Source organism: Lycium ferocissimum, chromosome 7 (assembly GCF_029784015.1).
Source record: "Lycium ferocissimum isolate CSIRO_LF1 chromosome 7, AGI_CSIRO_Lferr_CH_V1, whole genome shotgun sequence".
Lineage (NCBI taxonomy): Eukaryota > Viridiplantae > Streptophyta > Magnoliopsida > Solanales > Solanaceae > Lycium > Lycium ferocissimum.
In genome coordinates this window covers 52,917,081-52,989,169 of record NC_081348.1, presented here as the reverse complement: position 1 = coordinate 52,989,169, position 72,089 = coordinate 52,917,081, and the positions used below count along the sequence as shown (strand labels likewise).

At 34.3% G+C, this 72,089-nt stretch overlaps 3 protein-coding genes across 4 annotated transcripts in view; 1 reads left to right on the top strand and 2 right to left on the bottom strand.

The window, feature by feature from the left end:
• Positions 1 to 6,592, bottom strand: part of LOC132065648 (arogenate dehydratase 2) — an 11,698-nt gene extending 5,106 nt beyond the window's left edge. The window contains exons 1-11 of one of the 2 annotated variants that reach the window (XM_059459134.1): positions 6,212 to 6,592; positions 4,889 to 4,956; positions 4,146 to 4,238; positions 2,098 to 2,298; positions 1,944 to 2,024; positions 1,710 to 1,805; positions 1,548 to 1,625; positions 1,337 to 1,426; positions 1,170 to 1,237; positions 334 to 415; positions 125 to 200 (exon numbers count right to left, since the gene is read on the bottom strand). In XM_059459134.1, the coding sequence (XP_059315117.1) occupies positions 141 to 200; positions 334 to 415; positions 1,170 to 1,237; positions 1,337 to 1,426; positions 1,548 to 1,625; positions 1,710 to 1,805; positions 1,944 to 2,024; positions 2,098 to 2,298; positions 4,146 to 4,238; positions 4,889 to 4,956; positions 6,212 to 6,509 (1,215 nt within the window). In that variant the 5' untranslated portion in view covers positions 6,510 to 6,592 and the 3' untranslated portion in view covers positions 125 to 140. The remainder of the gene's footprint in view (positions 1 to 124; positions 201 to 333; positions 416 to 1,169; positions 1,238 to 1,336; positions 1,427 to 1,547; positions 1,626 to 1,709; positions 1,806 to 1,943; positions 2,025 to 2,097; positions 2,299 to 4,145; positions 4,239 to 4,888; positions 4,957 to 6,211) is intronic. The other variant, XM_059459133.1, reaches the window with a different exon arrangement.
• Positions 6,593 to 19,592: 13,000 nt separating this feature from the next.
• On the bottom strand, positions 19,593 to 26,456 carry LOC132065647 (cinnamoyl-CoA reductase 1). Its single transcript, XM_059459132.1, has 6 exons — positions 26,080 to 26,456; positions 24,296 to 24,468; positions 23,380 to 23,565; positions 21,148 to 21,310; positions 20,731 to 20,917; positions 19,593 to 19,923 (listed from the first exon to the last, which is right to left on the bottom strand). Exons 1-6 carry the CDS (start codon positions 26,198 to 26,200, stop codon positions 19,779 to 19,781), a joined length of 975 nt encoding a protein of 324 aa, XP_059315115.1. The 5' UTR covers positions 26,201 to 26,456; the 3' UTR covers positions 19,593 to 19,778.
• An 8,929-nt stretch (positions 26,457 to 35,385) lies between these two features.
• LOC132062971 (dof zinc finger protein DOF3.1-like) lies at positions 35,386 to 37,089 on the top strand. Its single transcript, XM_059455425.1, has 2 exons — positions 35,386 to 36,152; positions 36,637 to 37,089. The coding sequence occupies exons 1-2, from the start codon at positions 35,510 to 35,512 to the stop codon at positions 36,672 to 36,674; spliced, it is 681 nt and encodes a 226-aa protein (XP_059311408.1). The 5' UTR covers positions 35,386 to 35,509; the 3' UTR covers positions 36,675 to 37,089.
• Positions 37,090 to 72,089: the final 35,000 nt, after the last annotated feature.

Sequence of the window (72,089 nt, the reverse complement as noted above, 5' to 3'; positions counted from 1 at the left end):
AATGTTTATAACTCAGGACGTAGGCAAATAAGACCCTTGAGGAAACAAATATTTATTTATTCTGCGAATAAGAGCAAAGGAAAAATCATAATGGATCTCCCAGAGAAACTCTCAAATATATAACTGATACCTTGTAAATGTCAAGCTATTCCACTATCTGAAGGGTAACTCCCTAAAACTCGCAAAAAGGTAGCGAATTCCTGCAAGGATAAAACAATTCTCAACTGGTGCTCAACTACACCACTTTGACAGCCCTTATGAGTGGTCTTACTTTGCTTCTTCCTGTATGAATGACCAATAAATACTCCAACATCAAATATGTCTAGGAAGTACCTTTAGATGCCCCAGAGCATTTTGAGCCCTTTGATCGGCCATTGATGCTTCGAAATCAACATAGAAAAGGTAAGGGAAGTACCTGCACAAGCATGTTGCACGCAATTGAAACATCCACAACAATGATGCAATGACATTATGACAAGCAGTGCTCTGAGCATATATATATATATATATATATATATATATATATTGTGTCTGTGTGAGTGATAATCACGGTGTCCAAGCCAGCTTGCGCACGTCGACTAATTTCACAAGGTACCAGTTACCTCCCATCAACACAGGTACCAAGAAACTCTGTCCACCAGAGGACATATCGAAAGAAATCACCTAGTTTTTTGCCTCCACTAGGATTTGAACCTGAGACCTCATGGTTCTCAGTCAACTTCATTGACAACTAAGGTACACCCTATGTTGGAGTCCCACATCGTTGTGCGATGGGTTTCTAGGTGTCATTATATGGCCTTGGGAAATCCTCCCCTCATGAGCTAGCTTTTGGAGTTGAGTTAGGCTCATGATCCATTTCTTTACATGGTATTAGAGCCAGGCCCCTCCTGATTCATTGTTTCCGATGTTGGGCCCCCCGTCTTATATTGTCCACGCTTCAGATGTCCCGTCCTGAGCGTGCGGGGGGGTGTTGGGAGTCCCACATCGTTGTGGGATGGGTTTCTAAGTCTCATTACATGGCCTTGGGCAATCCTCCCCTCGTGAGCTAGCTTTTGGGGTTGAGTTAGGCCCATGATCCATTTCTTTACATGGGTTACATATTATCACGAGTACGTATAAATTCTGTTTTGAAATTGCAAATGTAAAGAGAAGAGTTGTATGATACATACTTTGGAAATCCATCTAGACTATCATCAAGCACCCGCAAAGCCTGCTTTTGCAGCGGACGACTCTCAATCTGGGCCAAAATTTAAAGTTGAAATCAAAAAATTGGGTTTGCTTATCTAACGCATGACCTGAGAATTAACCAGATCATTTTCAGCAGAGACGAACTAACCTTAGTAAGGTTGATATTTCGCATAGCAAAAACAGCAAGTGCCTTGAAAAGCACCCCAGGACCTTCATCAAGCGAAAAAACTACACTTGTCTGCCACGATCAATAGATAAGCACGAGCCACAGAATCAGGTGAGAATAACTTTGAAGAGGTCCAAGAAAAAAATAGCAATTCCGTTATACTGCCGAAAAGTAGCTAAACTGCAGGACTGACCTTGAATGGTTTATCCGTACCAGGAATGATGGGCTCCCTGGCCAGCATAAGGAAGCGGGTGACATTATCAGAATCATCCTGAAATATGCATACACAAGAGAGACTGACAAATGATTTAAATATTGACAGACAACTAGACAGTTACAATAGATTTTTGTAAACCTGAATATCTTGTGCAAGCACATTCAAACCATAGATCCTAGACGCAGCCAGACTTGCAACTGCCCCTGCATCTTTGAGTTTGTTGAAAGCAATATACTGCAGAAATAGTCAAAGAAAAACATATTATGATTTAAAAGTCTAAAGATAGTTTGTTGAATCTATTTCAATCTACCACAACAAATTATGAAATCTTCTAAATCATAAAGATGGAACACTCATAACATCTTGTCTGACCTTGGCTGCACCAGCAGTATCATCCACAGCTTCTCTGACCAATCCCAACTTCGTTAATGTGTTCTCACACTGAGCAAGAGCCTGATGCATAACCACGTTTTGTGTAACTATGTGTTTCAACCATATAAATTATTAGGAAGCAAAAGAAACATGCCTGCGGATGGCTAAGAACTCTTTTCAGGTCTTCAATTTTGACGCCATTGTTAGCCAGCAAACAGTGCGAAATTGCTAGTTTGACTTCTCCAACTATATGTAAACGGTGTCTCAGTAAGAGGTCATAATTCCTGTGGATACTCCCCCCTAAAGAGTTTTCAATTGGTAAAACTGCTCTATCAACAAGCCACCTTTCAACAGCCTATCAAGCAAGAAAGGAAAATGAAAACACGATCTATTTTGATATACATAAGAGCAAAGGAAATTGGATTGGAACCGACTTCCTGCTACAACTAAAACTTACTATTCAGAATCTTTAGTGACGTAGTCTTCAAGAAAAAATAGACAAATCACACAAGCTTCAGTTCAAGAACCTTTTGTGGCCTTAAGTCTGACAGGCCCGAGCTATTATGTCTTGCCTGACTGCATTAGTTTACCAGGGGTGAGGGAGACCATTTCAAGAGAAATGTTAAGCTAGCTGAAGGCCTGCAGTATAACTTTTGGGATTTGACTATCTGTATCAGTATTATATTAAGGAGATCAGTTAAAGTTGCTTGGGCCTGACACAACCTAAGTGAGAATTGTACCGTTCTTGCAATTAAGAGTGAGCCGATGGTACTTATGATCAGATAATTTCTGTTGCTGTAAGTCACAAATCATAGTGTTGGAAACAAATATGATAGTCAATCCACAAAATGTTGGGACTATGACCAGATCTTCTGTCCATGCACTAGTATTTTTGTTCCTGCATACTAAAACCAACCAATTTCCAACCCAAGATAGACCAACCAAATTCCAACCCAAGATAGACTACGCCAAGAAAATATTTTTTATTATAATATTTTCTTGGCATGGGGATTACGCCAAGAAAATACTCCCTCCATTCCTTAATAAGTGGTGTTTTTAGTTTATGCACACCCCTTAAGAAATTGCTTACTCCTAGAAAATTATGAGTGTTTTTACTAACTTACCCCTAATTAATGCCTAGAAAAAGAAAAGCTATTTAATAATTCTTGATTATAAATAAGGATAAGTTTGGAAGAATAAGATCAATTTCTTCTTGAAATCCAAAACACCACTTATTTTGAAACAAAATGAAAAGCCTAAAACACCACTTATTATGGAATGGAGGGAGTATTATAATAAATTAATTAATTGGCTGGGAGATATTTTCCTCTCCTACTTTCAGAACTAAGTATCTTTCCTCAAAACCACTTGACTGCCTCTAGATATTTCTATAAGAAACTAATATGGGGTTCATGATCTAAGCCAAGCCCCAAGATGGAGGTATTCGAAAAGCATAGAGAAAGGCAGAGATAGGTAAAAGCAAAGGAAGGGGACGGGCTCAATCATAGCGACGTATTATGAACAGAGTAGTGGCAGCCTCTGTGAAGTCTATGGGTGAACAAAAGGAAACTACAAGAGGAGTATAACAGCATTTTTCACATAACATTTCAAGGAAATAAGCATTTCCCCAGCTTGGGCAGCTAGTTCTTAGATATTAAGGTCTCTTACACAGGTAAACTCTACGTTTAATCTCTTACACGGGTACACTCTATGTTTAACCTATGTCCCTCAGACTCTCCAAAATGTTGCAGCATCCATGTCGTATCCTTAAAAAACGCACTGCTTTAAGAGTATCCAACACGTATCTGTCGATTTTTTTGAAGAGTTTGAGCAACATGGTGTTTAACTAACCGATCTGTTCATATCCATATTGAAGAGAAAGCATATATCATTTATTAGCTTATGTTTGAACTGTTGACCACCAGTATTTATTTACTTATTAAAGGGAAAAAAAGAAAGAAAGTCCATAATCTATGACCAAGGCAAAGCTTAGGAATTCTAGCAAGTTACTGTTGAAGTTAAATTATTTCAGACAAAAATGGGTCAACAGTTTAACATATGGTATCATGGTCTAAACCTTTTTTTAATTAGTAGTCTAAACCTTCTTTTTTATAAATAGTCTAACACGCATTAAAAAATGCATACTTCATCAAGACTAGCAAATTGAGGCCTATTCATTCTAGAATGCAGCGGAAAACTCACTTCAAAAGCAGTATCAAATTGTTCACACGGAACTGCTTCGCAGTTGGGGTATGCTTTCTCTGCCGCTGATTCACTATAAGCACCACGCACACCCTGAAAGCTCAATAAATCACCATTCAGGAACCTCAACGAGAGAAAGACAAGCAACCTGATTAACAGAAGCACATACAAATTTTGAAACTAGTGAGAGCATAATCTAGTATACAGGCTTAATACATAGATAGCCCCTTAAACTTGCCAATAAATTTCATTTAGACACTCGAACTATAGTTTGTTTCCAATTGCGCATCTGAACACATGATGAGGTATTCCCATTAGACACTTTCGGAAAAACTTTTCCACGTGGTCTCAAGCCTCTATTAGGTAGTTAAGTTAACTACATAAAATATGTCATCTCCTTTAATTATACACATCAACCTCAATTGAAACAGGCCTGAGGTTTTACGACTTATTGAGAAAAATGCGTATAACTAAAGGAGGTGACACATTTTAAGTGGTTAACGTATCTATGCAATGAGCACTTGAAACACGCGCAAAAGTTTTTACAAAATTTGAACCGGAAGTGCCTAATAGGAACACTTTATCACGTGCTCAGGCGCTCAATTGGAACAAGTCATAGTGCAAGTGCTTAAATGAAATTTATTGATAAGTTTAAGGGGCTGTGGATATATTAATCCTAGTAAATATATAGATCTGCCTCTATTAATCAATTAGTATAAAGAAAAAGGAAATGCATGCATAACCTGATAAGCAACCCGAAGACGAGAACCTTCAGACGCCATATTGTTCAAATCAGCCGAAGTTAATGGCCCTAATATTCATCAATTCCAACACAAAACAATCAATATGATTACAGTATCAGAAAATCCTTAAATTTACATAAATTGATCCATTTTCAAAAAAAAATCAACCTACTTGCCAAGGGATTAGTTGAATCCTTGGAATTGAATTCATAAGGATTCTCATCATTAACTTTATTAAGCTCAATTGCTTGTTCTTCTTTACAAAACAATCAATACCCGTTTGGCCATGAGAATTATTCACTTTTTCCCGGAAACTTTTTTCACTTTATTTGGAATTCAGTGTTTGGCCATGAAAATTCAACACCCAAAACCCTGTTTTACCTTTTTTTTTTTTTTTTTTTCACTTTCAGTACATTCAAACAACCAAATATTATTTTGCAAAAACTATAACCAAATACAACTCCAACTTCAAAAATTCCAAATAAAGTGAAAAATATTTGGTTTCTATGGCCAAACGCCTACTTATAACCTAAAATTTAGAGAAATTGATCCGTTACAAAAACTTCAACCTACTTGGTGGGGGATTAGGTGAATCCTTAGCATTGAATTCATAATCAATTTCAACAAAACACAATTAATACAGTTAACTACTTAAAAAAAAAAAAAAAAAAAACTAAATTTAGAGAAATAGGGTATTAGGCGAATCCTTGGCATTGAACTCATAAGGATTATCATCATTAACTTTATTAAGCTCAATTGCTTGTTCTCTTTTACAAAACAATGGTGTTTTCCAAATTCCAAATACAAGTTTTCATGGCCAAACACTTATTTCCAACTAAAGAGAAAAAAAAAATCCGGAAAAAAGTGAATGATTCTCATGGCCAAACAAGTGTTAATATACTATAAAAAATAAAAAAATAAAAAAAAAAATAAAAAAAAACTAAATTTTGATAAATTGATCCATTTAAAAAAATTCAACCTACTTGGCAGCGGTTAGGCGAATCCTTAGCATTGAATTCATAAGGATTCTCACTTTATTACGCTCAATTGCTTGTCCTTTAATTATTATTATTATTATTTTTTTTTTTCCAAATTTTCACTCAGAGAGAAATTTAACTTACCAAAGTCTACAAAGTCATAAGGGTCTCATCATTGAACTTTTCGCTAAAAAAATTATCGGATTAACTAATCCAGAGATTAGTTATCTCGGGATTGTAGTGTTATTTTTATCTCACATTGAGGGTGGGAACCAAACAAGCCTTATGCTATGGAAAAAAAAACCCTAAATTTAGATAAATTGTAATTGTAAAAAATGGAACCTACTTGGAAGGGGATTAGGTGAATCCTTAGAATTGAATTCATAAGGATTATCATCATTAACTTTATTAAGCTCAATTGCTTGTCCTTTCTTAATTTCACCTCCAAATGCATTGTTGCTAAGGTCACTGGAACCGGTACTGTCGGTGGAAGCGTAGATCGAGATAAAACGACGTCGTTTATTATGTAAAGGAGTGAATAAGAAAGTGTTGTTGCGGTTTAGGGATTGGAGATTTGAAGTGGTTGTTGTTTCGGGTAGAGGTAAGGGCAGTTTAGGAGACCTAACAATGGTGGTGGCAGCCATGGTGGTTAGTGTTACTTGTCTCTGTGTGTGTGTGTTTGTGACACTGTCACCGTTTTTGTTTTTGTTTTTTTTTTGTTACAGTTGGTGTAGACTTCATCAAAGCAAGAAAATGACAAAAATGGTTTCTTAATAATACCTTACAATTTGGGCAACTTTAGTTTTTTAAGTTTTTCAAAAGATGAGCATTATTAATATTTGATCAGATATTTAACGAATTCTGATTGAAAAAAGGTGTTTCGGTGCGTTAAGAGTTTTCTATGTGCGAGGTTTAAGAAATGTAGAACCAGAATACATAGTACGCGATCTTACTGTACATTTCTGCTGTTATTTTCGCACGGGCTTGTAAGCTTTCAGGCATACTCCAATTTCATTTATCAAATTCTGATTGTTAAATTTAATTGAAATTGTGAAAATAAAAAATAGTTAACGTGAACTCACATTTCGAAGTACAAATTTTATATTTTATGTTATTTTTGGTCTCTTTTAAGGGTCTGGTATTTTTATGTGCAGTTTTGGTTATTTTTTTTATTATTTGGTGTAGTTTCTTATGTTGAAGTTTCTAAAATTTTCAGAATAATTTTGGGGTTTCTGATTAATAAATAATTACACCCTTTTGATTAAATTTAACGATCGAAAATTTGATAAACAAAAAACGCTTATTTTTGGCAAATTTAAAGGATCAAAGTTGCTCAAGTGATCCCTAAGGGACTATTTTGAACCTATAAGAAACCATTTTTGTCATTTTCTCTTACCAAAACTATAGGCGCTCAAAGACGTCTAAATTGAAAATTGGAACCTACTTTGCCACGGATTAGGTGAATCCTTGGTAAGGAAAGTTTAGGATGATGGAAAACTTTAATGAACAACACAAAATCGTAAGTAAATTATTAGACAGTGATATAAATTCTTAGAAGAATAGTAGAGGCACTTACCTTGATCCATTATAAGAATTGATAGAAGTAAGGCAAAATCTTCTAAGTCTTGTTACTTTCTTTATGATAATTCTTTTCATGGGGCAGAGAGGAAAAAAATTATTAACAGATTTAAGGATCACAATTAATATATAATAGCGAGGCATATCTTCGGAAAAAACATAACTCTTCGAATGTAACCTTTTCAAAGAGGTACAACTCTTCGGTTATGAACCCATTAATTATAACTGAAAAGTTAACTAAGTTTTTACGCATATAAAATCCATACCTTATAACATATATAGCTCATAAAAATAATACTTTATTAGATTAAGAAAAAAGGACATCTTTAATTAATAGCATATCTATGTACAATTATATTAAATATATGAGTCCACTTAAATAGAGAGTTTCCAACATAGGAGACCTAACAATGGTGGTTGCGGCCATGGTGGTCAGTGTCACTTACCACTGTGTGTTCGCTTCGGCGTCCCTGTTTCTGAAGGAAGCTGGAAATTGACTGAAATGGGGACAGATGGGTATTTTATTAATGCCCCAGTCACACACAATAGTTTGTCCTGTTTGCTTTTCTAGAGTTGATTTAACTAATTGTTGGAGTCAAAGTGGATCAGATTAATTCAATATTTTAAAATTATAATTTAGATATTTAGAAACTATACGAAAAGTACGAAGTACAAGTTACACTTTTTCTCATATTAATCTGGTGAAAAAATATATCTCAAAATATTAATCAAAATTTATATAGTTTGATCTTTAAAAGAGAAAAGTGGACAAATAATATGAGCAGAGGGACTATTTTTTTTTTAAAAAAGTTATTCCCTCCGTCCTAATTCAAGTGTCTTAATTTGACTGCGCAAAGTTTAAGGAATAAAATGAGACTTTTGAATCTTGTGATCTTAAATTAAAGATGTGTGTAAAGTATTAAAATATCCTTTGATTTTTGTAATTTTAAATTTGTCATGTAGGATGTTTAAATTGTAAACTAACTAAATATAGAAAGAGACTCTTTTTGGGACATGCCAAAAAAGAAAGTTACACACTTAGTAGGCGTTTGGCCATAGAAATAAAAAAAAAAATCACTTTTTTTGAAATTTTGGAGTTGGAGTTGGAGTTGTGTTTGACCATAGTTTTTGAAATTGTAGTTTTTGGTTGAAAGTAGTTGTTTTGGTTGTGGAAAAAGTGAAAATTTTGAAAAACAAGTTTTTCTTGTTTTTGAAATTCCGGAATACAATTTCAAGTTGTATTTGGAATTCTTATGGTCAAATGCTGATTCCGAAAAAAAGTGAAAAAAGTTTCTGGAAAAAAGTGAATAATTCTTATGGCCAAATGGGCCCTTAAATTGGGACAGAGGGAGTAGGAGTTTTCAGTTAGCTGCCATGAGAATTTTTCCCTTTTTTCGATTTTTTTTCCTCACTTTATTTAAATATCAGCGTTTGGCCAAAAACTCCTTAAAGATGTAAACTTTTTCGGCCGGTAATTCTTTTGGGAATGACATTTTTGGAAGTTAATTTTTTGTGAGAATGGAAAAATATTTAAAATTTTGAATTTTATATTTTATATATATATATATATATATATATATATATATATATATATATATATATATATATATTAAAATTAAGGTAATAAACTACAAACATTTATTTATAATAATTTCAAACTGTTTATCTCCCAATAATAGTTTGTACAAGTGAAGCAAACTAAGAGTATTATTCTATTACTCTCTGTCTTTATGTAATACTTTTTGTTTTTGAAGATTCAAACTTCTTAATTTTAATCATATATTTGGACAGAGGCAGGATAACAACTTTTTTTTTGCTTCTGAATAGATTATACTGTACATATTTAATGAATTTTAATAGAAATACAGGGGTTTGAGCCTAAGTTACGAGGTTCTATCGAACCCATAAGTACTACACTGGCTCTGCCTGTGCATTTGGACAAAAAATATTTTAACTTTTCTAAAGAAAATTTATATTTTTGAAACTACATAAAAAATACTACTCCTTACAATAAATAATAATTCAAAATCATATGAAAGAATTATAATTAAAGAATAATTTGTTTGGCCATGTCATGTAAATTGGGACGGAAAGAGTATAAACTCTGACGCACAGAATTTAGGCAACAGATGAAGAATTGGTTTCAGGTCTTCCATTTGACGTGACAACAACAAGGTAAGCAGGAGAAAATATTGCAAGCAGTGTTTTAAAAGGCAGTTTCAGGATTCATCCCGAGGCTCGCTCGGGGTCGGGCACTGACAAAACGCCCCGAGGCTCACGTGAAGGGTTTAGTTCCTATGAGGCTTATGCCCTAAGTGCCCGATTATACACACCAAACAAGCCTAATGATCGGGGCTCGCCTAACCGTTCTTACACAAATTATTTGTTAAATTCCTTAATTAAAATCGTTGATCCTCATAATTCTTAATAAATGAATGATACTTAATAGTTTTCATCTATAGAAATAAGAAGATTGGGTGTAACTCAACTAACAAGTCGTAGTATTGCATATTTACTATTTGAGAACATCGTGGGGGTGAATATCACTTAATATTTCTTTTAAAAATACATAGCCGAATTGTACATTTTCACTAGTCATTGGTATTTTAGTCCTATGTATCAAAATTATCATATTTTATTATTTCGCTATTTGAAAGTAATTTTATTTTTATTCATGAAGGAGTTACGTTTTAATTATAATACTGATAAAGTTTATTGATTATTTGCTTATAGGGAGACAGAATGAGTAGTATGATAATAATATTGTTTTATGAAATTGTGATATTTTCATTGTTTAAAAGTTAAGATGTTAATGTTGATTTGCAATTCATAATAGCTTTTATTTCATTGTATTGTTTATACTTGTAAAATTATGTTATATATAATTACAAGTTGTAAGTGGCGTATAATGAATTGCTTTGATTAGTTTTTTGTGAGGATCAAGCACATCTATATATATTTATTTTACATATGTAAAAATATTTATTACAATTATATTATTTTATGAAATACTAAAAATTAAATACCCATGGGGCTTACGTCCCTTGCCTCGGGGTTTATGCCTCGCCAAGGCACATGTAAAATGTCCCGCCTTACTCCTCCGCCTTTTAAAACATTAATTGCAAGTGCATGACACTTTAGTCTTGGTGTCTCAATAATACATGCACACTAAAAAAGAACACAATTCTTCATAACACACTTTTAACTGGGGCTTAATGCATATGCGGCCCCCTAATTTATTTTTTTTTTAATCCATTTTCACACCTCAATTAAGCATTGTTCCTATTGAACCCCTGAACTCGTCTTCAAGCGTGTTTATCAAAACCCATTACCTTTAAATCATTGTTCAGCTACTTTTTCTCTGCCATTAATCTTACCTTGTCATCTCCACAAAAGTTAACTTTTTCTTAGTTGAAAAAGCATGTGAATCAAAAGCTATGTTTACAGGAAACTATCAAAAGAAGAAACCAAAGAGAAAAAATTAATCCTATTAGAAAGTTCTTATCAAGTTGAACTTGAAGTGTCCATTTCATGACAATGCACCGAAAGGATCGAAACATTGTTAATTGTAAATCGCCTTCTATCTACACGCTTCCAAGAATAGAATAGATGAGACGGCTGTGATTGACAAAGCAACGGAGGCGGGGATTGTCGGGTTCTTATGAGTGCATTAACTAGAAATTGATTGAAACTTAAAGTAACTCCATTTATTTTCAAGCTTGCTCTTCCAACCGGCCTATCGTTCTCCTCTATGAAAACATTCTTCTACAATAACTCACAACAACACATCCATTCCCTTTCAAATGAAAAGAGAGGGAGATGATACCATATGACTATCAGACCTGATAATTGATGAAAAAATGAAATACCAACTTCGAGGAAGAATCAATGTTACCATGAATATATTAGGATGACTGGTGAGAGCGGAGACGAGAGAGTGAAACTGATAATTTATCTTCTAAATATAATTTGTTACAAAAAAATCAAACTAAGTGAGATAAGTATAACATGTCAAATCACAAGAGAAAGGTTAATGTTATCGAGGCAAACCTGCAAGAAGGGCTCTGAAATTTTCCCCAACTTCAAAACAATCATTTGTAGTTCGTTACCCCTCGAACTAACAAAACATAGTAAATAATAAGAAATAAAGTACATATTCCCTAAGAGCTTGTCCAGTACCACCGATGCAGAAAATACATCCAAGGGATTTGGCGGGGACAATATTTTCAGGTCATCGGCCGGATGAGGGCATTAGAGTCCGGAGCCTAAAGGGTATAAAAATACACGGTATAAACCAAAAGGGGATAGCCAAAAATATATATACCAAAAGGGGCATAACGTGGACTGATCCACGTTATACCCCAACTTTTTTTTTTTAACCTCTGTCAGAATCACAAAACGAAAAAAAAAAAATTTGTATAACGTGGACTGATCCACGTTATACAAATATATTTGTAAAACGTGGTACTGACCACGACTCATTCAACATTTGTTGCCCTAAATTTTTCTCCATCTCCTCCGCCTCTTCCTCCATCTTCTGAACTTACAGAATTTTGATCTCCGCCTCCATCTCCTTCTCCTCCATTTATTTTCTTTTTAAACCTTGCGTTACAGTCTAATTTTTGGAGCAACTTCTTCATCCTTATCTTTTGTTGCTATCTAAATTAAGGTATTTTTTTAGCTCATATAATATTATATATTTCTAGTAGATGAATATCCGTTTGTCTTATATATCTTAATTGTTATTTTTTATTTGTGTTATTTTAATACGTATAAGATATATGTTTGTCTTATTTGTGTTATTTTAATTTGAACTTAAGATATGATTGTTAGAAGCATTATTATATAAAAGGTTTGATTTGTTTAGTAGAACTTTTGAAGAAATTTGTTGTTATGTTATCGTTATTTTTGTGGATTGTTATATAAAAGATCCGAATAACTAATTGTTTTTCATTATACCTTTAATGTGATATTTATATAGTCGAAAAGTCCAATTTAATTGTTATACCTTCGTGATATTTATATAGTCGAAAAGTGAAATTTAATTGATGCCAAAAAAAAGATACTTAAAATGTCATGATAATGCTTTATTATATGGGACCTAAGTCTAAGCGGGTGGACAATTATTTTGTCTATACCTTATAGGTATTAATGTGGTCCACTATCAGTTTTCTAAATAAGGCGAATTAAGCGACTTTATCTAGCCAATAAATATATTTGTTCGCTAAAATTGGAATAATAATTTTTTTTAATAGTAAGTTACTCCAAATAGCTTGATCTCGACTTTAATTTTTTTTTTTTAATCTAAGGTAATGAGCTTCCACGGTATGCGTACATCCGGGCCGTAGTGTATGATGTGTTAACACTCCAGGAGAAGCATCAATCACAAGCCGTGTGGATGGTGCCTTGAGAGGACCGACCGGATGCTCGTTTTCACGCCGCGCGATACCGAATTTTGGAAGCACGTGAAGCGTCATCCTTTTCATCCTCGCATCCTTGACTACTTTGGCCGTGTGGATTTAGGAGAGTAGTAGAGGTAAGATGTGTATCATATGATTGGGCTCATCATTGCACTTATAGAGAGATTGCCCCGAGACGCACACATTTCATCCGCGTACGGGTGAGGCGACCATCACATTACAAGATATTGAGATCATGTTTGGTACGGTTGTTGATGGTAATCCTCGAATGATGTTAATGCTAGAAATATAGTATTGTTGGGTGGCAACAATTAATCCATGAGCTTATTGGTCAAGCACCCGGTCCGGATTGTTTTAATGGTGTTAGTAGGTTAGAACTAAATAAATTAATTGAATATATTAGAGGCTTAGATGACATTACAGATCGTACCCCGTAAATTATTGTGCAACAACAAGTTAGGTTGTACTTGCTATGGCTTTGTGGCGGCACGATATTTCCGGATAAGTCCGGTGACTTACTTAATTTAGACTATTTGCTTGACATGCGTGACCTTAGAGCAATGAGTAGGCAAGCTTGGGGAGCGGCTGCATTGTCATATTTGTATACTTGAAGAAAGCCAAGGATATGTGTGGATTCATTTCCTTATCAGGTAAGTACGCGACCTTTAAAATTATATAATTTTATTTGGTTGTCCTATTTGGTAGTTATAAGGTTTTTATGTATTTATTTTAAATTTTTAATATAGGTTTGGGCTTGGGAGCGAATTATACCGATGCAGCACCACCCAGGGCCCTTCAGTCACACACGGCTCTTGCACGAAAGTGGACTCATCGTAAAGCTCGCGAAAATGAGGCACGTGTCGTGCTACCCATATGTAGGGATGTATTGGACCACCTACCGTATGGTCGTGTATTTTATCATAATTATGGTTGTTAATGGCGTTTTTGATATAATAGTTACGCTTATGTGTAATTTATTTATTTTATTATCATGTAATTTTATGTTCTTTCTATCGTAGTTTGTGTGGCAATTTAGAGGCCATCATTAACGGACTCCCGAGTGGTGTCGGCGCGCCAAGTTATTTGGATGGCGCAGGTTCCCCTTATTTGCGGGATCTATCGAGAGTGGCACATGGTAGACCGCGTTCTCGATGGGGCTGGTAGGAAGCAACATATTCCGAGACCATGTGCCGAGATTGATCATTCTCATTACAAACGTGACAAACGGTATGCTATACAATGAGGATCAAGAAAATTTTGCACAAACGTAGTTTTTTGTGGGAAAATCGTCGACAAAGTGGTAATTCGGCCGAGTAGGAAACTCAAGACCCGTAGTCATTATCGAGTATTTTTGTTGGTATCGACGTCACTTGCGCACTTTTATAGGAAATCCTCGCGCATAACGTGCATAGGATACCAACACACGGCAAAGGTGTACGAGGCACTGGTACGTACATTACATTCCATTAGATGTTTGATGTCTTTATAGGTGTCTTAGACTACTATCAAATCTTGTAATTTAATTATATATATATATATATATTTTTTTTTTAGGCTTTAGGACATCAAGAATAATCGCATAGGGCTTGGCTCGAGACTATCCAAGATCCAACCAAGTCTAATGAAGTGAAGGAAATAGTAGAGACGTTTAGCCGCATTAATACGCAGTCCATGGCCGCCGCTTGGGACGATGTTGAGTTTCGCTCCCAATTATACACCACCGGGTGGAGTATGTCGAGCCGCCATCGTGCAGTTCCTAATGTACCAAGACCGCGCGCGTGCAGAGGACGCCAATCGTAGGTAGACGGGTCGAGGTCCCGCGGATCACCGCTGGTCACGATGAAGAGGTTCGTTTTGATCAAGATATGCCTAGCTCAACGATGCCGTAGCCGATGATGCATATTACCCAATAATAGATTTTGGTATGTCCACCATCGACGTTCGCTCCCGAGGTCCAATCACCACGTAATCGAGAAGTGAGGGGCCTTTTCAGCATTCGCATCGTCCGAGCCTATTAGCCTCGCTATGGCCCAACACCATGGTGTTCGGACACAGGCGGCTATTATGGACGAATGAGGGCCTTTACCTCGCATTCATCGGACAGCTCTTCAATTGGGAGGAGACCGAGTTTTACCGACGCGAGTATTCTAACCACTCAAATAGCTTGTATCTTATTTAATTTCATTAATGTAATGGCTACCTTATGTGTCTATATTATTTATTTTGCATAGTCTCCCATGGCATTTGATCTTGATCCTCACACATTCCCGTGCCGACGTACGTACTTTAGAGCCATTCAAAGTTAGCTTTTAATTCAAAGTATTTGGTGACTTGTGGTTGTTATGTGGTGTTTTGTCTTCGTTGTTTCGGTTGTTTTGTGTTGGTATATGGTATTGGAGGAAGTCCTTGTTACAGGGGAGATGCTGTCCGATTTTACGTAGACAATCAAAGTAATTGCTAAGAAAATTTATCTAACGAATCCAATCATACAAAAATAACTTCTATTTTTTATGGCATTTACGGTGGATGCGGGTGTGATACAAGAGGAGGTTCACCAACGTAGATCAAAACGAGAGCGCCGACAAACTCAGTGTGGCACCGGGGGGGGGGGGGGGACACTGTAAAAATTAAATTTTTATTAATTATTGAATTTATCTCAAATCTCAATAGTTATGTAATCTTTGAAGAATATATATTGTGTGTTGAATAAAGGTTAGATTTGAATACTTGCCAACGTTTTACAATAAAGAAAGGTTAGATTTGAATGCTTGATAATGTTTTACAAGAAAAACAATTGCATTCTTGATGTTACGACTACATGGTAGATTTAACGATCGCATGGATTCTCGCGAACGTTTACGTGCATATAAAAATTTTCATGCATCAACGCAAAATCGCTAACGTTTTGCAACAAAATGAATTGTTGTAAAACGTTGGCAGGCCAACGTTTTTGCAACAAAACATTTTGTTGTAAAACGTTGGCAGGCCAACGTTTTGCAACAATTCATTTTGTTGCCAACGTTGCCAACGTTTTGCAACAATTCATTTTGTTGAACTTGGCCGGCCAACGTAGCAATAATTGATTCTTGAAATTTTTTTTACGCCAGAGAATCCTTGCAGTCGTCAAATCACGCATGCAGCTGTAAAAGCAAAATAGTAAAATAATTTGTAAAATTTTTGTTGTTAAGGCGCAGAATGCATGCAAATCAAATCGCTTGCAATCGTCAAAATCAAGCATGCATTCGTAAAATCAAACAATAAATATATTTTTTCAACATCGCATTATGACATTCAAAGGTCCGTGAATCATTTGTTTTATATACCAGTAAGATTTGTAAGATTTGTTGTATTCATTTTTCAAGAATATCTCTCTTGCATTCTCCATTAATTTTTAGATTTGTATTCTGCATATCTTTGAATTCTCCACTTCTCGCTTGTAGACTTCATTTTTCAAGAATTCTCCACTTCTCTCTTGCATTCTCCATTAATTTTTAGATTTGTATTCTGCATATCTCTCGAATTCTCCACTTCTCCCTTGTAGATTTCATTTTTCAAGAATTCTCCACTTCTCTCTTGCATTCTCCATTAATTTTTACATTTGTATTCTGTTGAAAATAATATGGCGGAAAATTATGTAAGAGTTAACTTATATCATGCGAAGTTGTCGTGTATCGTGGTGAAGTTGTGTACGAAAAAGGTTCAGTGAGATATAATCGTCGTCCGAGAGCCGTACAAAGGTTTCCAATTTCCTCAAATACGATCGTCTACAACGTGTTTTCATAAGCAAAATGGCCATAACGATCCTAACCTTTCAAAGGTTATCACCGGACGATATCCAACATCAATTACGGCTAGGGGATTTCCCATTTACGAGGAAACTCTTATTTCGGGCGATGACTCCTTATCGTTATTTCTTTGAAGTCCTGATATATTTAGCAAACATATCAGTATAGCGACACTTGACATGTATGCAATTGTTGAACGCTCTACTAATGTTGAAGCACCCACTGACGATGAGTTTGATATTCGGGGTACTACGTATCTTCCCGCTATGAATATTGGGCTTCAAAGAGGTACACTTCAACAAGAAACAATGGTAGGAGTTGGTAGCCAATCACATAACTTTGGTTGACTATGCGTAGTCGCGATATTCCCCGGACCGAGTAGTGCTCCGTATACAAGTGAATTAGGCGGGAGTATAGTTCGATATCGCCCTACTCAAGTGGAGTCATTTACAGAAAGGTAAATATAACGATGTTTTTTTCGCTTAAACTAGGAGACTTCTAACTAATTGTTTCTGAGATTTGAACCCCTTGAATTTTCCTATGTTTGTAGGTGTAACGATTTTGAAGAAAACCCCGTATTAACTCACCACACAAATTGTGAGCAATAATGATGTAGCTAATGATCACTCCAACGAGTCGATCGTGAAATCCCATTAGATCACACGTAAATGTACGATGATCACTCATCCGATGATGATAGTCATTCTTATGAAGACATTACGTCAAGCCGATTGATGGTAACGTTAGCTACCATTCTAATGCGATTCCATATTTGGATAACACGAAAAGGCCCGATGATTTTGCCTTCACGGAGAGATGACGGTCCTAGTTCGATTTGCACTTTGGGATTGTAAAAAACCCGAATTTATCGATCGTTAGTATGGTGGCAATGAATATTCTTTTTATTTGTTGGCCCATTTTTAGGGGGTTGATAATTTTCCTTGTATTATGCAATTAGGTATGTTATTTCAGAACAAGCAGGAAATGAAAGGCGCAGTGAGACAATATTGTCTCAAAGAAAAGAAAGAAGTTCATTTGTGATCGGTCCAAAGGTAAATTTTGGAGGGTTATTTGCAAGCGTCATATGTTGGGATGTGAGTGGATGATCCGTTTTAAAGAAATTTCAAGTGGTATGTGGAAGGCGAGCAAAGCGGATCTCTACCACACAGCTTGTCTCACGGATGATTACAAAGGATCATTTCAATTTGAACAATACCTAATTGCTACTACGTTGATACCATATATTATGGTCGATCCATACATCAAGATTAAGTCAGTCAGAAAAAAATAAAAGGATTGCATTTGTTTACTCCTAGTTATAGAAAAGCACAAAAGGGGCGTAAGAAAGCTATTGAAATGGTATTTGGTGATTTTGAAACCTCTTTCAAGACATTGCCCTCATACATAGCCGCCTTAAAATATTTCAATCCGGACCGTTGTTGAGGGGAGCACCAATCAACTACAATGCAAGGTGAACACATCTTCAAGTTTCTTTTCTCGGGCTTATAAACCAAGCATCGATGGATTCAAAAGTTGCGGTGCCTATCATCTCAATACGGTACTCATCTCAGTACGGTAAGTATGAGATGAAACCGCTAATTGTTGTTGAATTGATGCGAACAATAACATTTTTCCACTTCGCATATGCTATTGTTGCACATGAGAGCTTTGAGTCTTGGGACGTGGTTCCTTGTGTTGTTGTGGAGACATATTGTTCGCGAGAGACAAGGAATTGGACTTATTCGACCGTCATCGTGGCATCTTACAATGTCCAAACACATGATTAGTTACAACCACCATCCACACACCATAGGTTTTGCGTTCGGCATTTGAAAAGCAACTTCAATAAAAAGTTCCTCATCGGTGACCTTGAGAATCTAATGTGGTTGGCGGCTACGCAGCACCGGAGAAGTTAAGTATAAAATGAGGATGGAACAAATCAAAACAATGTCACCTCCAGCCAGATCTGTGGTTAAAATCTCTTCCAGGAGAATGGACATTGCATAAGGACAACGGTCATAGGTGGGGGCTATGACAACGAATGTCTCCGAGTCTTACGACGGTTTATTGAAGAAAGCTCGTGGATTGCCCGTTATCGCCATGGTCCGTTATACGTTTAAAAATCTTGTTGATCGGTTTGTTGAGAAAGCACCCTGTCGATTTATTGATTAAGGATAAAAAGCTTTGGTCACGCGTTGAAAAGAAGTTTGATGAATACCGGGAGAGGTCCCTAAAGTATACCGACATGCAAAGAATACGATGTAACGAAGGGGTCTTTGAGATTCCGACATTTGCACACGAAGCGTAAGAGCGGAAATATCCATAAAGTTCTACGCAAAGGGAAAAAAGTGTTCGCGTGCGGAAGTGGAGAAACTACCATATGCCATGTTCACATGCAATTAAATTTTGTGATATCCGCGGAATTCAACCAAAGGACTATGTTAGCAAGTACTACAGTTGCAGGTTTTACAAGCAAACGTACAATGGAAATTTTTCATCGTTGGGTGATGAGGCATATTGGCCACCTTCTCCCTTCAGTTTAATTGCAAACACTGAATACGAGCGAACTTCAGGAACGCGGACTACAACTAGAAGGAGGAATGAAATGGATATAGCCTCTGCCGCATGGCTAGAAAGTGTAGTACGTGCAAGCAAATGTAAGTCATAACAAGAATCGGCCGTCTTACGTAACCGTAGTTGTTGTTGCTTGTTGGTTTTTATGTTTTTTCTTAACTTGTACGATTGTTGTTTCTTATGTAATCTTCCAAGAATATATAAGATTCCATCTTCCTTTGATGACAAAGAAAGTTATAGTAGCATATTCCATTTATTCACAATGTGGTCATATTTGAGGAGATAAGACTTAAGAGGTGGTACAACTTGTGACTTCGTAGTTTGCATAACGTTCCATCCATTGTCTGCATTTGTATTTCAAGACTTAAAATTAAAAGTAGAAATCACTTGCTTTATAAAATTAAAAATAGAAATCACTTACTTTACAGCAGAACTACGAAATTGGTCAAATTATAAATAGTTTTATCTAGGTTCCATTTACTTACGGCTAGTACAAATTGACCAACATGTAAAAGCTCGTCACTATAGTTCCAGATACAGCAACAACTATGGACATTTAAGAAATAAATCCCTTGCTCTTCAAACTCTCAACAGAGTCCCTAATTATTTGCTCCATCTCAATAAATTGCAGTCCCAAATCCATCAACTTCTTAGCTCCATCCTTGGCCCTTAATAGTCCGGGTTGAGTATCTTTTGGCAACCTGATCCGAACAAGCAAAACACAACAGAGAAAATAACTACACTACTATATACTTTTAACTAGGAACTCAAATTGATCAGAGGGTATCTGCAATAGTTTGAGGTCATCAAATATCAAAAAGTGAAAGAATAGAAAGATCAGAAGAAAGAATGGAAAGAATAAAATCATTAAACATCAAGGACACAGAGGTTTTTGCTAGTCTTATTTAATTTGACATCCCTAAGCTTATATTGATTTCTGTGGATCTATCGTATCGTCACTTCTCTCTGATTGTGATGGTGCCGTACTATACCGCTAAGGAAAACAAACAAGAACAAGGACATTGAGCAATATTTCAAGTCTTATTTACTAGTCTGAGATCCAAGGCTAAAGAGACTTGTATTTTGAAAGCCAGGAAAAAAAAAATTGAAACACCAATAAGTCATGGAGAAAGTATTCAAACTCTAATAAGATCAAGTGGCTTCAAGATGATGGAAGTTCATTTGAGGGAAATCCCCAGTTAACAATAGTCTTGATGAGAAGAAATTGTGTATAGTCTGTACATTTACATTATGACACCAAAGAAACAAGCATGTGGAGTGGGAAAGAAGAACAAATTTAGATTCAGAAAGCCATTGAGTTATTAAAGCAATTAGATCGATCATTTGAAAAGAAAAGGCACTACTTAATGAAGGGTTTATAGAAATTTATTTTTGTGGAGGGATAAGGAATGCCCGGTGATACTAGAACAGTACACCTCTAGGATAATATGAAATATTCATTCCTCAAGTTTACTAGGCAAAAGAAGTTCAGATTAAAAGAGCATTACCTAGGAATGTTATATTCAGGGTAAAGCTCCGCAACCTTAGCCGCAAAGTCACCATAGTGAGTTATGGCTTCAACACACAGGTGCCTTCCTTTTGCTGATTTGTTTTCATAAACAAGAATATGAGCTAATGCCACATCCTTGACATGGACTAATCCCATAAAGAAATCTTGATATGTATCGGTGCAGCCTGAGTATAAACAAAGTGACAAAACATGTTGAGGAGGACACCAGCAACAAAGTTTCATAACTAAATATCCATCATAAAATATGACTACTAGGTGACAATATAACTTAATGAACTGATTCTTTTAATAAGAATTCAAATTGAAGAGATGAAAAATAGGAACAACAATCTAACCCCATCCTAGAGCTCTCCTTGAAGACACGAGGAAAATAGAGCTCATTACTCAATGTTACCTTGAAGAAGACGAAGAATCATGAGCATGCTGGCATTAAGTGTTGGTGGAAGAATAGGGCCCATTACAGTTCCTGGATTCACCACAACAATATCTAAATCTTTTTCCTTGGCAAATTCCCAAGCATCTTTTTCAGCAAGTGTTTTTGACAGAGGATACCATACCTAAACCATAATAAGATTGACATCAATGTCATTTAAGGAACCAGTGCACATCACATTTAAAGGGAACTGATTAGAAATGTAAATGTACAAGAAAATTCAGCATAAATCAAAAGGAGTGGCCTAGTCTTTTTTTCACAAAATGCAAGCTAAACAAGTCCAGATAAAGTCGAGCTTTGCTCCTATATTTTTTGATATGTTAGCCTAACTCACTGTCTAAGAATTAAGAGACTTAGACACTAAGTGAATTTAGTTAGTACCAAAAAAGATATTAACCAAACGTCACTTTTTCTTCATCTTTCATGGCTTTCACGGTGATGTTGCATCTATTTTGTTAGTTTTATAGTTGAGTCAATCGAATAAAGGGTTTAACTGTTAATCAACGGTATGCGTAGCAGTGTTTTCTTTTAATGAAGCCAATAGTCATTGATTAGATGAGGAAATCCCACATATAAACCATAGTAGAGAATTTTACGCCAAACATTATTGTCCACTAAAGCATAATGTCATAGACACTGATTGAAACATCGTATGCTTCAAAAGTGCAAAGGAAACATACAGTTCCACTAATTTCTACAAAGTTATTTCCACTCTTCAAAAGCACTTCAGTTCTAGTCCTCCTTATTATCCATATGAGCACTAAAGGATCCACTTCCCGTACTCTTTTTCTCCGTCTCTTCTTTCTAAACTTCCACCCAAGCTTCACATCTTTGACAATCCATGACATCATCCTAGCCTTTGAATATTCTCAAGAGTAGACTCTCATCCAGTTACTCCAAGATGCTTTAAGGTTTAAGGAATTCTCTTATTTGTAGCACACAAAGCTTCTTATTGTTCCTATCGGGTAGCTTAATCAAAATTATGTCATACTTTAACAATAACTTGATATTCTTGAACAACCTAACTTCTCTAAATTGAATTCTCGTTAGATTCTATTCACTCAAGTACAACTAAACATAACCTCATTAAATTATATGCAATTTCACTCAATACATGGATAAAGACACTATGTATGATACTGTAGGCATTCATAGAAGCAAATATGAAACTCAAATCTCAAAGTACAAATTTTAGTTATAACCGAGAAATCTCCTGTGAGTTTGCCAGCCAACCCCAGTTGACCACGAGTTCGAACCTCGAAAAAGTATGGACCTGCCTCTTCTCTACCTCACTAAATTATCAGGCTTCTTGTAAGCAGCGCGATTTGAGCTTGTTACATGTATCCTACCCACATATTCTGAGTTGCGTCCTTACTTTTGAACCAAAACCTTGGAAGCGATAAAATCTCTTAAGTACGATTGAACAAGCATGTGCTCAATTTCACTCCAAATTATGAGTGAAGAAAACCAAGGAATACTACTTTTATTCATCAATCAGTCAGTCAACTACAACTCATACCAAACTAAATACTAGGATCTTTAGGCCATATCATTTCAATACAAACTTAAAAATAATAAAAGAAAATAGAACTTGTGATAAGAAGGGTGGCTAATGGAGTTGATCTTCTATCTTTTCTTCCTCTCTATTTACGATTTTAGAAGTTCGTGCGGCAGCAATCGTACACACTAGCAACTTTGGAATTAACATTGGACTACTGTCACTGTACCCAAATATGATAACACAACACTAGACTTGTAACTCACCATGTTCACAAGACCTGTTCTTTCAAAACTAAGTTCAAAATCACATAATGTTTTATGAAAACCAAAACAATAACCAAACCAATCTTAAAATCATACCATTTCCTAATCCAAATGCCTAAGAAGCTGTTAAGAATATTGTAAAAACGAGTGAGTATCAATTACGATTAGTCAAATTGTTCTGTCCTATTTTAGCATCTCTACATTCAGTGTTTAAACCCAACAGTTTGAGGGAATAATCAAGCTAAGTTTTCACTCAATTCTTCCTTCCTTGTCTTATTTGTCGCACAGAAATGAAAACACAGTTACGTATCAGGAATGTTAAGAAACAAAGGCAAGTCAAAGACAATCCCAAACAGAAAAGAAATAAATGGAAACATGATAAGGGAAAGGTATAATTATGATAAAGAAGATAGGGGAAAAGTAATGTACCCCATTCTGTTTGCAGTATTCAATATCAGTCCAGCAATCCTCATTCTTGATACGATCAGCTGGCCAATTAGGACTTGGGATGATGGCAGATATAGATGAAGTCACCACCACACGCTTAACCCCGAGCTCCTTTGACGCTGTAAGTACATTAATAGTGCCTTTGATTGCTGGCGACAGAAGTTGATTCTATAATTCACCCAACCACAACCCCATTTAGATAACAAACAGGATAGTAAATCAATACCAAAACTACAAATCAATATGAAGAATAAATGAGCAATAGTAGAGGCGGAGCTAGAAAAAATATATTTAGAACCACAATTACTAACACCTGATATCGCTATCCTAGAATTTAGAACCAATATAGTTCAAATTCTGGCTCCGTCACAACCCCATGTAGAAAATAAAAAAAATAGCAAATTAATACCAAAACTTCAAATCAATATGAAGAACAAGTAAATGAGCGATAGCATTTCAACTTTGTGAATTCAAATTTTCTAAAATTTAAAACTTGACCCATAATGTAAAAATTTTGCAAAAAAAAAAATGTAAAAAAAGATTTAGAACCCAAATTACCAACAGGTAATTACCAAGCCTACTTTAGCAACCCATATTTATTTAAAATGTAATGTTTTACCTCTTCCCTCTCCAAACCCTAAAACCAGCTCCTCCAGATGGCACACATTTAACTAATCTTTGAAGTTAAATTGGATTAGATCAACTTGACATTTTAAGATTACAATTTAGATATTCAAAAACTACACGAAACGTATTACTATAAGTTGCATTTCTCATGTCAATACGATGAAAAAATATACTTTAAAATGTTAGGTCAAAGTTTACACAATTATAAATCTCGAAAAGTGCCACATAAATTGGCACAGAGGAATTAAAAATTAGGGGTTTTAGAACCCACCTCAGGATCTTTAACTTCATCAACAATACAAGGTGAAGCAAGGTGAAAAACACCAACAACACCAGTAATAGCAGGTACAATGGAATCATAGTTAAGCAGATCAATCTGGTAAAGACGAAGACGGGATTCAGCCCCTTCTAATGCAAGCAAATGCTTCGTCTCTTTCTCATCATCTACAAACCAATAAAATTAACAAAATTAGGAACTTTTCTTAACCAAAAAATGATACTCCCTCTGTCCCAATTTATGTGCCACCTTTCGCAGCATCTCGACATTCAAACAGTTTTTCTTTTACCACAATTTTTTATATGCCTTCTAATCATTTTGATTTGTCAATTATTGCGACTTTATAGTATCCAATTTATGTGCCACCATTTGACTTGACATAAAGTTTAAGAAAGAAAATAATACCTTTTGAAAATTGTGGTCTAACACTAACCTTAAACATTTGTGGGGTTATAAATCATTTCATTAAGATTAACAAAATTTTAATGGTAAGTTTTTCTAAAACAAAAATGATAATAGGAACAAAGACTAAGGGCCGTTTGGACATGATTTAAGTCTCATGAGATGAAATCATGTTTGGAAATCCAAAGAATTTCTTAAATTAAAAATGATTTTATAAACATCCCCACAAGTTGTGAAAACAATAAAATTTTCCCAATTTTTATGGGAGGTTACCAAATGGTAAATCATTTCATAACTCCGTAAATTAATATAGGTATTTGATGGTTGTTTCCAAAATACAACATTATTTAATCATTGATTAGTTTTAAAAAGGAAAATTTAACATAATAGTAATGTAACTACTCTGTTGTATATATATAACCATGAAAAAAACTCAATTATTATAACTTATGGTTGGTTAACATGTTTCATTTATCTATAAAGGACTTATTTTATCTTTTACATTTAGTTTTATTAACATCATGATTTCAAAAAATATAAATGTAAAATTTGATCAAAAAACAGCACGCCATTATATTTTGAAACCAATAATGACCATGTGAAGTTTACCAAATTACCCTATATAATAAAAATAAATTACTTTTATCTTTTGATTAGTAAAATATATTTAAACATGTTTACATATGGAAAAATCTAACAATACCAAATTATCTTTTTAATCATCATTTAAATGTTAAATTTATTGTCTAAGGGTAATTGGAAAAAAGCATTAGTCAATTTATGTTTGGGAAAGTTCCTAAGATGACACTTAAATGGACAAAAAAATTTGAAGGTTACAATTTAGGTTTGTACAAAATGAAGGAAGGTATTTTCCAAAATATAAATGTAGGCGCAATGTGTTCCCAGAGTATAAATTTCAATTTTTGAGATATGGAGAGACTCCTTCTAACGTCAGAGGTCAAAGTTATCAAACCAAACAATAAAAATGTTACTTCTTCCGTTCCAATTTTTAAATACTTTTTTTTAAAAAAATGGATTTTGGAGTTTAAGAAAGAACATAAACTTTTAAACTCGCGGTGTTAAATGAGTCGCAAATTATTTTCAAATATAGAAAGATGTCATGCTTTTTTGCACAGACTAATAAAAAAATAGGTTCACAAAAATTGAAGCAAAGAGAGTATAAAATTACAACTTAATTTATTAATCTATCCAAACATTATATTAATCTCCCATAAATTGATATACGATTTTATAACGACCATACAAAAAGAAAACTTAAAAAGATTCCATATTGGCATACACCATCATAATAAAAAAGTTTTTGCGATTATTTTAAAAAAAAAATGTTGATGAAGGAAAAAGAGGAGGTAACTGACTGAGATCTTTAACGGTGGCATTAACGGTGTATCCACGTTCAAGTAGAAAACGGACCAGCCATGAACCAATATAACCACTGCCTCCCGTTACACACACTACTTCACCTTCTCTGTGTGCCATTTTTATCAAGTAAGTAAATAAATGTTTCACTGGAAAAGTGAAAAATGAATTATCAGTTAATACCAGTGAAGAAAAATGGATGAAAAGGATAATGGAAAATAAGCATGCGGGTTTGTGTGGTGTTTGGAAAGTGATTAGTGATTTAAAGGGAAAGTTTGAAGGACGAACAATGCTATAGGTGATTGTACAAAATGCAATGGAAGTTGTATTTTCAGAATTGTTGATCTCAATGTGTTTAAGGGGTTGTTTGGTTGTTGGTTAGAGTTTGGTAGAGATTAGTTATTAGGGAATTTATATATGTCCCTGTTTCAATTTATGTGATGTGATTAGGTACGGAGTTTTAAGGAAAAAATGAAGACTTTGAAACTTGTGTTATAAAACAAGCGATATTTGTGTGGCTGCAACCATTTCATTAAGGGTAAAATGAGAAGTTTTAAGTTAACTTATTTTTTAATATATATATATATATACATATTAAAAAGGAATGTGTATCATATAAATTGGGATGAAGGGAGTATAAAAATTATATATTAGTTATTTCATTTTCTATACTGCATGAAAATAATATATAGATTCTCCCGTAATTTATCTACAATTTTTGTAGTTCCTGCTATTTTTAATTTATTTCTAGAGGCTTGGTGCGACATTTTGAGGTCTAATTTTTGCTATTATTTTAAAATCATTTTAGTGTCTAGTGTAATCTTTTATGTTAATATTTTAAAATTTGAAGGGTCTTTCTTGGTATTTATGGTTAAATCTTTTTTTTTTCACTGATTTCGTCAAATCTAACATATAAAATTGGACAAATATTTTATAGAGATTAAAAGTGTTTACTTTTGACAAACTTAAAGGATCAAAATTGTTAAGAGCATACTTAAGGTACTATTTTAAATCTATCCTCAAGCATAAGGGACCATTTTTGTCATTTTCTCAAAATAAGCATGCTTCTCTGAGCGTTGTTTGGATAGTGATTCAATGTAGAAAAAATGGCTCATCCATGCCATTTTTCATTAACACCGATTTTACAATACAAAGATATGACACGTGGTATCGCCAAAGGTTAACACGGGTAGGGTATAGGTGATTTTTTATTAATTTGGGATTTAAAATTGAGTTGGTTTAATTAAATGACATGCAATAGAGGCCATGTATGATATACGATATTATAAAACCAAATGAAAAATTGTGGAAAGCGATCTTACAAACTATTAATGAGTTAAATGAACCATTTAGAGATAGTTCGATGACATAAATGAGCCAAACTATTGATGAGTGGTATAAATGGCCATTTCCGATAACTATTTTTTTTTTTTGTCATTTTCTCAAAATAAGCATGCTTCTCTGAGCCTTGTTTGGATAGTGATTCAAGGGAAAGATTATATTGAAGGAGCACACTGCTATAGGTGATTGTACAAAATGCAACAGAAGTTGTATATTTCAAAATTGTGGACTCTTATAGGGTTAAATTTAGAGATAAAAGTCAAAAACACACCTATCACTTTTTTTTTGTGTTTCATCTTATTATAAATGACTTTCACTACCTAAGTGCCAAATAGTTGGCAAAACGCACCTCAACTTATATATGATGGTAACACCAAGTGTACTACACTTTTTTTTTGTTTAAAAATCGTGTCACATGGCACTCTGGATAAATAATTTCTCCAAAATTCCTAGCGAGGAGTTTAATTTTCCCCTAATTGTTAGGTTAAAAGTTAATACCACGTGGATAATTCTTTTTTCTTTGTAAAGAATTTCATTTTTTTTTTTCTTTCATTTTTTTTTTTTTTGACAAATTTTGGGAAAACGGTGATTATAAGAATAATCACTAATCTAAATTTATAATGACAAGAAAATATAACCAATGAAGAAGATGAAGGGAAACAAAATAAAGGAGAAAATACGCGCCAGATTGAAATGCAAAAAAAGAAAATGAAGAACAAGGTTGATAATGAAGAAGAAATAAATGAGAATATCTGCAAATTATGACCAATGAAGAATGTAGAAGAAGAAAATGATGAAGAAAAAGTATGGTTTACAAAAGAAGAAAATGAAGAACAAATGATGAAGAAGAAGGGGTGAGAGCAAGGTTTTAAAGAAGAAACTAAATGAGAATTTTTTTTTAAATAAAAATAATAATGAAGAAAATTGGTTACAAATGATGAAGAAGAAGGGAAATTACTCATGCATTTTTTCATATATAATGAGTTAGCTCATATATATTACATATGCCAAAGGGGAAATAACATTTTTAGTCCCGGTGTTATTGTATCATTTCTATTTTAGTCCTTGTGATATGTAACTAAGCACATTTAACCTTCAGTTAGGTAATGTGTGTGATTTTAGTCCTTATACTAATAGAAATTAAATAAATAAGATTGTTGACTCCAAAAAGGGCAATTCGGTAAAGTGAACCCCAAACTTTTGTCATCTTCTCCCTTCATTCCATAGCCTAATTTTCTTTTTCCATTTCCATATTTCTAAAACTTCTCTTGTAAATATTTATCCATTCCCTCTACTCGAAGAATTTCTTTTTATATGGCTTTGAGTTACGTTGCTCACTGGCAGTTAGCAGTTTGCTTCTTCTAATTAGGTCGGGTTGATTCAATATATATTTGTAGGTAGCACGTAGAGAATTAAGCATTTATGATTTACTTTTTATTTTTCTTGTTTTATATATTTTGGTATTAACCAAATACAAGAATTAACATAAAAAAGACGCATCTTCAACGTAGCTTTCATTTCAAAAGACGAGTCACCGGTTTCTTTCTGTGCCTTTTTTTCAGCTGGGATGCTGAACGAAATGAACATTCTGTTTTTGGTTTACGATTGATTGTTAAGTCATCTTTCAAGAGATAATAATTAGAAACATAATTATTTCTTAGCAGGGGGTATAAAAAGAAGAAGGTTGTCGATATCTATTTTCAGGCTGTGTCTGGTAGTTTTCTAGATGCAGGTTGGGAATTCATAAGAGTACAACACCACGAAGATTAGAAACCCAAATTTACCCTTCTAATATTTAATAGTTCGTTAATTTATTTGATTTTTGTTAGTACAAGGACTAAAATCTCACACATTACCTACTTGAAGGTTAAATATGCTTATTTACATATCACAAGGACTAAAATAGGAATAATGCAATAACATCAGGACTAAAAATGCTATTTTTCCCCTATGCCAAATGGACGAAAGTTTTTGAGAAAATTATGCTTCACGCGCATTTTGGTGTTTGAAGTCAAACATTTAGTCTAGTCAGCGTTCAAGCGTGTTTTGCTAACTATCTGATGATAGTTTAGGTAGGAAAGTCTCACTTTGGATAGTTCAGGTATGAAATACAAAAAAAAAAATAAAAAAAAAAATGATTGAGGTATATTTTTGACCCTTATCTCTTACCGGTTACTCCAAGGCTCTCATTCTTCTCAATGTGTATACAATTTTCCTATAAGCACGTGTGCTTCTTTTGTATTCATTTTCATTTACCTAACTCCTTGTATTGGTGGATCATTTTGGATTTGATGAATTAAAATTTGGGTTTTCTGGAAAATTAGCTTTTTCCTCTTCTGTTATGATATTGGCAACAAATTATGTATTGGTGTTTCATTATTTTTCTTTATATTAATCGGTAAGTATGTGTCCAAATCTGATTGTGTGGCTGAATTTTGGAATTTGGTTGTTCATTTTTTAGCAAAAAATTGCCTTATATCATGTATTTTTCCTAGCAGGTGATTTTCAAGTTCTTGAAAGTAAATTCAAAAGCGGATTCAGGATTTTAAGGCATAGTTCCAGTAAATAAGCTAATATGCAATAATATCGGACAAAAAATGAGTCCCGAAATTTAATATACAGTTAAATAGTAAGGAACCACTTAAACACAACATCCTATTGTACTAACTATTAAATGTGGAATGCGCTAAGTTAAAAGTTACTTATTTACAAAAATATCTCTTAAAAATTGAATGACCATTTTGTCCTTGAGCCAAAAAAGAAAATTCCTTCCATCAAATAATAATAATAATTATTATTACATTGAATTGGATAAATATGAAAGAATTGTTTCATCTTGCGATAGTTATTGCAGGTTGTCAGTTGTTGTCAATAGGTAAAGAATTTGAAAAATCACATTCAATGGTTTCTTAATTAGCATTAGACCAAATTCATCTTGATAATTCTAAGCTATATTGGAAAAGTTGTTACTCTCATTAGGTGAAGAACTTGAAAAATCACATTCATTCATTCATTCATTCAGTGGTTTCTTAATTAGAACTACACCAATTTCATCTTGATAATGCTAAATTATATTGGAAAAGTTATTACTCACTGCTATAAATTAGGAACTTACGTTTCTGCATACTTCAAGTTGAGATGAAAAGGCAGAGTAAAAAAGCAAAAGGGTCCAAGGGAATCAATCCCAATCCCGCCTCAAGCATGAGAGCGCCGTAACAAGGTTCCATCTCTGACACTGAACTACCTACTCCTTTTAATAATGGGTTCTCAACTAGCTATTTTTTATACAATTAACGGAATTACTGGGTTTTCGAGAACCCACACCCGAGCATCGAAGAAAGCATTCCACAGTTGGTGAAGACATCCACAAGCAAAGAGATTCAACATAGACTACATAGTTCTTCGAAGCAGTAGTCAACAGAGTTCTTCCCGGAGATCAACTCGAAATGACGAAGTGTTGCCCTACATTCCTAGTGATAAAATTAGATATCTGGGAGGTCTAAATGATCCAAAAATTTGAGTAATACGCTACTAAAGACACTCGAACCACGGAAAAATTTATAAAGAGAGAAGAATCAAGAGAACAACACAATTGTACTCAACAAAGTCATCAATAAAAATTACTTTTATTTTGTTTTTGCGATTGCACTTTATTTTCTTCACATGAGAATTATTGCGAGTAAGTATGCGCCTCAAACAACTTAAGTTTTTTTTTTTTTACCGGTTCTACGACATATTAACCTCTCATGAGGAATCAAGGACGGAAAACAAAAGAATCCAAAAGGTACACAATTTTTACGCTCAATGGACAATATTGGTACGTGTAAGTGCGACATTTATCGTTGACTTATTCTATTTGCTTGCATGTGTATTTCTATTGAACTATTGCTACTATTTGTTAAACTTTGCGTTAACAAGAAAAAGTAGATCTATATATATTATAGCTTTTCTAAATTATACCAAGCTATAATATTGATTTAATCAAATTAGAGAGTACTTGGAATAGAAATGACCCCCAAAATCCAAGACTGCAGACTGAAAAGTGATGTTCGTTTACACCATATTTAGCATTTGACATAATGTTTTTCTCTCAAATTTAACGTGTATTCTCTCCATTAAAATTGGAAATTGATATTTCATTTACTCCTTTAGCAAATTGTTCCGTTCAGGATGATATATAGTATATTTTTAGTTGCATTCCCTTCCTCTCTCCACCTTCTTCTTCCATTCGATCTCTTCATCCCTTCTGGCTTTATTGATTTCTTTTACCATTTTGGTAGTTTTGCTGCTTCGCGCGATTATATTTTTATTATGTTTAATCTATTTTTCTTTTATGTAGTGTTAAATTCGTCGTGTGAGTTCAGGGCTTTGGAAGTCTATGTTCTTTTTAACATGCCATGGCAATTTTATGCTACCTATTAACCTTTTGACTTGTGAGTGTGAGCAAAGATTTTTTTTACGGGATTCTATGAACCCACGGATAGATGCAATATCACTCCTTAAACTTTGTTTTTAAATGATTTAGATTTGATCTCAGGTTGAAATTAGGGATTTTATGGTGACACGTGACAATTGTCAATTAATGGTTTTAATGACAATTAGTGATACTCCATCCGTTTTATAATAAGTGGTATTTTTAGTTGGGAAAATTTCAGTTATAAACAATTTATGGGTCAAAATTACATATTCATAGCCCATGTTTTAAATTACAAACCTACAGCCCAACATTTCATGGCACAACTTGAATAATCACCTTTATACGATAATATACAACTTTATACACCTACTGTAGACAATGTATACACCTTGTATAAAAGTTTATAATAATGTATAAGAATAGTATATAATATTATACAACAATATATAACTTTATACATCTACCGTAGACAATGTATAAACCTTGTATAAAAGTGTATAATAATGTATAAGACTAGTAAAAAACCGAAGAGGAAAAAAATGGCTATGGCGGGTAATTAAAAAAAATGGGCTAAAAGGGTAAATATTTTGCCATAATTGGCATATGGTGTAAAATTCCCTTTTTAAGTTTGGGCACACCGCTTAAGAAAGCTACCCACTCTTAAAAAGTAAGAAGTACTTTTACTAATTTACCCTTAATCAAATGCCTTGAAAAAGAAATAGATTTTTAACGGTTTCTTGGTCATATGAAACTACATTTATTTAAAGACGGGTAAAATTGGAAGAAAAAAATTATTGCTTTCTTGATTTTGTGCCATACCACTTATTTTGAAATAAAATGAAAAAAATAAAAACACCACTTATTTTGAAATGAGGGGAGTATTCTTGATTTTCTTATTGTTAATTAATGATCTTGATTAAGGTCTTTAGAGCTGAGGGTGAGAGCTATGCGAAAATTAAGGAGTTGGAACTGGAACGAAAACAAAAGAAGAAGAACAAGAAGAAAAATAAGGATGAAACAAGAACAATTCAACAAATAAAGCTGAAAGAAACATAAAACTCAGCAGCTTCATATGATCTTTCTTGCTATTAGCGGGGAAACCATCCATTTGTTGTGATTTTTCTTGATAAGTATCCATTAATTGTAGTGGTTTTCTCACCTTTTACTGGAGTTTTCACATTATACTTCCACAAGAAGATGTATTGAAGCAACACATATGGTCATTCAAATTTTTATTTTATTGCGTCAAAATTACTAAATTATTTTTATAACGAAAAAGACACACCACTTTATCTAAGGATCACAAAAGTTACTAAGTATTTCTTTGTAAAAAAATAAGTCACTCAATTTTGCATAAAAGTCATTGGAAGGAAATAAATGAGACATTTTTTGTGTTACTTATGCAAAGTTCATCGACTTTTCAAGTGACAAAAAAATGTTTAGTGACTTTGCTATAAAAATAGTTTAGTGACTTTTCGTAATACAAGTCGAGCGACCTTTTTTGTTAACTTTGTCGCAATAACGTTAAAGTTGAGTGACCATTTGTAAAATTAACCTTGAAGCTAGAATATATAGTCCTAATACGAAAATTTTATATGTATATATATATATATATATATAATCGAACTACCTATTTCCTTGTGTCGGCAAGAGTGTGTATGAGCAAACCCTCTAATATCATGAATGTCTAAGCTATGGCCTATGTGTATGAACTTACTATATTTGTATAATTTCTTTTCTTCAAGCAAAAAACTTGCCCACAAGAGTAAACTTTTTTGTTCGTGACTAAAATGGAAATGCGGCATGAAAGGATTAAAAATGATGGAAACATGAATTTTGTTGTGATATTATGAGTGCACTATCATCATGATACATTACACTGTTGCTTCACATGCAAACTATTTTTTTCTCTAATTAACTGGTACAATAATTATCTCGATTACTTCAGATTTACATCAGATAGATTCACCACGGAGGGAGTATAACGTCTCCTATCGAAAAGTTTTAAAATAAAACTTATAAACAAAATCTCTTATTTAAGGTCAAACTTTTTAATCACATTATTGTACGGTGTTTCAATAAGTATTTTCTCTTCGCCAGTTAGCCTACAAATGGTCGCATGGACTTATACTACAATCATTTGCCAACCGCATTCCAGGGTATGATACCAGGGGCTAATAATCCGAATTCCAGACAAGGATGTATAACGGGCCGGGCTAACCCGGTTCCAGCCCTATTCGGCCCGATAAAAACTCAGAACAATCCCGACTTAATGGGAAAGTGGGTTGGGTTTGGGGGGCCCGGGGCGGGGGGTTTGGGGTTGGACATTATTTTTTGGCTTGGAGACCGGCCCAGTTGGCAGTTCGGGTCTCAGTCCATCGGTGCACTTAATCGGGTCATTTCTACTTTTGGCCCTATTTTGCGTTGGTCTTACAAATTTTTGTCCCTCAGGGCAAATTACATTAAAAAAAAAACAACGTTAATCAACTACACTTAGCTAGATAGCAATAAATTTATATTTTCACATGTGATATAATATCACATGAGAACTGAAGAGAAGCTGCATAAATCTGAGTAGGTTCCTTTCTCTCCAAACCAATGCCACTAGCATACCAAAAATGCCACACTAGCAATGTGTGAGATCCATGTGATTTCATCTTGCCATTCGATTTTGAAGGTAAAAACTAAAGTGATGGAGCATTCAAAATAAAGATGGGAAAATATTTTTCGGGTGCTGAAGGACAAACAAGTCTATCAGTGCAATTTTGTCGGTTGAATTTGTATGGGACAGTTTGGTTGTAGATTTTCTCTTTATAAAATTGAGCTAGATATAAACTTTTTGAATAATATAAGTGTTCAATAGAAACCAGTCAAAATTCTAGTATCAAAGTGTAAAAACCCGGATTGGTTTAAGGGCATAGTTCATGTATTTTTTTTAAATTAAACGAAACCGGATCAACTTTCTCTGTGTGCAAAGACACCTAGATACCCATATTCCCATGTAAAAATTAGGTGAAATGGCCAGCTTTTGAGCCGATAATCAAGTTTAGCCACCATTTCAAATGTTATTTGAAAATAGTCGCTTTTTAATCTGCAAATAATGTCTAAACAAAAATAACCCTGGCAAAAAATATGAAAGAGTTGGAACCTAGCACAGTGTGCTGGAGTTTCACATTTAAGAATTTCGAACTCCGACATACGGTGCTTGATTATTTAACTTGTTGGAGATTTTCGAACTCCAGACTATGCTGAGGTTCCAATTGTCAAAACTTCCAAATTCTATTTTTATCCAAAACTTTTTCCATATAAAAGGAGTGCTTAAACATAAAACTTCTAAAATAGTGGAGTGACTATTTAGTATTTACTAGTTTTACACCATTCTCTCTCTTTGTTTCTCACCCAAAATTCATACACTGCACATAATTATTGAAGCAACCCCCTACGGTACCCCACCATTCTGTTCCTTTCTCCCTTCTCTATTTCTACTTTGTTTTCTATATATAAATGGCACATGAGGTTGAGAGAGAGGCATCAAGTTTCCTTACCATTTGCATGAGTTCTTATCCTTTTCTTAGCAAGTTCAGTTTGCTTCGACGCAATTAACAACACAACATTATATATTTCTTTTCATATTATTTTTCTCTTTTGTTTACTACTAGTGATATAAGCCAATGTCCAATCACCCTTTTCAGTTTAGTCTTCAGGAAATGTCATCCCAACCACTAGAAAGTAGTATGTTGGTTTGCACAAAGGTGGAGCAAGAAAAGAAACCAAGGCCTATAGAGCAAGCACAAAAATGTCCAAGATGTGGCTCTGCCAACACCAAATTCTGTTACTATAACAACTATAGTCTCTCTCAGCCCAGATACTTTTGCAAATCTTGCAAAAGGTACTGGACTAAAGGTGGTACACTCAGAAATATTCCAGTTGGTGGAGGCTGTAGAAAAAACAAAAAATCATCCTTAAAGAGATCAAGCCAAGATCATGATCAGTACTCCATGACCAACAGGCCTAGTTATCCACTGTCTTCATTTACAACACTTTCATATGTAAATGATATGTCAATGATGTGTAATAACGTTCATTATGATGCTCATGGTGCACAAAGGGGTGGATTTCTTGAATCCCCAAGTGGATTAATCCACCATAACTTGAGTTATGGTATTGATAATAATGGAAACATGGGGCATGTTCAAAATGAAGAAATATTGGGGTTAAATGTGAGTGCAGAAATGGGAATGCATTATCATCAAGAAATGAGTTCCACATTGGCCACAGTAAAGCAAGAGATGTGGAACAATATGGCAGCAAAAGGTGAGAATAATGGAATTTTGTTGGGGTTTCCCATGCATGGCCGATTAATGGAGAAGTGATCAATATGTGTGATTTTGAATCTTCGGCAAAGCTCGAATGGATTTGATTATTTGAAATAATTTATCTCCTCTTTTTGAGCATTCATGGCACCACTGTGGTGTTGAGCTTGAGTGAGCGTACTCATGGCACCATAGGAGATTGAGCTTGAGTGAACGTACTTAATGCACCTTATTCGAATTGAGCTTGAGCGATGTCTCATGACACCATCTCAGATCAGTAGTGCTTATGTTTATTTTCATTATATGTATTCATGATTTAGTTCAATTGCTTTATTTATATTTCATATTTGTACTTGTACTGTTTGATGAAGTGTTTGTATGAATTTTCAGTGATTTCTAACGACTTGTCCTAGGGGTAGGTACGGGAGAGCGAGTCAATGATCTTGCTGGCTCTTTTAGACTTATAATTGCCGTTGTGTGTGCAGGTGCATTAGGCGGCCGGGATCCAGTTGTTGATCAGTGACTCCAGCTAGCAATCAGTACAATCCAGTTGAGGTGACCCACGACTAGACCGTGGAGGCGACTTCAGCTTCTGTCATTTACTTTTAGTCTATTTTCTTTTTATCTAGCTGCATCCCGAATTAGTTTGTACTTCGATTGTAGTGCTCCATGACTTAGCATCTTATTGGGGTGTATGAGTTGACTTTCGTTACTTTGTTTTACGTTTCCGCACCTGATTATATTGAGACAGTTTTAGTAGTACTTTCTCTTATATATCTTTTTTATGATTTCAACATGCTCTAACTCAAAGGTTTCGCCAAAGGAGTAGTGACTCGTTGGGTGTCATGTTAATTATAGTCTGGGTGTCAGATTTTGTTCGTGACATTCTTCTTTTCATGGTCGTCTCCATAGCAATCTAATAGCAAGAACCTTTTTTTCCTTCATTTTACATGCCTTAATTAATGCATGTATTGTTGATACAAGTGTTGTTATTTCACCTTTAATTAGTATCACGGGATTTACAGCATACTATGCACGTATCACGCAGTGACAGCATCAGAACTTTAATTTTTTGTAAAGAAAAAACCATGTAACACGTGCTTTTTGAGTCATCTTTGTCATTAGACCATAAGCTTCCCTAATGTTGAGATGAATCTACAATTTGCATATATAACATATAAATTATTTTTTATCCTAGTTATACAAATTAGTTTTTCGACAAAAGATGATTCAATTGAATATGGTGGTCCAACAGGGTAACAGATCATGCTAAATTAAAGTTGCAGATTTTATCAGCTATAACCACTGGAACATGCATGCAGAAACTTAATTCATGTAACATGTTCTGCCAATCTGGTAGCTCACATACAGAATATCAATATTTCTCCTGGTGAGAAAGACCAACCATCTGCAAGTCGGTCCACAGAATTAGATCCCATCAGAAAAACAAGCTAGTGAGAAGGATTAAACCTGCATGAGGTGAACTTAAATTTAATGTAGCAAGGAAAATCCAGGTGGATCGGAGTCTTTTATGTATATTTAATAGTGTAGAATCTATATCGTATGACACACAGCACATTAACATGCACTTGTACAAAACGGTTAAACCCCTCCTATCAAGAAATTTTCTATTAATTTTCTTAAGGCTCGAATTCGAAACCCTTCAGTCAAGGGTGAAGTAATCTCAACCATCCTACCATCCTTGATGATAATATTATTAGTGTTTCTTCGTGTAATGACTATGTGACCTAGATAAATTCAAAGGCAATATAAATGTATATTCTAATTCTGAATAATGGCCGTAGATTCTTTTTTTTATTATTAATTAAAGCCGCCTTGTGGTGGCAGAGGTTTGATATTAACCTCTACCTTATAACCAAAAGGTGAAAACACAAAGAAAGCGAACATAAAATCGAACCTCCTCACAGGCTACGTATGAGCTTGATATGCCCAGCTCATTATACTTTGAAAGCAAATGCTTATAAGCGATCATTATATGGTACAGTGTTAGTGCTAAATGTTTAACAGGAGGACTCCTCCTTATAACGTTTGTAAAGAATACACAATTATACAAACAAATTACCACCGTCCTATGTTGTGAACCAAGCTGACTCCTTAAGAGTGTATGGGTTAGAAGTGGTGAACGAAACTGATCCAGTTGAAATTATTGAGCAGTCTAAAATGTTGCAAAGTTTTACTTTGGATCCAGACCCAACAAGCAACTGGTTGAAAAGGACTAGCGGTTAGAGGGAAGAGGTTTATGCGAATTGTTATATATGAAGTGGTTGTATTCCCTCATCTCTTTTCGCTGAGTTTTGCATCTCATCCATTTCTTCTATCTATTCTTTTTCCTCTATGTTTGTTCTTAGCAATTTCCCCTTTCAGTTCGTAAATTCCCATTTCCCCTTTCAGTTCGTAAATTCCCTTGTAATTCCAATTACAAGTTAGTGAAATACATCTATCATTTATTTGGGTTTGAATTGTGTTGATCTCATTAATTATTGAGTTTGTTTCAATCCTATCTAGTTGACTGATATATGGAGAAATTTTTGTCGTGTGAGATTCTATAATTTGGAAATTGAGCTTTGTAATGAGAAAATAGTGAGTGTCGAGGGTGTGCCAAACCACCCCACATATGAAGACAAGAACAAAAATGATGCCAATTATTGCCAAGTGACGTAAAACACTCGAACAAAAAATGTGAACAATGACACAACAAAATCCGATGCCAATTCAAGTTAAAAACCAAACAAAATCAGTTACTAACATCCGAACACCCGCTGACTCTTTGCCGTTTTTCACTCAAATTAAACTACTTTTGTCTTTCTTGACCTCAATGACCAACCCTCTACCCCCCCCCTCCCCCCCCCCCCCCCCCAAAAAAAAAAAAAAAAAAACCCTCCCCAATCTCTTTTGTTCTTTTCTTCTCTGTCTCCTTTTCCTCGATTTTTATAAGATTGAAGCAAAGCCAAGTTATTTATTTAGAACCATGAGATTAAAAAAAAAAAAAAGTTCTTCCCCCACCAAATCCTGATAAGATTCAAATGTACGCTTAATTTACTCGTCCAAATTTTATTTTCATCATAGTGTTGAAGAATTTACAAGTTGAGGTTTTTCAATGGGGCGTACTCCTTTGTTTGGTTTTTTTTTTTTTTTTAAGAATTTTCGTGGTATATATGATGTATATTTTGAATATCATTTGATATACCAATACTCGCAATATATCACGATTCAATAATAATTACGGTATACTACATAATATACAGATATACTTGTTGTATGCATAAAACTTGGGCTCAATATTTTAAAAAAGCAAACATTGAGGATTCTCCTCGATCTAGATATGCGGGGCATTCAACTCAAGACACCTTGCGCCTTCATCTATCCACCCCGTTATCAATGATTATCAACGACCGTTATCAACCACCATCATTAATCAGTATTGCTTACCATCATCATTAGTTATTATCGGTAATTATACGTCTCAAATAAGCAGATTTGAACTGAATTTGGGTGAATCAAAATGAGTTGAGTTACTAAACGAGCAGGTCATTAATCTGTCTAAGGTTACTTGTTGAGATGAGCTGATAAAATGGGCTAACAATGGGTCACAACTCAACCTGTCCAGCTCTAGCCAAATTTTAATTGTTTTTATTTGTTTTCTTATAGTTATTTGGTTACCAAACAAAAATAATTTTCTTTCTTTATTGTGTCTATATATACAATATGAAACAAACCAAGTTTTTTTAGAAAATATTTTGACAAGATTTCTGCGATCGATATCAAATTAACTTTTAGATGAAGATTGAATTGGCTTAATTCAGAAATTGAATTAATAAGAGAAAATTACACCAAAAGTCACCGTCTTAGAGCTAGGCACATAAATAGCATTACTTTTAAAACTCTTCAAAAGAGCAGCTTTTATTATATTTATGACATATTCATAAAATAATCGTATAATTGATAATCCCACTAAAATAGGGATTCAATCCTATTCTCTCTCTCTTTAGTATCATTTCTTTATCTTCCTTAACAAATAATCCCCCAGTTTCCTCACTTCTCTCTCTCTTCTATAATCAAATACACTCCCATTTTCTCACTTCTCTCTCTTCTTCAGCCTATACTCCCTCATTTTTTGATACTTGATTTATACTCCCCCATGGTTACACCGTATAATCGTCATTTATTCCTAACTTTATATGCTATTGGCCTATGAATTTTGTTATATGCAAATCTAATGTATATTACTGATATATGAGTAATATTATGAGTATAATAATGTATCTAAATAATGTATCTAATAATTATACCAGTAATGTTATAAGTGTAATAATGTGAGTTTAACTATAATAACGTATATTACTAATTATACCACCAATATTATGAGTTTAATAACGTATATTGCTAATTATACCAGTAATATTTTGATTATAATAGGTACAATATTAATTATACCAATAATATTATGAGTATAATGATATATATTACTAATTATACCAATAATAATATGAGTATAATTATAATAATGCTAATTATACCAATAATATTATGAGTATAATGATGATCAAATTCTTCATGTCATTCTCATATTTCATCTCAAGGATTATATTGTTCAGTCTCCATCTCGAGCTTCATAGTAATATGAGTTAATTATAATAATGCTAATTATACCAATAATATTATGAGTATAATGATATATATTACTAATTATACCAATAATAATATGAATATAATTATAACGATGCGTAGTACTAATTATACCAATAATATTATGAGTACAATTATCATGATAATAATAAATAGGTAAAATATATTATAATTAAAGAGAGAAAGTTGAATGAAGAGAAGGAAAGTACTATTACCATTACTAATAAAATACTCATTTATGCTAATGAACAAAATTCTTTAGAAGCAAGAGAAAGATAAATCATAGTGCATGAAATCAGGGCAAAGTTGTTGGGATATTTAAGGTGCCTAACTTTTCGCTGGCTTAGATGACGAGGATATTAGGTTTAAGAATAAATACATTGACATATATGTAAATTAAGTAACTGTGCTAGGAAATTGTATATATTTTTAAAATGTTGCACAGTTATGTTATTAACTCTTAATAACTAAGGGTGAAAATCATTTTCATCCCCCAACTTTGTTTTAAAAATCAAACTTCTCCCTCAACTTTTAACAACAGACATTCTCCCCCTTTTATCCTATGCAATGATTATTTCACCCTTGTTTTTTTCAATCCTCAATTTATGTAATACATTTTTATATTATAATAATTATTTTTTAATAATACGTATTTATAGATTCTTATTTAAGTTCAATAACATTATATGTAGAATAATACTTTTTTGAATTTGTAACAAATTCTAAGATACTTTGAATTTTCTCTCTCCTAACACTCTCGGCGCATGATAGCTAAACGTACGCCGTCGTGAATCAGCTATGGCGAGAGGAAAAGGACGAGGACAAAGACAAGGTCGTGGTCGCGGTAGACCGCGAAAGGAACCCATTGTATCCTTCGGCAGTGCAGTGGGAGCTCGGATCCAGCAGAATCGCGATAGCTTACACGGAACCCTAACCAAAGGTTTGAGTCAAGACGGGAGCCTAAATGCCCAAGTTCAACCTCGTGGTAGCACCGGAGCACGTTTCGGCATCTTCTGCCGCTTCAGAGTCCAGTAACCCCATGTGAACCTGTGACTGAAGAAGGGAACCAACAGAATAATGAAACAGTGGTGATGGCAGAAATTGGGCCTGACGAAAAAACTGAACATAAGCAATCATGGGTAAATCTGTTTGCTAACAATAGGGCTGCAAAAAATGGTATGGCTCTATCCTACATCCCTCCCCAAATTATAGATGGTGGTCAAGTCGTTGTTCAACTTGATAGGGAAGAGGTTGATAAGGGGATAGCTAAGTGGAAGAGTGCCCTAATTGCTTATGTTATTGGAGATACACCCTGCAACAATGCTATGTCTAGGTATATTGAACAAAATTGGAATTCTATTGCTCAACCAATGGTGTTTTTACGTGAGGAAGGGTACTACATCATTAAATTCCAGGATATTCATGATATGCAAGACATCTTGCACTCTGGGCCATACTCTATTACTAATCGACCCCTCATACTTAAACCTTGGTGCCCAGATTTTGATTTGATAATGAATACCTAACTGAAATTGCTTAGTCGAATTGCTAGTGGCTTGGGCACACCCATGTATGTGGATGAAGGTACTACTAAGCAAACTAGAGCCACATTTGCAAGAATGCTTGTGGAGATCAATGTCACTAAACCATTACCTGATTCAATAGCTGTGATGGACCCAAATAGTGGAGTATTTCAGCAGAGTATTGAATATGATTAGAAACCCCTGTTTTGCCAGAAATGTCAAGTGATAGGCCATGTCTGCCCTCCAGAACAGCCAGCTCCACTTCGACAGCAGGCTAGAAGAAGAAGGGGGCGAAGAAGGGTGGTTCAGCAATGGAAACGTAAAGAAGGTGCAGAAATACAACCTGGTGCTCAGGCTACATTTGTAGTTAACACACAGGTTGGTCCAAGCAATCCTATTTCCACTCCTGAGGTGCATCAGGTCGAGCAAGTACAAAATGATAAAATACAGGGCTCCCCAACAAAGCAAGCAAGTGGAAAAGCAGCAGATACTAGCCATGAGTTGAATGATACCAATTTTCTAGGCTAGGATCAGTACCAGTGAAAAAGAGACTACCAGTAGCTCAGCAAAGTCTAGCTAAGCCCCAATTAAAGAATGGGTTTGAGGTGTTATCTCAGGGTAACAGTGTCAAAAAATCAGATCCTCCTGATAAAGGAGGAGAAAATAAACAGTTATGACTTGGCTGTTTTGGAATGTTAGAGGAGCAAATAAGAGATACAAGCAGAAGGAGTTAAGACTATTCCTGAAAATAAATAAGGTTTCCTTAGCAAGCTTGATTGAAACTAAAGTGAAGGAACCAAATGTTACTAGAATACAAAATGCTATAGCACCTGGATGGAACTGCCATGACAACTATCAGAGTGCAACCAATGGTAGAGTGTGGATACTTTGGGACATGAGAACTATGAAGTAGATAAACTTACAGAAGCTCCATAATTAATACACTGCTCAATTAAAGATAGAAAGAAAAGCTCTATGGAATCTACTCAGAACTGTGGCTCAGGGAATCACCACACTATGGTTAGTGTGTGGGGATTTCAACGCCCTCCTCCAACCACATGACAGACTAAGCATATCCAGGGTACAATATTCAGAGGTGAAGGACTTTGTAGAATGTATCCAAGACCTACTACTCAACAAACTAGCTTGGAAAGGTGAGTTCTATACATGGTCAAATAAACAACATGGTCGTTGAGATAGAGTATTGAGCAGGATTGACAAGGCTTTTGGCAATCATGATTGGATGATGCAATGGGGACATGTGATGGTTGAATATGCACTGCCTAATATATCAGATCACTCACCTATGATGCTTATTTTTTACTCTACTAGTAGTAACACCATTATCCCCTTCAGAATTTTTAATGTGTGGGCTGAGCATAGTAATTTTCAGAAGCTGGTGCAAGATACCTGGAGGCAACAGAAGGATACTCATTACATGAAAAACATCAGGTGCAAACTGAAAGCACTCAAACCCCTGCTAAAGCAGCTTAACAGGGAAGAGTTTCAAACTGTTACACATAATATTAGCAAAGCAAGAAAGGATTTGCAGTATATCCAAGAGCAACTTAATTCTCAAAGTATTGATCAGTTGATAGACCAAGAGAAGCAAACCTTGCAGGATCTGGAAAGATGGTCTCTAGTGGAAGAAAGCATAATGAAACAAAAATCTAGAGCCAATTGGATGCAACTGGGGGATGCCAACACTAAATACTTTTCTGCTGTATTAAAAGAGAGGACACAAAGAAAGCATATAAGGGAACTTACTGCACTTGATGGTGCTATACTCACTGAGCCTAATGCCATCAAAGATGAGATAATGAAATTCTACAAGGGTTTAATGGATACTGCAGCCACTGCTTTACCTGCAGTTAATAGAAATATCATGAAGAAAGGACCAGTGTTGTCACACCAAAGAAAGAATTGATCTTTGTACTACAATGATTGATGTGGAAATACAAAAAGGACTTCAATCAGTTGGTAAGGACAAAGCTCAGGGTATAGATGGGTACAATGCCACTTTCTTTAAGAAAGCTTGTCCAAGCATTGGAGACGAGGTTACTAAAGCAAGAAACAATTCTTTCTTATTGGGAAAATGTATAGAGGTATCAACTGCACCACTTTAACTCTAATTCCCAAAACTGCCAATCCTGTTTCCATCAAAGAATACAAGCCTATAGCCTGCTGCACTACACTCTACAAGATAATAGCTAAAGTGCTTGCAGCAAGACTATAGAAAGTGATGCCATTTATTAACTGTGAGTCATAGGATGGTTTCATACTAGGAAGAAAGATTGGTGATAACATCATACTAGCTCATGAGCTGGTAAAAGCATACACAAGGAAACATATATCCCCCAGGTGCATGAGTAAGATAGATTTACAGAAAGCATATGACTCAGTAGAATGCGCATACTTGAAACAAGTCATGGAGTATATTGGTTTTCCTGAACAGTTCATAGGCTGGATTTTTAAATGTATTCAGACTGTTAACTATGCTATTCTAGTCAATGGAGAATCTACTGTGCCCTTTAATGCAGTTAAAGGCTTGAGGCAAGGGGATCCCATATCACCCTTCCTCTTTGCCATAGCAATGGAGTATTTAAGTAGGAATCTTAAAAGGCTAGCAGAAAAGAAGGAGTTTCACTTTCACCCTAAATGCTCCAAACTGGGTCTAACTCATCTATCTTTTGCTGATGATCTCTTGTTGTTTGCAAGAGGTGATCTACCCTCAGTTACTGCACTATATCAATGCTTTATACAATTCTCAGAGGCTTCAGGATTGCAAACAAATATGAATAAGAGCTCTGTCTATTGTGGGGGTATGACACAGGTGGAAATTGAATCAATTATTCAACATCTCGGATTTATAAAAGGTGATTTGCCCTTTAAATACCTAGGTGTTCCCCTATCTACCAAAAAACTATCTTTTTTATAATGGCAACCACTGGTAGATAAGATACTTGCAAGAATTACGTCTTGGACTGCAAAAAAACTATCGTACACAGGAAGAGCATAATTGATCCAATCAGTTTTATTTGGGATACAAGCCTACTGGGCATAACTATTCATTATCCCCTCAAAGATGGTAAAGATGATTGATGCCTACTGCAGGAGTTACTTATGGTCTGGAACTAATCATATCACAAAAAAGGCTCTAGTTACATGGGAAAAACTCTGTTCACCTAAGACCATTACAAATGCGTGTCTCAACTTAATAAATCTAAATAATCGGAATCAAGTAGCTATTGCTAAAACTTGCTGGGATCTTTCCCATAAGCAAGATAAGTTGTGGATTAAATGGATGCATGCCTATTATATCAAAAGGAGACAATGGGAGAATGTTATAACACCAAGCCAAGCGTGTCGATGCTCGAAAAGTGATAGTCCGTGAATTCGTTAGCTGTTAAATGCCAACACTAGAATGAGCATTACTAGTACGTGTACATACGCAGTTTACTCTACCAATAATCTAAGAGGCTCCGGAAATGCCTTCTATTTACTAACCGTAAAGGTGCAAAGGAAAGATTTACCATGTGGTTACAAGTGTACAAGATTACTTGCCGGCAATGCAATTTCACTCAAATGGCGAACGGATATTGAAACAAAGTGCGGCTGTGTCAAGCAGATGATGAAACCGTATATCATCTTTGACGTGTCCTTTTTCTTCAAAAAACAATTGCTTGCCAGATTACTACAGTGAATCCACCAACAACCAATTATAGAACCAACCTGGGAGTTGTTCATAACAAGTGTCATTCAGAAAGCCAAAGGTAAAACACCACAGGCCCAGCTGCTCAAGATGATTTATGCTGAATTTACACATGGCCTGTGGATAGAGAGAAACATGAGGGTCTTTGAAAATCAATATAGAAATTGGGAAGCTATTGCTAGAGACATTCTTGTATCTGTAGTATTAGAGCTCCTCTTGGATTGAGAGCATTAGTAGCCAAGTTTATGTTCTAGGTGTTATTAGCTCTTTTTGTTTGAGGTGTAAGTACGGATAACTGGCTGTGTTGAGCCAGTTATGGATTTGTATGGCTGATTTGGTGATTAATGAAATGCTTAGTTACCCCCAAAAAAAAAAAAAATCTAATGCTATTTTTATGATTGTTATTTTAATATTCTATGCAGTAAGTATGTATATATGTATGTACATGCATCTGTGCATATTTAAGTTTCACTTCTCTCTTATTCTCTATTGTTTATATAAATAAATAAGTTTTGGTTGTCACTAAAGGAGTATTTCTTAAATTATAATAAAATTCATTCACAATATAAATAAATCATTTTAAAAAAATTTCCTCTATTTTATAATTATATTTGCATTACCTGCATATAAATATATTTATAAAGTTATTATGACGTGTTATTTTTCACTTGTATAAATAAATATTAAAGTTTTGATTATTTTTAATAAAATTAACTTTTTGTTTATTCTGCTAATTTATTTTATTATATAGCATCATTAACTTATGTACTCAATTAGTATTTCTCACCTTTTTCTTCGCCTAGAAGATAATATTTATTTTTTTATAAGAAATTTGTTACATAAATTAAAAAAATGAAAAAAAAATATCATGATCGTAAAAAAGAAGACAAAAATTGATAAAATAGGCATTTAAAAAAGTTAATTAGGATAAAGGGGAGAGAATGTCTATTGTTCAAAGTTGAGGGGGGAGTTTGATTTTTAAAATATAGTTGGGTTTTAAAGCATGGTTGGGGGTGTAAATGATTTTCCCCCTAATAACAAATTGAGCATGTTTGGTACGTGATGTTTTCATGGGCCCACAACTATCACCACCACCATCAGCCAATACCGCCTTAGTCGGCATCCACAATCACCATGTGAGCTATACCACGTCGGCACCAACCATAGTTTTTTAGAAAATTTGTTGACATGATATTAGATTTATTAGTATTTTATTTGAGTTTTATATTGTTAATTTTAAATAAAGATAAGTTTTATATATTCAAATGTTTAAAAAATAAACACTCTTAACTTTGTGATATATATATATTATATATATATAAACACGCAACCCCAAGATAATTTCTAAGGGAAAGTAAATTAATTTAGTTGAAGAGACTTTTGTGGGTCATTCGCACAAATGTCCTATTTCTTGTGGTCTTTAATTTTTGGCCCTCAAATTTGTGGTCCCTAATTTTTGTCCTTCAACATTTTTGACGTAGCATAATTTAGATTTCTCAAGGCATAATTTACGTTTAACTTCGCCATTAAATATATTTATCTAACATACACCCAAATTATGTCGGACAAGGTAAAATTTTCAACACTCAACATACTTTGAAAAAAGGCATAATTTTAGATTTCGCTCGGCATAGTCTACATTTAACTTCGACATATATATATATATATACAAATTATGCCGGACAAGATAAAACTTTCAGCCCTCAACATAATTTGAAAAATACTACAAGACTTAAGTCTCATAACTTAATTCCTACATAATTTATGCCGAGCGAGGCAAAATTTCAATTTTCAAAAATAAAAATGTTACAGAAATTATGCTTTGCGAAGAAAGTCTGGATATTTTCATTAAATAAGTAGTAGGGACAAATTATGTCGGACAAGGTAAAATTTTCAACACTCAACATACTTTGAAAAAAGGCATAATTTTAGATTTCGTTCGGCATAGTCTACATTTAACTTCGACATATATATATATGACAAAACTTTCAGCCCTCAACATAATTTGAAAAATACTACAAGACTTAAGTCTCATAACTTAATTCCTACATGATTTATGCCGAGCGAGGCAAAATTTCAATTTTCAAAAATAAAAATGTTACAAAAATTATGCTTTGCGAAGAAAGTCTGGATATTTTCATTAAATAAGTAGCAGGGACAAAAATTAAAGACCACATATACGAGGGACGGAAATTAAAGACCAGTACATTTGAAGCCAATCCATGCAAAAAAAAAAAAAAAAAAAAAAAAAAAAAAATGAAACTTTTGTTACATTTGGTTTTATACGAACACTAATTAAATATTTTACATGTTACCTCATTATGTCACTTAAATATGAATGGCCATAATGGTTTAATTTCGAATACTAAGCACATTATGTAACTAATACTACTACAGTGTTTTTTTCTTCTGAACAAGGGCTTGATAAGAAGATGAGAATAGCAAAGTTTAAGGGCCCTTCTTTCCACTGGCCTACATACGAAACAAGAACAAAGAACCGATGCCAAGTGATTGTACAACACTTGAATAAAAATGTGATAGTGAGATTTGACCAAAAAAGATTTTTTTGAGTTTAACTATTTATATCATCGTTTCCTTTATATTTTAATACACCTATACACTTGGACCGAGGTTCAATGGCCTTTGGAGCACCCAAAATTTGCTAATGGGTCCGCCCCTGAACGCTGATCAAGAATCCCAATGGAAGAAAACAGAATGAAAACACAACAAACTCCAGTGCAGATCCAATTGTTAACAACCAAACAGAATCCACTAGCCCTGGCCTTATTCACACTCTATTCTAAGTTTGTGACCAGGCACTACTAGAAACAGAGATTTTTTCCCACCGACATTCAGTGAGAAATTTGTGCTATGAAACATGATTTTCTCACTTAATTCACACCGAACCTACCATCGAAAAATCGTAAGTGGAAAACAGGTTCTCATTGAAACGCTTGAAATTTTTTTAATTTTTCCGTGTAAAAAGACTACTACTATTTAGGTTTTTTTCACCGACATTCAGTGGCAACAACCACTCAACATTTTCCAATAAAAAAATAGTGTTTTTTAATAGTGAGGCTTGCATTTCTCTTTTGTTCTTTTTGTCTCTTCTCCTGATCTCCCTCAAAGGCCTTAACCTATATTTTTGGGATATTAAAGCAAAGCCAAATTAATTTGTTAGAACTTAGAACTATAAGATAAGAGAAAAATTCTTCCCGATTTAATCCTAATAAGAATCACATCATATGCTTAATTTACAGTAATAAGAAAAAACATACAAGTCCACGTTTTTCTAATATCCTTGAGGAGTATTGTCGTAGATATATATCATTATGCATAGAACTTAGGGATCATATGTTTTGAAAACGAAAAATTGGGAACTCTCTGTGCCCCGAAAAACACTCATGCGTGTTTATTATGCTTCTTGGATCATTCGGTTGTACGCTTCAACACTATAATCACCAAGGTACATGATGAGGCAGCTTCAGAGTTTTCGGATTCAAATTTTGAACATAGAAAAAAACTTCTGAGATAAAGTGCTATCTGTCAAGCGAATTATACAAAACACGAAATAACACGGATCTAATTAAACAGGGAAGTACATTTTGAATATCAAAAAGATATTACGCAAAGAAAACACCCTTCATATGACAAATCTGATATGTGTTGTTCTCGATCTATGTGAATGTGTTGTTGTGTTTTTTAATTAATTGCACACTTGGTATCAGAGTTTTTCGCATAGATCTAGAATCCCATCCGTCATTCATGAATGTCATGTATATAATTATGTTGACAAACGAATTCTTCTACGTCGTCGTAATTCTGTTTCAAATAATTTAAAAGTTAGATAGTGATTTTCTTTTGTCCGTGAAACTCTGCAAGGAAATGAAACATTGGCGTTACCTCGCTATCATGTCCCACATCAATTGTTAGAAGAAATTTTCCCACATCAATTGTTAGAAGAAATTTAATTCCTTATATATCTTTGAACATTTCTCACCTCGTCAATTACTTTCTAAATAAAATTGAATTAAATTCTTTGTTTCTTATCAAACATATTTAATATGAATAATCTTTTAAAATATGATTTAAAATTTGGTCAAGCTTTCGATTTGTATTGTTAGGGACTGAAAATACTCACAATGAAAATAAAAGAGATTAAATGTTTGTGACAAGAGAGAATTATTCAGATAATAAATATTCTTTACCTTCAACCCTAAAATTGTAAATTCGAGTAACCATAATAGCAAAAGGGCGAGCTTGCTCATGAGGGGAGGGGTAAAAAGAAAGAGGTTAAATATTTGTTTTATTTTAATTATGTGGTGGGGGCCTATGGAATTGGGGAATTATACCTTACTTGAAGAGGGAGAATTAGTGGGGCCAGCAATCCACTATCACAATGATGATGATTGATGATGAAGATTTGATTTGACAGTGCTGTTGTCCTTCCACCTCGTAAAACTCAACAATTTGTCAGCTAGCCACGTTTTTGTTTGCAACGTGTACTAATAGTCCAAACATAGGTGGGGCCCACATTTGCCGACCACCCACTTACGAATGTTTCATTTGGCCAAGGTCTTGTGTTTTGTACTCTGGAGTACATATTGGACCATAAGTCGAATTTTGGACATAAATCAAATAGTATTTGAAATAAATTTTTTTAAAATGAATTTAAAATTTAAAGTTAAATTTGAATAAGAATTATAGTTAAAATTGGTAAGTGAGAATAAAAGACAAAGGCATACGAGATGGGATAAGCAAAGATATTTCATGAGATTATTTTATTCTACTTCTATACATGAAATATAATCCCACTATTTAAGTACAAATAATGGTATAAAATAATATCTTTATCCTCGAATTATATCTTTATCCTCCATACCAAACGATCCCAAAAAGTTTGAATATCTGATGATGAAAGAGCTTTTATCTCATGTGAAAGAGACTTTGTTTATCAATTTAATATTTCAAGCTCAAAATTGAATTAATGAGCCCGTTTAATAGATGATTAGTTGAAATAATCTTCAAATATTTGAAATACAATCTATAAACGAACGGCTCAAATATTATTCCAACAATTTGATTTTACCTCTGCGGTGGGGAGTGGGAAGGGGTGGTTCAGATATTTCCCTGGGTGGTTCAGATATTTCCCTATGTTCTTTTAAGACATGAATTTCATTTACAAAAATAAGTAAAATATATGGGAGGGAAATTTTATTTGAAATAATCCTCACACAAACTTAGCTTTATCAAACGTTTCCAAAGATTCTTGCCTTTTTATACAGAAACTGTAAAATCCGTTAAAAAATTCAAATGGACTGCAAGTGAGTCACCAAATTGACAATCTTTATGCCAAAATTAAACAATCCTAATAACTACAAATGATATACGCCTGATCAATATAAACTTACTAAAGGACGGGGTACAATTTTTTCGGTGTTTTAGGTTGTTTGAAATTGAACATGCATACTATTATCGCAAAATCCTCAGTGAAAAGGAAGTTATATTAATAACTATGAACAACTCTTTCATAAATAGTGTTTCATGATATTTTGGGTGACAGCACTAATTAGTAAAACATAATAACATATCATTAGCCAAAACTACTACACCAATTATATTGGAGTATTACATTGAAACTTCAGAAAGACAATTTCACTAACCACTAATTATTAGTCAAACACATGTCAAAGAATTGCCTTACAATGTTTTTTCTCTGTGTTCATGTTTGACGAAAAAGCAACCAACATGATAGTATAATAAATACAAAAACATCTCTTATATATTACTACTATTTCTTAATTAGGACAAATAAGTGCGTCATGGATTTCCTAGTCAGACACTTGATTTGTACCATGATTATCCCATGGATATGTGTTGTTAATTATTACATTACCTACCGTGTGGACAAACTAGGATTGCATTTGTATTTAACATAATTTTAGGTATATGTGTAATCATCAATATGCTTAAGTAATTTGGATTTATATAGTTTATTTTATCTTAATTGGACATGTAATATTAGGGTACTTTCTGGTGATGTGAACACAAACGTTTAATATTAATTTATTAAAGGTGATATGATAGTTTTATTTGAAAGAAGAGGACACTAGTAAAATTTTCACGGTATCCAATTGGTCAATCAATTGCAAGTAAAGCTTGTCAAATAAGGTTTAAATATAAAAGAATATTTAGAGTTGAAACAAGCCACCCTGATTTTCTCTTTCAACGAACTATTGAATGGAAATGACTACGAAGAGATAAGTTACTAGTCTGGTTTGTCTAGCCGGACAATGACCTTTTTTTTTTGTTTTTTGTTTTTGTTTTTGAAGATGAGTCTATTTCACTATTTTCCCTTCCCATACTCTCATTTTTCTTTTCACCGCCTCCTATGTAATTAAAAAAAAATAAAAAGAAAAAAATCGTACAATATATGAAAATGAAATTCCTTTGATAAGGAGCGCTAAAACCTCTGCGAGCAAATCTCCGAATTGATCGATTGAGTCGGCAGGTATTCAATATCGGATAGTTAAAAAAAAAAATTAAAAAAAATGTAGAAGCATTTTGCGCCGCACATGTCTGGCTAAAACAAGAATTTGATAGTCTTAAACAAATCAAATCTAGATTTCTGGCTAAAAAATGTTATAGGGAAACAAATAGGAGTAACAATATTCCCAACTAGGATATATACATCTAGAAAAAGAAAATCCAAAACTGAAGTTTAAAACGTTCTCCAAAGGCCACAGAGCTCAAAGCACGAAGCAAATCTTTTGTTTGATTTCCTTATAATCTGATTAGAACCTTCTGCCAAATCTGAACACCACATTCTTTTTACGGTATTGTTTTTTGTTTTCTCAAAAGAGGAAATGGGAATGCAAATGCAAATGCATGCAGATTCTTTTCTTTGTTGCTAGTCCCTTCTATTATTATTTTATTTGTAATTTGAGGCTCAGTTTCCTAAACATTCCACAAGTAGTCCCCGCATTTTACCTTGTGTCAGTATAATGTTTTATTTGACTGATGGGAAATATTTGACCAGTCAACTATAAACTTGACTGATCCCCCTATATGGCATTGTTCATCATCCAACAGTGTCCCGCTCACTCTCATATGTCCATCACTGATAGTAGAGGGTTGTTAAATTTCAAAGAGAAGAACAAAAAATATGTTACTCCCTCCATCTCATAATAAGCGTCATCTTACCCAAATTTTTTTTATCTCATATTAAGTGTCACCTTAGGAAATCAAGATATAAATTGATTAATTTCTTCCAATTCTATCCTTAGACAAAAACTAACAAGTTAAAGTAACATTTAAATGATGATTGGAAAAGCCACATAGTAACTTGGTATTATTGGATTCCAATGTCAAAAGGTTTATTACTTGTGCATGCTTTAATCAAGAGGAAAAAATAATTTATTTTTATTATATAGGGATAATTAGGTAAACTTCACATTGCATTATTGATTTCTTAATATGCATATTTTTGGCTAAGATGACAATTATTATGGGACGGAGGGAGTATGTTTTAAAAAATTAATAATGATTATTTAAAAGTATTTGTATAATCTGTCCAAGACTTGCCGGCTAGTGGTATCAGTCCGCAGGAGTCTCAACGTCTATATCTTAACTTTCAATTTTTCCTCCTATCTTTTCTGGTCCTCGTAATAAAATGAAAAGAAATCAGTGAATAAACTTGTGGATTATGTTGTAATTTAATTACTTACGTCCAAATAGAGTTCGAAGTGAAATGCAAATTGCTTCATGTAATAATTGACAAATAGTGAGTCATGCATTTTAAATGTCTTAAGAGTACTTTAGTCTTCCAATATTTATTTCAATTCAAAGTTCTCATACTCCTTTAGAGAACTTTTTCTATACTGTTTCCCATTTATCTCTAGTTGGTTTATTAGTTATGCTACATTAAAATAAAGCAGGAACAATAGCCATTTGCATAGGATCCTAAGACGATCAAAGGAAGTGGTGGGATCAATAATTGATTGATTTCCTTTTACGAAATGATGAATTGTATCATTATGCTATTGACATATAATGACTGGTTAGAGTTTGTTGATGTTGTTGTTGTTGGCTAACAAATACTACTACTTGCTATTGACAACATTGATTTTCTCACCACTCCAAGAATCTAGCTAGGTTCTAAATTTGGTAATTATATTGGGAAAGAGGAAGAGGAAAGTTTGGCTAGTATTAACCTAGATCTCTTCATATACTTTTATTTAATTGATTCTTCCCTGTCCATTTTTAGTGGATCGCATGTGCTAGATCTTCATCTGCTATCTTAACGGACAAGAAAGTCATCAAAGTTAATCAGTGAAGTTCCCTTCAACAACCACCAATAACATTTTCATTAAGCCTAATTATTAATTGTCATGTACATCTTCTTTTTAAAATCTGTATATCTAACTAAGTATAATTTAACTGAAGGGAATAATTCAACAACTACCTACACTTCGTTTTCATTCTGCCAAAAAAAAAAAAAAAAAAAAAAAAAAAGACATTATTTTGCATTTCATAATTTTCCAATACCTCAATACTTTTAAGAACATGATATCATAACATCTTAACGCTTACCTTAACACGTGGCTATTTATCACAGGCTTATGAAATACTCATTTAAATTCAAGAGCTCTAACATGTTTTTATGTTTTATAGAACACCCTTTTGATTAAACTATTTCTTGCATGAAGTTCCCATCCATATAGAGTACAAACTCAGAAGGGACTTTAGAATTTAAGTTAGATTAATGTACAACCTTTAATATTCATAGCACTTAATTTATTACACTTTTGAAATTATGATTTCAAAATTTGATGTTTAACGAATCTTAGTGAGATTTTCACTTATATATCTTCAAATATGTCAAAAATATTGAGTTGAGTTAGAACACATTGTTCAAAGTTAGTTCTATCCACCTCTATACCAATTACCAACTAAGGAAAAATAGGTATGTGAAACAAGCTATCTTAATTTTCCTTCATGCAGCAATCACAAATCATGAATATGACAAATTTTTCAGTTTCATATTATTGTAGATATGACAAATTTTTCAGTTTCATATTATTGTAGAAAACACAGTATAGAAAGGAAAAGAGAAGCTTTGTATATATTTCTTGTGATAATCAACATTATGTGTATATAGCCTTCTTATATAGGCTCGAGTACACTGATGGATAGGGCTGCTTATTGGGTGCAATACCAATAAGCAAATAAGTCAATTTTGATGTTGGGTTATTCGTTGCGGTTCGGTTTTGAACAGCCTTAGATGGATCAGCATGACAATTGTAGAGTCTTACTTGTCTTCTAACTATATGTTTGTGTCCTATTCAACTTGATATACTACTAGTATACATGGAATGTACTACTAATATAGACAGGATATACATAGTCATTATCCTAATCAATACACATTTCTATTCCTGCTTAACTTCTGCTTCACTAGAAATCTTAATCTCCAACACTTCCCCTCAAGCTAGTGAGAGGTGGAACATCCACTCCTAGCTTGCTTCTAAAACTTGCAAACTGTTTTTTTGTAAGTGCCTTGGTATGAATATCAGCAAGCTGGTCTAGTGATCTCACAAAGTGTGTTATAAGTTGTCTTCTGGCATGTTTAGTCCTGGCATGTAGAACCGGATTCACAGTTATGTAGAGTGCACTAAGATTGTCACAAAACAATATTGAAGTTGTTAACAATGTGACACAAATATCCCTAAGGATATATGTTATCCATATAATCTCAGCTACAGCTGAGGCTAGTGTATGTACTCAGCCTCAACACTTGATCTTGCAACTGTGTGTTGCTTCTTGGATGCCCATGAAATACAATTAGCACCAAAATAGATTGCATATCATGTATTTAATCTTCTTGTTGTAGTACATCCTCCCCAATATGCATAAGAAAAGCCATGCAACCTTAGAGGTGATTTTGTAATCAATCTAAGTCCAAGATACACTGTTCCGTTGACATATTTGAGGATCCTTTTTATAGCCTGAAAGTGCTCACTATTTGGAGTCTGCCTGAATTGGCTTGCTAGATTCACTGCATGAGTTATGTTTGGCCTAGTTAGTGTGAGATACTGAAGACTGCCTACAATGCTTCTATATATTGAAGCATTGACAAGACTTCCCTTAGCTTCATGCAAACCATGCTTTTGTGCAAGTGGAGTGCTAACCGCCCTGGCTATGATTATGTTAGTTTTCTTGAGCAATTCTATGGCATATTTACTTTGATTTAGATGAATACCTCTATCAAAGTATGTAACTTCAATTCCAAAAAAGAAATACTGTTGACCAAGATCCTTCATTGTAAACTCCTTACCAAGTGTTGTAATTACTTCTTGAATATGTGTAAGAGAACTTCCTGTAACCACTATATCATCAATATACAGGAGGAGTAGGATAGTACCTTTTTTTGCAATGTAGGACAAACAATAATGAGTCTGCTCTACCGCATTTGAAACCAAGGTGAAGTAAGTACATATTGAACCTGTCAAACTAGGCTCTAGGTGCCTTTTTAAGACTATATAATGCCTTTTTAAGATAGCAGACATGGTTTGGGTACTTAGAATTAATAAAACATGGTAGTTGTACCATATGAACTTCTTCCTGCAGATGTCCATGCAAAAATACATTTTTGACATCAAGTTGTCTAATGGGCCATTGCAGACTGGCAGCAAAGAATCGATAACACTACTCTTATAGTAGTTTCCTTAACCACAGGGCTAAATGTTTCTTCAAAGTCAATTCCTTCAAGCTGAGAGTATCCCCTGGCAACCAACCTTGCTTTTTGTCTATCTATAGAACTATCTGGCTTTAGTTTGGTCTTGAACACGCATCTTTATCCAACCACATTCATTTATGTTATTCTAGGTACTGAAGTCCATGTCTCATTCTTATGTAATGTACCAAGTTCTTCCTTCATAACAACATAAAAATGTGGATTTCTGAGTGCTTAAGTCACCATTTTTGGCTCAGTATTTGCTACTTTATTTGCTGCTATCAGTGTTGCATGAGTGATTGGCACCTTCTTAGTCTTAAACCTTGTCATCATGTGATGACCTTCTACATTATCAGGAGGTTATGCTTCTTTTTCTATGATCTCTGGTGTGTCATTGAGAGGTTCAGGATTCAGATTACTTTCATTATCAAACCACTTTGATAGATCCAACTCCAATTGTATGCCTTGTGGATCAGATATAGTAATTTAATCAACTTTCTGTACACTGGCATCATCAAGGTTCTCACTTTCACTATCTGAGCTGAGGTCATGATCACTTCTTGATGAATCGACATTACTGTGATCATTATGTTGATCAGCAACAGGTGAGTCTGCTACATGAACATCAACTTCTAGTGAGTCTGCTTCATAAACATCAGTATTTGGAACATCAATAGTGTGATGAGGGTCGGATGAAGTGTCTAACACTTCCCCTGAGATGACAGCACCATTGTTTGGTTGAGACTTATCCTGCACATTAGAGAAAAACTCAAGGAAATTAGATATGTGAGTAAAGGTATTTGGAGAAAATTGTTCTGGTTACACATATGGTAATGTGTGCTCATCAAATATCACATGTCTAGACACAAAAACTTTCCTAGTTGATGGTTGATAACACCTATAGCTTTTTTGTTGACTGATGTAGCCAATGAACACACAGGATAAGTCTTTGGTGCAAACTTTGTTTGACCCTTGATATAAGGATAGCACCTATAACCAAACACTTTAAGACTATTGTAATCTGGAGATGCCCCATAAAGCTTGACAAAAGGTATTTCATTCTTGAGAACTTAAGGTGGTAGTCTGTTTATCAAGAACACAGCAGTGAGGAACGCTTCTACCCATAAAAATAGAGGTAGTTTTGCATGAAAAAGCACTGTTAGACCAGTTTCTAATATATGTCTATGTTTTCTTTCAGAGATCCCATTCTATTCAAGGTACTAAGACATGACATTTGTCTAATGATTCCACAGCTTTCACTACTAAAAAAACAGCATTTAGTGACGGACGTATTCCGTCACTAATCAGCATATATCTGTTGCTAAACATGTGTTGCGACGGATTAGCGACGGAATGTCGTCTGTTGCGATTTTGCGCGTTGCTAACCTATTAGCGACGGAAAAATGAAATCCGTAGCAAACTTAGCGACGAGTAGTGACGTATGAAATCCGTTCCACATTATAGCAACGGATCATTTTGTTGCTATTTTTATGAATTCCGTGACTAATTTCATATTTCATTTCGTCGTTTTAGTAAATTAGCGACGAAAACCATTGTCGCTAATCGGTCGCAAAATATTTGAATTATTTGTGCATTTAGCGACAATACAATGTTTGTTGCATGATCTGAAGCCTCTTCGTTTTCCCTCTAGCAACGACCAAAATCCGTCACAAATCATCACAAATATTTTTTGTCCGATTTTTTTTTATTTTAAATACACCGTTGAAACATACTAAATACAAAGTAATAAATACTCTTAAAAATAACTCGACATTCACATAAAATAATATTTATAAAAAAGATTCAAAATAGATAGCGAAATCTTAATCGTTAAGTCCAAAACACCGACAACACCAAGCTATCAACTACCAAAAGAACCCACACATCCATCAAGTATTGTTAGTGCATAATTTTGTTCTTTCCAACAAAAAGCAGATAACTTTGTGCTTGAGATCCAAGACCATATATTCTTCTCTTCCTTGTTCCCCCGCGCACTTCATAATATGCTTCACATTGATCACTATCAGACTGAGACTGTGATTTTTCCCGTAATATTTCTTGATATCTTTCCTGTAATAAGTAGTGAAATTAAACATCAAGAATACTAACCATTCAATTTTACCAAATAAAAAGAGAAATGAATTCCAAAGATAAGGGAGCAGATATTTATTCATTTTTCGTTGGAATTGAAGTCTCATGATGACCAACAAAAAAGAGTCATACAACTTGGATATAAATGATCATATACACTGTCTCTAAACACTGTCTATAAACTGTACGAGTTTATACATAAAACATATCTCTGCGTTTATTTGTCTACTGCAGTGTGAATAATTTTACTTAAGTCAAAAAGAAAAGCTGGTTGGTCCCTTCATAAGACACAAATGATGAACTTATGGTCCACACGTCTACCAAAACGAAAAGGACATCCCCTAGCCACAAACTTTTTGACAATATATCACCTCAATTTGCTCTTTAGCAAAAGCAAATAGTTAAAGGGAACTTGTTATTGAGCACCTCTAGAGATTAAGAAGCAGCAAAATAAGTACTAGAGTGCAAGCTACTTGTAATACACCAAAATTATTTAATTTACACAAATGATGGTAAAGAAAATTATGCAATGAATCTATTTTAATTTGTTATAACTTCTAACAAAGCTATATGTTTCATCTTGGCTTACTTATCCCATTGTAAAGCTTCTTTTAGCATCGACGGTATATAGAAATTAAACTCCAACAAATTTAAGGAAAAAAAACTCCTACAACCCTGATCACGCAACTTCTTTTATTTCTTTTCGGGGATATTAATATAAATAACTGGGTCAAATTTACATGTTTATTTTTCTTAATTGGTATACATAAATTAGACACGATTATATACATATTAGTCCAAGTGCATGTTGCATGAATTTGTCTCCACGGAGACTTGATCCAACCGAGTTGAATTGGCAAAAACCAAGCAACCATTTAATCTCAATTCATTACCGATCATAGAAATGACCGTAGGTAATGAACAACAAAATGTAAAGACAGGAGTCATTAAAATTCAGAACTGCACAGCCATTACACCTTAGTTCTCAAAATAGAAACCAAGTGCAGCACTATGTTCTCAGTGCAACAACACTCAAAATTATCTCAAGGTTGTCCCAACAATGAATTTAAAAGTGCCACAAAAGCCTTTAAAACAAGACACCTTGACAAGGAAATGTAACAAAGATAGCATCCTTGATCCTAACGGTGTTTTATACAAATGAATGTGGCAACTACGCCGCCCATTTAACACCGATAAGGCTCCATTGCGATAAGAATTAAGCGAAAATATGCGGAATAGCTTACCCGAAGTTCGGCGACCAAATGATCCAAAATGCAGCGATTTCTTACCAACAAACCCAACTCCAAATGTGGCTCGAAAAACCAACGAGAAAGAAATAATCACTCCATTTCAAGTTTAGCACAAATTAGGGATTTCGATAAGCCGCCAAGTTATGCAAAACAAATAAAGGGTGAAGAATGTGTCACACCCTCATCTTACTAGGGTGTGATGGGCACCCGACCCCATATTCGGAGCCGAGCGAACCATGAATGTCAATCACGTCACTCTTATTACAAACATAATCTTTCGGACTCTTAATTAGACAAAAATGACACATACAGTAACTATTTTTGGAAATAATCTTTTGTAGCTTACAACTCGACAGAATTTGTAATTATATGTAATTTTAGAAATCCTTTCGTGAGTGAACACACAGGAGATAATTATTAGGACAAAAGGTAAAAGAAAATTCCCAAACATGATGCCCACTATTCCACTCCAATATTAAAATAGAAGCTTAGTGCTAGATTTCAAAAGTTTCAATCGACACTTTTAAAAATGGAAGATCTAATTTATTTATTTGAAATCATTTCTATATACACTAGTTGGCTGGCCGGTTGCTAAGATCTAATTTATTTGAAGAGCAATAGAACATATAGCAACATGCTTTACACTTCAGTGATTCAGAGTTATTCTATGCCTTCAAAAGTGATAAAGTTAAAGGCTGGATATGGGCTATTGCAAAATGTGAACCATTATTTACTCTCTGGATCAATAATTTTGCGAAATCTTTGAATCTTTCCTCAATGGGCAACTTATATGACAAGACCGTTTACACCATAACAAAAGAGATTAAGTTCACAAATTAATAAAATAAAAACTAGTCTATATCTTTGTCACGCCAGCGAGTTTAGAACACCAAATGTGAAAGATCAAAAACTTCAGTACTTAAGACCATTAAGTCACCGCCATTCAAAGCTTACACCTAGTCCTATATGCGATGCCTCTATATCTTCTTTTTTTCCGATAGGTATATGTTTTGCCTCTATATCAAATAGAAAAATGATTCCACAACTACATAATGCCTCATGTTTCCGATGAAGAAGCAAAAGACACTCGCTATTGCTATGTCATTACAAGCCAATCATGTAAGGCGAAGACAGGGGATCTAAGACAGACATCTCACTTTAGTTTAGGTTCATGAAGCTGTTGTGGTTGGTTGACATGCTTCTTGTGTCCTATCCACCGCTGTCCGATTTGGTTCCGCAGGTGTAGTCCCGACAAAAAATGTGTACATATAATAATTGTTGAAATAGACCTTTAAAAGATGATGATAGGAAAGCAATTATGTTAGGAAAATGCCTAAAATAATGTGTTGAGTCTAAACGAACTTATCGAGAGATGGACCTATTATCTTGAATGTTCAAGTTGAAGTCTAGATTCAATCAAAAGTTTGTTTTAAGTTCAAAAAAATGGAAGCTGATAACTTTAAAACATAGTGTGTATAGGTGAACTGTGTCAAATAAAGTGTGATGAAACAGTCCCCTATGTTTGAAACAAATGTCATTTGCCTTTTGTGTTGTAAGCAAGTCCTTTGATAATGTGAAAATCTTTCATTTGGCATTACTTTATATGAAATCTGTTGAGTTCAAAAAGGGATAAGCTGGTCATTAATTTGTTTAATTTGATTATACCTGTTTGGTGTTATCTCTGCCTGCTGGTTTGAATATTTTGCAGGGCTATTTATTAAAGTCATCATATAAGGCTTAAGTTTTTCATTAGTTTAAACTAATATTATTAGTATCCTAACTATAAAAGCTAATACACTTGTAAAACGAATTATGATGAAAGTTATACCTTGAATTCCCCAAAATAAAAATTTCTAGTATCTTCGAGACACCTTTCCAATTGATTCCATTGGGATCAAGTTGATTTTTGAAAGATGCGGTATTAGAGCATTCTTTAGAAGGTTCCAACCTGCATAAATTTGAAAATATTATTTCAAGGCCTACCACAAATTATATATATAAAAAAAATATAAGCATGGACTAACCCTGCAGGAGTAAGAGTAACAAGTGTAAGTGTCCGCCTACGACGACTCGGACTCTTCTTCGCGGACGGTGTTGCTATGGTTTGATGTACCCTCATCTACTTTGGCTGCTCGGATCGGGTGTAATGGGAGATAATTCGGGGATGGTTGGGTTACTACCGTGATCCGACGCTTGAACCGGTGGCGTACCTAAAAATGGCAACAACTACGATAGCAATTTGCATTAGTATGCGGCAACAAAATGGCTCAAATTTGCCCGACATTCGGCGAAACTTTAGCTCGAATTACAGCAACAAATCAACATTTCGTGGGGCAAAAAATGCAGCAAAAAACCGCAAAATGCGAGGACAATATGGCCAAAAATTCAGCAGCAGACCACTCCCCAAAACGAGGTGCAAATGGCCAATAATCCAAATGAGTTTATGATAACAAATATAACAACAAGGTAGCAGCTCATTCGCAACACTTAGAGAACTTCAAATGCAAAGAATTTTCCCAAGCTCGGCAACGCTTATGAGTGCTGCGAACATCCCTCAAAACGGATCAACCAATCACAACGAGGCTCAAAATGGAACCTCTTAATAGTGAATAAAAATGCATAAGTAGATCCATAGGCATGTCAACATTCAAACATGTGTATATTCTAATAGTGCCAATAATATGAGTGAGGCACATTAACATTGAGATATGTATCGATCTCAGGTCCATAAACAATAGGGTAAACCTCATGATCATGCTAGCAACAAATAGCAAATTTGAGCCATTTTGTTGCTGCATACTAATGCAAATTGCTACCGTACTTGTTGCCATTTTTAGGCCGAACGCCACCGTGTTTTTTGGCTATTTGTTGCCGCATGTTTGGGGCAAAAACTGCTGCACTTGGTTGGAAACAAACAGTGTGTATTCACTAATGGGGTTGAATTGTTTACATATAAATATATGAACAATCTATGTAACAAACGGAGTGTATTCACTAATGGGGTTGATAAAAAATTCACCTTTGGACCCATAGTGACTTTAACAAAGATCGCAAGTTCTACAATACCTTGAAGCATTGCGGCTCGAGCTTCAACACCAAATCTAATATCCTTTGCAAAAGATAACTTCTACTCCAATTTAACCTTCCACCAATCTGCAACAAAAACCATTTATAAACAGAGACAATCCAAAATACAAATCTTCTTGATCTATACCAAAAAAAAAAAAAAAAAGTATCTTGCAAAATAGTACTCACTTGTTGGGTGTTGGTTCTTGCCACTCTGTACAAAACAAGAAAATGGGTATTTGTTAAAAGTAATAAAGATTACATTTTTCTAACACAAAAAGGAAAACAAGAAAATGGGTATTTCTTAAAAGTAATAAAGAATACATTTTTCTAACAGAAAAAATCCAAGTTATAAAATGTGAATATTACTCCGGCTTTGGAAGCAAGATTTGCTACAAAACGATACATTTTGCTAATGAGAAATCTTGCTAAGAGAGAGAAGAACAAGCTGAAATAACTTATTGAAACAGAAAAATATCATTCACCTTTTAGTTAAAAAAAATGACAAACTGAAACAAAAAAAAATGAGTGAGAAACCCAGTTCACTAACACTGATTTCAAATCACAGAATATAAAGAATGTTGAGTTCTTCAAGCTTTTTCTCGACATGCAACGAATTAAAACAAACTTTAACCACCAAATAATATTATCCTACAAGATTTAGCACAAACAAAGGTCGAATTTTCATTTTCATCAGATTTTGGCCGAAATAGAGATTCCCAACACTTAACCATCAAATAAATTATAAACCCAACCTTTTCAACACACCCAACTTCGATTTTAGCCCAAAAAAACACTTAAAGATACTCTTGTCCTTTAGATAATAAGCAAGAAAACACAGATATCTTAATTTCGTTTTAGATTTAATGTCGAAAACACAAAGAAGGAGATAAAGAAGAAAGAAACTCGCCCATAAAACATAGAAAAATCAAAACATACCTTTCCTTTAGAAAAAAAGTTGCAGGTAGAAGAAGAGAAAAACACAATAGAAACCTTAGATTCACATTATTTTGATCTATATTGTGCTCTCTCTCTCTATGTTAGCAATTTCGCACATCTCTCTCTATCCGTGTTGGTCGCTTTGTTTGGAAATGAAATAATGTGTACAAGCCGGGAGATATCCTTTTTTTTTTTTTGGCAATTCGCACCACTGCCCTTCTTTTGGGGTGGTCTTTAAATTTTGCCCGTCATATTTGAAATCTTTAAAATTTGCCTTTCGGCTAACACCCATAGGTTCCGGTTCGAACCCACGCGTAGTCAAAATTTTAAAAAAAAAATTCGCAAGGCAAGTTTAAATTTCGCTATGCCGGACCCGGCATATTTTTGTTAAGGAATTATCAAAGTTATGCCGAACCCGCATACTTATGCCTTGTGGAGACTTGGCATAAGTATTTCCCAGATAACTTTGATAATTCCTTCACAAAGTTATGCCGGGTCCGGCATAAAAGTTTGCCCATTAAAAATATGCCCCCACCGCATAACTTTGATCATAACTTTGTGAGAGGAACACAATCTTTCGCTTTGCTTGGTTAGTCACCATGTATCTTTCCCCGTATCTATTGAATGTTATAATCTTTCATACCACTCCTATCAAGGGTAGAACATATTGCACCGTGATCCCGTAGGTAATCCGGTTTGATGTTTTTCAATGAGAAGTCAATGCAACATCTCCTTTGATGGAATTTATGGGATTGATTCACCTTCGATTATCTTTATAGAAAGGTTCTTCATCTGCTTTTAACGACATTGAGATGGACAACCTCTTGATGTGTAGCTGAAACTGTGACTTTGGACCAACTTGAAAACCCCTTTATAATTACCAAAGTTATGCCGGACCCGGCATACTTTTGTTAAGGAATTACAAATTTTATGCCGGACCCGATACTTAGACTTGGCATAAGTATGCCGGTCCGCATAACTTTGATAATTCCTTCACAAAGTTATGCACCGGCATAAAAGTTTGCCCTTTAAAAGTATGCCCCCATCGGCATAAACTTGTCAAGGGTTTACTAAACTTATCTTGATGGGGGCATACTTATGCCTTATGGGCAAACTTTGCCTTGAAGCATATATATGTATTTTTTCAAGCATATAAACCAAAGTTACATGGAAAAGTATTATCTGCAACCAAATGTCCATCCCATACAAATTCACACTTTGCCTGGCAATACAAAGTAGTTAGCAATTGTTGATAGACTTGAAAATTCAAGTGCCACTTTTGACATACCCAAGAAACATTTTCCCATCTTTATTTTGAATGCTCCATCACAAAAGGAAAATGGCCGGGGTACACTAGAAGAATAGGGGGCTGGCAAAATGAAATCAAATGGATCTCACACATTGCTAGACACAAATCGTGCCAATTACTTGCTGCATTTTTGGTATGCTAGTGGCATTGGTTTGGAGAGAAAGGAACCTACTCGATTTCAAAATACTCGGTTTCTTCGATAGACTTTGCAGAGAGATTGCACAACATATTCACATCCAAGGCGAAACAACTTCAAATGGCAGAGAGAGCTTTGCTATGAATTGCTATCCCTATTGTAGTTGATTGAAACTGCTTTTTCTGTAATAGTTGCTCCTAGTTTGACTTATACAAGTTAGTGAGTAGGAATTTTACCATGTACAGTTGAAGGTCGGCTTTAACTTTGTCTTCGTAAAAGTTTTTGGATGGAATAAAATAGACTTTCAACCAAAAAAAAAAGTTTGCCTTATAAGGCAAAGTTTAAATTTTGTATGCCCTCCCATAGACTTTTAGTTATGTTTAACTAAAAGTCTTTGTTGGGGGCAGACTTTGTCTTGAGGGGCAGACTTTTAGTTATGCCGGATCCGGCATAACTTTAACTTTTTCTTAAAGATTGTATGCTGGATCCGGCATACACTCCCCAGTTCTGCCTTGCGAAATTATTTTTTTATTTTATGCCTGAGCGGGGGTTCGAACCCCGTAACTTCATGTATTCGCTCATCTTTCCAAGCAAAGGGCAAAATTTAAAGACCACAAATATGAAGGGCAAAATTTAAAGACCACAAATTTGAGGGGCAAAATTTAAAGACCACCCCAAACGAAGGGCAATCCGTGCAAAAAAATGTTTTTTTTTTTTACATTTAACGACGGAATAGCGACGGATTTTATATTCCGTCGCTAAATAATACATTCATTTCTTTTAATAATTAATATTGCGACAAAATATTCCGTTGCTGCAAATATATATTTTTTTTCTAGAAAAATTAAAGGCCTAGCGACGGATATTTCGTTGCTGAATCCGTCGCTAATTAAAAATAAAATTTGTCGCGCCTCTTCTGTTGCTAAATCTGTAGTGAAATTTAAGGCGCCAAAAATTCGCGCTAATTATTAGTAACGAAACTCAGTTTTCGTTGCTAATCCGTCACTATATAATGAGATAAAATTTTAGTTGCTTTTCTTGCGACAAAATGAGAAATCCGTAGCTAATCCGTCGTTAATTAGCGACAGAATATGGTCTGTCGCTAATATTCCGTCACTAAACGCTGATTTTTTAGTAGTGTTTCCAAGTGTTTAATGAATTCATCATCTTTCCAACCATCTTAAGTTCTTGAAGAAGACATTGAAAGATTGAACCATTGAAAGACTTTAAATGTCCTTGAAAACTGCTTTTCAACCATCTTTTGAAACTTGACAAAGTTCTCAAAGACTTCAGACTTCTTTTTTTATTGGATATAACCAACTGTATCTTGTGTGGTCATCAACAAACAAAACGTAGTTTGTCATATGCTGAGAGGATTCAACAGGAGTTGGTCCCTATATATCACCATGAATTTTGAGCAATGGTTCCTTCTCAATTTTATTTCTCAATGCAAAAGGAAATTTACAAATTTTTCCTGACTGGCAGCTAGTACAGATAGTAGGCATTTTATTCCAACTCTTAACATCTATGAACTTATTCCTATTAAAAAATTGTAAAGACTTTAAACTAGGATGGCCTAATCTAGCATGCAAAATCCAATTTGTCTTCTTCCAGTCTGGTGTTGATGTCAAAGCAAAAATATTATTATCTCCCAGTGCATAGAGTACTCCTTTCTTAGTTCCCTTGGCCATTTGTTTCCCTCACTTCTTGTCCCTAACATCAAAATCAGATTCACCAAACTCAAGAGTACATGAATTGTCTTTTGCAAGCTTGCTAACAAACAGTTGATTCTTATTTATCTTGGGAACTACTAGTGTCTCCTTAACTTTCAATCCAGACTTAGTAGTATTTCCAACATGTGTGATATCTAAGTGTGATCCATTACCAACATTTATTTTATCAGTTCCATTGTAAGCCTTAAGATCAGATAGCTTACCTGTGTTGGTGGTTATATGATTGGTTGCTCCAAAGTACATACATGGCATTGTCCTCAGCTGTTGTGCCTTGCAAGTTAACTGATGCTAAGGCTTGTGGAAGATCTTCTACAGCTTGATATGAGTAGTCCCATATGTAAAAATATTTAAGAGCAGTATGGTTATTCCCACCACAAATTTAACAAGCATTATCCTGGTCATTGACTTGATTTGAACCTTGCACACTTTGATTGTTCTGAGTGCAGTTTTGTCCAGCAGGTCTAAAACCTCTTCCTCTTGAATTATAGCTAGAGTTTCCTCTATTCTGATTATGATTACCTCTGCCTCTGCTTCTGTTTCTTTGTGCAGAGAAGGCCATGTTGTGGTTTTCCTGAGACACTTCCTCATCATCTTCTCTCATGTCAAAGCCTCTAAGTGCATTGACAAATTGATTGAGTGTGGGATAAGGTGCCTTGCCGAGCATAAAAGTCCTGAAAGTCCTATATTTAGGACCTAAACCTCCAGCAAAGTTGATCACGTTGATATCCTCATCAATAGGTTTGTGTATGGCAGCAAGTCCATTACATATTCCCTTAAATCTTTCAGATACTTATCAAGTTTCTTACATCCTAACTTGATGTTTAGCAGTTGTTATTTCAGTTGAAACTCCTTGTCCTTTGTTGTTTGAAGATATGCTTCTTCTAAGCATTCCCACATCTTTTTGGCTGTAGAATAACCAACAATAAGATACATGCTTTCCTCAGTCATAGTACCTGAAGTTCCCTTCAACATGTTGGAGATTAAGACTTCTAGTAAAGCAGAAGTTAAGCAGGAATAGAACTGTGTACTGATTAGGATAATGACTATGTATATCCTGCGTACATCAGTAGAATATTACGTGTATACCAGTAGTATATCAGCTTGAATAGGACACAAACATGTAGTTAGAAGTTAATTAGGACTCTACTATTGTCATGCTGATCCATCAGTGTACTCGAGCCTATATAAGAAGGCTATATACACATAATGTTAATTACACAAGAAATATATACAAAACTTCTCTTTTCCTTTCTATACTGTGTTTCCTACATAGTATCAGAGCATTAAAGAAAGCAAAAGTTGCGTATCTAATCCCTCCCAGAATCTCTTCATAATGGCCTCAAACTCAACCCTTATGTCACTGTCAACTTCGTCCTTGCATCACCTAATTGTTGCTTGTCCAATCAAGCTTAAGCCTACTAACTACCTAATTTGGAGAACTCAGATCATGAAACTCATACAAGTTCTGAAAATACTCAACTGAATCAACGAGGAGAAACCAAGTAAAGAAGATTCACCTGTCACAGAAGGAAAAGAGAAGCTTTGTATATATTTCTTGTGATAATCAACATTATGTGTGTATAGCCTTCTTATATGGGCTTGAGTACACTGATGGTTCAACATGACAGTAGTATAGTCCTACTTAACTTCTAACTACATGTTTGTGTCCTATTCAAGCTGATATACTACAGGTATACACGGAATATACTACTGATATACATAGGATATACATAGTCATCATCCTAATCAGTACACAATTTTATTCCTGCTTAACTTATGCATCACTAGAAGTCTTAATCTCCAGCAATTATTACCAAAAAAATTCATGCTTTCTGTAGTATTTTGTCGTGGCTTTTTCATCCCTTTTTTTCCTTTCAAACTGTTTTGAATTGCTTTTCTTTGAGTCGAAGGTCTATCGGAAACAACCTCTCTACCTCTCAAGGCAAGGGTAAGGTATGTGTACATTCTATCTTCTACAGACCTCCACTTGTGAGATTATACTGGATATGTTATGGTTGTATATTATTAACCAAATTTTCACTTAAAAAAGAAAAGAAAAGCAAACTCGGATAAAAAGAGGTGTCTAAATAGTCCATTACTATAATAATGATGAGACAGGAGGAGAACAGCAGTTGTCCAGAGATAAGGTAGCACAATATTAATTTTAGGTAAACACAACATATTTGTCCTTCTCGGGTTCGCCAAGGTTGTTTTCATTCGAACATGGAATAATCGTTGCTATGAGTATGAAGTATTACTATACTTGTATCATTTCGTCTTCTTCAAGCACAAACTTGTCCACACACTATGAAGCACGTACTACGATCTTAACTTGTATAAGCCCACGTGGCACTAAATACAGAGTAAACTTTATTAGTTATAAACAATGAGGAGTAGCTTTGGAACAAGGGTAAAGTTATTTCTGTGTGACCTAAATATTAGGGGTTCGAGCCATGAAAATAACCGCCAATGTTGGCATCAGGGTAGACTAAGAGGTGCAGCCCTTTCTTAAACCTTATGCAGAATGCTTTAGGCACCGGACTGCCTTTAAAACAATGACAAAGATGAGCATAATAAAGGACACAAGAATAATGAAGACATATGAATTATGTAGTGTTATAATGAGATCATTTATAAAACCAAAATTCGGGTAAAACTTAAGTATTCGTTTATTCTTAATGAGAGGTTTCATCAAGTCACATAAAGGCAAATATAACGTTATGATAGACAGTACCAAATTCATTCTGTATTTTTTATGTGAAGCATAAATTTATGTACAAAATTCTATTCAAATTGCAAAAAAGGTTTGAATTCATAATTAAATAATTACAGTAAATTCAATGCTAAAATTTCTAAGGTTGAATTCTTAGAACTTAAAATTTTAATTCGCCTGATTTGGGTATGAATTTGTCTTTAGTAGCTGAGGCCTAGGAGCATTTATTCCTCCAAGTGAGCCTTTTCGGCGCAAATCCGAATTTGTTTGGATCTTAAAATGAATACTGCACTGGATATGAAATCTTCTTTAATAGAGAACGTTTTATCCTCGAGACAGAATTTTTTCAATGCGAATTATATCCAAATAAGTTTGGTCAAAAAATAAATATCCAACATCAGGTGGAAAATAAATTATTAAACAAAGAAAGAAGAACACTTTTTTTCATGACATATAACACCAATATCCATCGGAGGCGGACGGGGCGGCGCGGGGGGGGGGGGGGGGGGGGCGGGGGCGGGGTACCTGGTACACTAATATTTTAAATTATCCAATTGATGGTCGTGAATAATCATATGGAATTGCAAATCATTCTTGTACTCGATTTTTCTATGGTTGAGAGATTACCTACCAATGATAATAATTAAAGAGTTTGAATAGCATGCATTACTTTACTATTTGAATATTTCCTTCTTTCCTAGTAATTGAACTAAATTTCGATAATAGATAGTTGTGTTTTCTAAAAATGTCTTCTAATAGCGTATTAATTTTAGTATGAATTATGATTTGCTCATTTGATAAGATTGCATAGAAATTGGGGAAGTTTTGATAGTTTTATAACTTGTGGGGTTTTCATATTTATGAAAAAAATACAACTTAAGAAATCGAAATTGCATGTTCAAATAAAACTTCTACTATGTTCAAATAAAACTTCAACTTCAAATCGACCTGATTTCAAATCATGTCTAAACGGTTTTTTTTTAATACCAAATTAAGTCAAACTAAATCATTAGTCGGGACTTTTTTCGGTTTGACTCGAATTATCGATTTGGAGCGATTTGTCGGTTTTCTTTGTACACCCCTAGTTAAGATGTTACCTACCAACTATAATAGTTAAATGTCCAAACGGGGGTTGGTTAAACAACTTTGAGTTGTATTGAGTTAAATGGATCTGATTCGTTAAATAAATTTAATATCAAAAAATAAAATTTTATGTGACATGTTATGTTAACTAGGAAAGAAGAAGAGAAAGTGTGTTCAGTATATTTTGATAGAAATAATAGAGTTGGGTGATATTTTTAATCTTAAAAGAATAAATATAGCATTAATAGACAATTCTTAATACATGAATAACTTTTAAGATTCTTAAACTAGCACCGATGAAAAAAAAGAAAGATATGCAAGTCTTATGTCCAGTAGAATGAGGGCCAACTTTGTCTAATTTCATGATCATGATTTGTCTGTCCCTTTCAATTACAATCAAGTAGGCAGCCACTATTAATATCCTTGTTTTCCAGGGACCCATTATTCAGCCAACAGTATTTTCTCTTTCAATTTTATTTTCATGCTTAGATCTTGGCGCCCGAAATTGGACATCTTTCCTTACTTTTGGCTTTATATTTCAATATTATTTCTGCCACTATAAGAAGTCTCGTTTTTTTGTTTTTTGTTTCTATTCGCTCCTATTGAAGCTCCAACATTAATTTGGGTAACTCCAAATCATAGTCAAAACTCAAAAGTTGAGGGGAATTTTTTTTCCTCAAAAAATTTGGATATCATGTGTAGTCCATCTATTTCACGTTGGAATTCTTTTAATGACAGAAATAAATACGAAATAATTTACTAACCGGCAAGATTATGAATGAACTAAAAGTTTAACAAAGAGCAGAACGAAGTGGACTAGTAAAAGTGCAAATTAGGATCTTTTCTCTTCCTTTTTGTTTTTGTTTTTGTTTTAGTTTTTGTTTTAAATCCTTGGGTGCAAAATTCGCATCGTACTCATTACATCCTTGTAACAATGAATGGGGATTCTATATAACATACATTTAAATATTGTAAATTCATATTGTTCAAGTTAAAAATTA

Excerpts from the sequence above, each read along its gene's own strand:
- LOC132062971 (XM_059455425.1), top strand. The coding sequence starts at position 35,510 with ATGTCCAATCACCCTTTTCAGTTTAGTCTTCAGGAAATGTCATCCCAA. Across the intron at positions 36,153-36,636 it reads GAACAATATGGCAGCAAAAG|GTGCATTAGGCGGCCGGGAT; the intron begins GTGAGAATAATG and ends TTGTGTGTGCAG.
- LOC132065647 (XM_059459132.1), bottom strand. The coding sequence starts at position 26,200 with ATGGCACACAGAGAAGGTGAAGTAGTGTGTGTAACGGGAGGCAGTGGT. Across the intron at positions 21,311-23,379 it reads AATACTGCAAACAGAATGGG|GTATGGTATCCTCTGTCAAA; the intron begins GTACATTACTTT and ends ATTATGGTTTAG. Across the intron at positions 19,924-20,730 it reads CCTGAATATAACATTCCTAG|GTTGCCAAAAGATACTCAAC; the intron begins GTAATGCTCTTT and ends TGTTCGGATCAG.